The following is a 72,089-nucleotide window of genomic DNA, read 5'->3' as shown; positions in this document are numbered from 1 at the left end:
ATGTTGGTCCCAAAAAGACAAACTCATCAGTCACTAGTCCCAAAAAGTTTGATCCGCCAAGTGTTGGTCCCAAAAAGACAAACTCATCGGTCACTAGTCCCAAAAAGTTTGATCCGCCAAATGTTGGTCCCAAAAAGACCAACTCATCGGTCACTAGTCCCAAAAAGTTTGATCCGCCAAATGTTGGTCCCAAAAAGACAAACTCATCAGTCACTAGTCCCAAAAAGTTTGATCCGCTAAAAGTTGGTCCCAAAAAGACTAATTCCTCAATCTCTAGTCCCAAAAAGATTGATCCGCCAAACGTTGGTCCCAAAAAGACAAATTCCTCAATCTCTACTCCCAAAAAGTTTGATCCACCAAATGTTGGCCCTAAAAATACAAATTTGTCAGTCACTAGTCCCAAAAAGTTTTATCCACCATATGTTAGTCCCAAAAAGATTAATTCATCGAACGCTACTCCCAAAAAACCAAACACTGGTCCCCAAAAGACTACTCCACCAAAAACTAGTACTAAAAAGTCTACTCTACCAAATATCCCAGCAAAAAAAATTACACTAGCAAACAGTAGTCCCAAGAAAGCATCAAATTGTACTTCTAAAAACATTATTAAAGCAAACCCATCTGCCAAAAATATTACTTCATCAAGTTTGACTTCAAAAACGACCACTTCTGCGGAGACCTCTACAGGGAAAGTAAACAAAAAGAAGGCTCCAGTGAACACCAATCCCAAAAGAAACACAGAACAAAAGACAAAATCCTCTAAACAAACTCAAACAAAACCAAACCTTCAAAAAATATTTAAACCAGCACCCAAAAGTTCCAGTAAGTCACAGACTAAGATCAAACAAGACAGAATCAATTCCAAACAGACATCACAAATTCATACCATAACCCCTAACCCTTCTTCGAATCAAAATTCATCACTAGAAGAAGTTATTTCCAATATTCCTTCCAGTGGCCATAGTACTGTGGCAATCTGGCCCTTCCCTGAGTCAAGAATCAGTCCTACACCCATCAGTAGGGAGGTAGTTACTACAGATATATCTCCATTGTTGCACCATGATAACACACACACAGAAGCCCCGATACCCATCCCTTATACTGATTTTGTCACACCTACAGGAAACATTAATACTGAGGGTATTACAATGACAAACAGTGGTGATGCTACAGACACCAGTGGGACCCATCCAAGTGGTGATGACAAAGAGGCCTACAGCAGTTTTGTAGTAAATGGGGACACTATTGTGCTGGAGGATGGCTTCTCCATGGTCATCCCAACCATAGATGGAGACGATATGACCGAGATAGTCTCCTCACCCTGGCTGGATTTGTCTGAGTATATCCCTGTGAACATCCCAATTTCTACAACAACCCCAGACCCAGCTGCCACATCACTTCCCACTGTGATCACTCATAGCAAAGGAGAACCAACGACTGTAGTCTCAACAACAGCCTCTACCTTAAAGACACAACAAAGAACTATGAACAATGAAAACAATGCTGTTGATTTTTTTGAAAACAAACTAAGCAGTGTAGATGGTGATGTCTCTCAGAATAACTTGATACCAAAGCGTCGAATCAACCTCAGAGAAAGAACCAGGAACAAACGTATTCAGGAGGTTCTGGAGGAAAAACGAAATTTTCTCCTACGGATGAAAAGAGGTCAGAGTGTTCATTAGAACAAGCTTTTCCATTTCTCTCATAGAGATGAACCTTTTAAAGCACATCCTCAGTGCCACCGTTTGATGTAAGGCTTTCCTTGAAAAAAATGTTCATCAAATCCGGACTACTGGTGGGAACAAAGGTCAATATTCTGAACAGAGGAGAAACTCTTGAGTGACCAAATACTGAGGATTCTTTTGTAAACAGTGATAAGAAACGACGAGGCATGTTCACCATATCTTTTTCCATCCTAATCTTTCTTGTCAAAGAAGTCTGTCATAAAAAATTATGTGCAAAAGTGTTACCTATAAATGTGGTCTTTATGTCTCCTGGCATTATAAGGTCTCGGAAAGTTTGGAGAAACAGGTCAAGTGTCATGTTTACTGGGACAGAGTCAAATGATCACCTACCAACAATTAGTTTCTTCTGCCCATGTTTTACTACTGCCAAGGACTGCAGCTACCCCCTCACACGGACACCTCACTTCCCTAATGACGTCTGTTTGCGTTTGACGTGTTTAACACTGAATACTGTTCATCAAGTCAATATGAGTTCTCATGAATCCTAAAAGCTGGTAAATGACCAGAAATTGACTGATTAAAAGTTTACTTTTGGTTTTATAGTATTTCAAAAGTTGACACTGGTTGGATTGTGTTGTCCTTTCCAAAGTAGAGATTCTCTGAAAGACTTCTAATCTCTCAGGTGTTTTTAGTGTTAAAATTTGATAAGAGGCTTCTAGAAAAAATGTGGTTCTTTAATTACAAATTAAAGCCTCCTTAATAAGTCAGGTAGAAATCAGACAAAGCAGTTGTTGTATTATTTTCCTATTAAACAACCAGCCAATTACAGTGCTTTTTTATGTCTCTGTTGCTGAAAGCAATGTCTGTCATACAGCTATTTATGCAGGGGAAGTAGAAAAAATTTAAAACAAGCCCTAAAACAACGTCCTTCCAACTACAGCTTTGAGGATCAGGTAAATTTTTTTATTCTCTAATAGTATATATTGTTTGTACATCTTTAGACTTGCTGCAACCGCAAAGCCACCTTTATTTCTGTGCAGTATATGTACATATAAAATAGAACTTAATGTTTAGTATTTATTAAAGTTTAAGCAATATTTTGCAATGAATAACTGTTGTGTGCTGCGTGATCTGTCTTTCATTGTCATCCATCAATCTAACAGTTGTAAAGTATGTCCCCTAGGGGGAGACAGAACACAGTGTTTACAGTCCTGCTAAAAAATGTTTTTTATATATATTTTTTATGATAAAATGCAAAAAGGCTAGGATTTTTTTATTTCATTGTTACTTTATTGTTATCTCCTGGATACCCTTAGAAAAAGTAAATGTAGCGCTATAGGGCAGGTTAGTTATTGTAGCAATTAAGTTATAAACAAAACTTTTCACATGAGTAATTTTTTACTTCTATACGAATCTGTTTCAAGTGAATAATTTTGATGATTTATTGGCACGAAACAAAATGATTAATTTCTTAAGTTTTAGAAAACAACCAAATGACATAATTGGTTTGTAGACAGAAGCACTTTCTCACACAGGCTGCTAAAGTGCTGCTGTTAAAGGGAAAGATACAGGACGTCTTTCTACCATATCTCATCACATTGTACAATAGCAACAACTAAAATCTGGTTCATAATATACAGTAAGTAGGCTTTTCGTGTTTTATACTTCTCAGCCCTTTTTATGTTGCTGTTGTTTTTAACTGTCTTAATGTGTATAATGCTGCAGCCGGGGATCATTAAAGTAAATCTATCTATCAATCATCTATCTATCTATCTATCTATCTATCTATCTATCTATCTATCTATCTATCTATCTATCTATCTATCTATCTATCTATCTATCTATCTATCTATCTATCTATCTATCTATCTATCTATCTATCTATCATCTATCTATCTATCTATCTATCATCTATCTATCTATCACCTATCTATCATCTATCTATCTATCTATCTATCTATCTATCTATCTATCTATCTATCTATCTATCTATCTATCTATCTATCTATCTATCAATCTATGTATCTATCTATCTATCTATCTATCTATCTATCTATCTATCTATCTATCTATCTATCATCTTTCTATCTATCTATCTATCTATCCATCTATCTATCTATCTATCTATCTATCTATCTATCTATCTATCTATCTATCTATCTATCTATCTATCTATCCATATGTCTGTCTAAAAAAATTGGTATACATTGATTTCTGCAAAAATAAGATATAACTAGACACAATGTGCCATTAACTAGGAGAAAAACAAGCAGAACTAAGACAAATTTTAGCCTGTGTGTCATTTCTACACATCTAAAGAAATTGACAAGTTATGTGCGTATTCACCACTTTTATAAAGTCCTGAGTCATTAATGCCATTCAGCTTCAAGGTTCATGGGTGTGCATTTTTCAAAGTCGCATTTTCCTCTGAAACCCTTCTGTGTCTGTACCATTGAAGACCAATGAGCAGTTTAGTCAGGATCCAAGATCTGAAGATAAAATATCAAATAACACAATGAATTATTTTAAACATAATCAGTCTCAAACTTGTCATGTGGTTCATGTAAAGGCTTTGTTATGAACCATTTTGTCATCATCAGTTTCACATCATTCCAGCAGAAATGTGTTTATTTGTTTAGTAGATGCTTTTATCCAAAGCAGCATGCATGTGTTTGGTCTGGGAGGAAAGCCCATGCACGCAGGGGGAGAGCACCCTAACCCTATGCAGAAACATCCTTGTCTTGAGTCACTAGTGCTACCACCAGTAGAAATATTCCTGTCAGATCAATAATTTAACAGTGACCTAAAGGTAGCATTTACATCATATTATGAATGTTTGATGAATAGTTTTGATGTGAAACAGCTTTTCTCTCTCTAATTAATTTACCGTTAGCTCATCGATCCAATCAAGACTCATCAGTTTCATCACAATGAGGTCATTCAAACAGCACGTTCAGACATTCGCAATCTTTTCACTTAACCCCACTTCAAAAGAGCTTTAATAGTCTGATCTAATCAGTTACCATTTTTATTAATATCAGGTTGTAAATCTGGCTGGAAACCTAGGAGTAAAAACAAAGACTGATTGAACTTGTGCACAAAGACTGTGGCTGTTCATTCTTCATGCTGTAATACAATTTTCTTCAAAACATTTAAAAAGAAATTGTTCCTAGAAATTCATTTCGTTCTGAAGAAACTGTCCTCTGCTATGATCGCTTCTCAGAATCTGCCAGGCAGCTGGGAATCAATAACCAGGCCGTTAAAAATCAAAGCCAACCTTCTCTCAGTCATGGGCACATACAGTGAGAATCTTCCCGTTTTAATCTAATTGTCATCGAGTCTGAGGGTGAATAAGAACGAGGCTTAAACCACCGAGGCATTTCTCAAATTGTTACATAATTTGGGTTTGTTTTGTAAAAGTATAAAGACGTTTTGTGCCACCAGACCTAAAATTGTCGTGTTATGTTGTGAGCTCATGCTTTCAGTCATTCCTGAACCTGCTTGTCCTGTTCAGGGTCAGATAAACGAAGAGCACTTTGAACAGGACACCCTGTCTTCTAAACGCAATCACAGAGACAGGAGACAGACAACCACATGCCCATACAGAGGGTCAATGTAGAATCAAATGTTTACCCAAAATGCATGTTTGTTTGCCAAGTGGAAGAGTATAACCCGCACTAAAACTTCATCAAAAATTTCCAGCTGTTTCAACCACCTGTATTGATCAGCCAAAAGGATTTTTGCAGGCTTGAAACCCAAAAAAAGTCCCTCCAGAAGACAAAAGGACACTTTGGACATCCTCAGTCTTAACCATGATCATTAGCAAATAACTTTCATTGTATAACCTTCTCATAAGAGTTGACTTGTACCAGACTGCCACATTTAGTAGAATATCATAGATTTTCAGAGGAACTTTTATCATGTTGGCAACAGATTACTCAGCAGGTCTGATTTTAAACTAAAGAAAACGTTTCACCTGGTGTGTAGATCTGTCATGGTTAGAGTGATTATAAGGAACATGCAGTCTGCGGTGACTGTAACTGCAGCAAAAGCTACTTTTAAAAACATCTTAAAAGGTTTATGTTGTTATTGTTTTAAGTCTGCTTTTACCTTTTCATGTGTTATATAACAAAAGGTCCTGAGACAGTTTATATTTAATGTTAGACAGTACTGTTAGAATAACCTTATCAGTGTTTATTTTGTGTGATTTATAAATGTGTTGTGCTTTTAAATGAATTGTAAAGAGTGCCCCAGGAAATCCCAACCTATTTTTTTCAATTACCAACAGCTTGCTATTACCCCAAAATTCCACTATCTCTGCTCCGCTCCGCTCCGCTCTGGCACGAACTCCGCAGCAAAAATGGTCCCATTGTAGTCGATCAGAGCTGTTCCACTATTGCGGCCATGCGGCGCAGCGCGCCGCCTGCCGTTCCGCCATCCGGCAAAAATAGGATCGATTCTATTTTTGCCGGACACCGGAGCACCTCTGCAGTCAATGGACAGAAACCACAACCGCCCAACAGGAAAGGGAACAAGCACAGCTTCCGTTATTTCACAATAAATCAATAAACAAAAAGCGTTTTTTGTTTCATATGCACAGGTTTAACAACTTTTAAAAACTATCAATGGCGGTTGAACTTTAAATGCACAAAAATAAGCCATAAATACAGTTTCTACTATCAAAGTAGTCACACTTTGTTGATCCAAACACTGCTGATCTCTCAACACAAATGATGGGCCGATTAAACAGTTCATTTCAATGCTTCTCCCACACAACGGGTGTTTGGATCTAACTTCCGGGTTTATTGCTCGGACTGTATCGCAAGATCTCGAAAATCCTGCGCATGCCTGTTTGTGCACCTCAGGACTCCACACCAGAGCGGAGCCGTTGTAGAGCGGGTATAGTATAATTTGAGTTCGAAAGCGAGCGGCAGCGGAGGGCAGGGGCGGAGCGGAGATAGTGGAATTTTGGGGTTACAGTGAAATGTATGTATAATGTAAATAATGAGTCAGTCATGGCATTTTACTTCCTAATGAGTCATTCAGAACTTTATCAGTAAGCTAACAGCTAAACAAGCCACCAAAATCTAGTAAGTGTTCCCTACCATAAAACACCCAAGTGTGCTAACATCAGATATTGCAGTGTATTTAACTACTTATCAACTTACTGTGTCATTCTCACTTGTCATCTAGAATTGTCTTCCACTGATTCATATGTAGCGGAAATCCACATTTCATATCCTCAGGTTAACTTTGTATGGGTTTGCACGGAAACGAACAATAACATTGTCACACAAAGGGTTCTTTCACCTTCAGCAGAAGGAAATAAAGAGGGGGATTTGAAACTGGCCCGCAGTTGGGCATTCTGGTTAATTCCTACATTTTTCTCCCAGGAACGTAAATTTTACCAACTGACTTGTTAAACCGGACAGTATCAGGACTTGATCTGTCTTACCTCAACCTGCCAATAACTGACTCTTTTCCCCCAGGCCGGGTGCTCGCAAAACTTCTCAAGGGTCATTCTGGAAGATTCCAGGATGTCGCTTTGATCAAAACCCTGGTATTTTTCTGTTAATCTATAATCAAAGAAGGTGTTTAGGTTGTTCACCCTTAAAATAGAAATCAAGGTGCTCTAAGTTAAAATCTTATCAGCCATAGACCTAAACTGTTTGTTTTGTGTTTCCTTTTTTGTTAAACCTCTGTCATTTGGTGTTTCTCCAGTTAAAATTCATGTTAATGGTAAAGCTGTTCAGATGTAAGACATGAATTTTATTCTTTCCCATTTAAAGTAAGACTTTGATGCTAAAGTAATACTTTTGAGGCTTTAAATGAATAACTGTGTTAAATTGTGATCATGGATTTTTCCATCTCAGCGAAGGTAGAGTTTATTTGGAAGAGCCACAGTGCCCTCCAGTGGTTTTTGAGTAAGATACAGGTGGGCGTGCCCAAAAGGTTATATAAGCACCCTTGTGGCGGCAGTTTAAGAAAAAAGGACGCCTTAAGCTCATTTCCCTGCAGGCTGTTTTCCATCTGGCCCAGCAGAACCCGGTGCTTTAAAGTAATTAGCTCTCAAAAGTTACGGTAAAACTTAGAAGCAACTCCGTTTGTTTTCTGTTGGTTTGACGTCCCACGCACAACCGGAAGTTGACGCGTTCAAGACAAGTTTGCGCATTAAGAGTTGAAAGCAATTTGGAACAGTTCTCCTGATTCAGCACCGTTTGTGAATCTGGACTTGCGCTCTGAATTCCACGTTTTGGTGCAGATGAGTTGAGAACCTTAAAGTCAAGCCACGGTGGAGGGATGCATAATTCTCCCATCCACAGATGTCCGTTGACCAACTCGGAGGCCAAAATTCCTACAGTCCCTGAAGGCTTCACCCCACGGGGACTCAGGCATACCACAGCCTTTGGCCATCTCCGGCAACAGAAAGCAGGTCTGTGAATCATTTTCATCTGGATGACTTTTCCTGCTAAGCCCGATTAGTGAATTCAGACTTAAACTTTTATGGCTTATTATTTTCTATCCAAATTCTTGTTATCTCTCAAAATTTATCTTCTGTCTCTGCTGCACACGAATCCTTATTCACACACACACACACACACACACACACACACACACACACACACACACACACACACACACACACACACACACACACACACATACACACTCCTGTATTCCTATACCCATAGGAGCGCACACACATGCTCACTTGTTCTCCTTGGTGAAGTCATTCATAATATTTTCTATAATCCTGGTGTCACCGAATTTCCACTTTCAATACGGATCAGTTATTTCCTATCACTGCCATAAAATCAGACCAGGTTTTCCCCAAAAAGTTTTCCAATTATCAATGTAGCCCACGTTGTTTTCAGGACACCACCTAGACAACCAGCGGTTGAAGGACAGCATGCGGCTAAACATGTCGTCACTGGTCCGATCAGGCAGTGGGCCAGAGAAAATTATGGAGTACGACATTGTTTTTGTGACCTCCGATTGGCGTACCCGGGTGTCGTTACCGCCAGCGTGAATAACAATCTTACTGTATTTATGCTTATCCTTAGCCAGCAGTTTCAGATAAGATTTAATGTCGCCCGCTCTGGCCCCAGGTAAACATTTAACTATGGTTGCTGGAGCAACTTTAGAGCCCTTTTATTGGCAGAATCTGATATGAATGTAGTTCTTTCAAAAAAATGGGTCCCAACATGGTTTGTGTGGCGTTGCCATAGTGTGACGTCATAGACACAGATCCCCTGTCCTCTTTTTGGGAAATGGAAATATGGTCACCCTATATTAAACAAACTGTCCACCCGAGCTTTTGCGCTGCACAGAGACGCTTTGCTGCCTATGACTGAACGTCAGTTGAGAGCAGTTGAGTCAGTCTCATGCAGACTGACCATGAAGAGAAGGCCTCAAGTTAAGACCCTCTCCTCATTGGTCAGTCCACACAAGGTGGGTCAAAGGTTACCCTGAGCGGGTTACGTGATGTCAGGCATTCAAGTATTGAGTATATTTACTGCATATTACAGTAATATATTCTGTATGTGACCGCATTATGGTGATCCTTGGGTCGTGATGATTGGGCCCTTTAATATTGTTGCCCAGGGTACAACGAAGTGTTAATCTGGCCCTGATTATGATGATTGCATTAAACAGTAATGAAGTCAAAGAGTTTATTCAAATTATTATTTTAAAATTATTATTGTGAAATCTTGAAGTGTCCTTCATCTTGGGACGGAACAGCAGCAGATAAAGATCGTGTTTCAGCAGACATCACGGCTCCTGGGTTAATCTGTGGGACAAAAGTTACGCTCGACCCAGCTTGACCTAGCTGGGAAGATGTGACCTTTGGTTCACAAATTAGAGGCCATTCATGACGCTACATCAGACTGCTGGATTCCTCAAAAAGTGAACCTACACGAATCCTACAAGGCTTTACAACTTCAAAGTTAATAAATCATCTGGTTGAATGAACAAGATGTTTAAATGAAATGTTTGAATAATCTCAGTTGTAAGTCAATGAAGTTTAAATGAATATTGCTCTTACAATGATCCATTGCAGATCTTATGATCAGTATGTGTTTGATTTCACAAGTTAATAATTTTCTACACTCATATACATCTTCATAATATACAAATTTAGGTTACGGTTCACCTCACATAAAGTTTAAAGATTCTTATTCACAGTGTTAAGAATCTTGTATCTGAAGGAAGGCGTGGCTTTCTGAGGAATGTTTTGGTAAAGGCTTCCAGACATGGTACATTCTGATTTGCCAGAATGGCCAGAAATCATAACAAAATAGTTTAATAAAACAACAATTACTTCCCGAGTAATTCAGTTTCTAGCGGAGTTTTGGACCGGCCAATTTGGAACAAGCATCCTTGAGACATCTCTTTTGACATACAGTCAAAACCTGTTTGCACGCTGCAAGCTGACACAGCCAGATGGCTCCCTAAGAGCCACATCCACTTTGGATGCAGACAAGCATTCCAGCTACTGTTGTGACCTGGAGACATCTCAAGACTGGGCGGATCATATCGGAGTTTGATCTACAGGCTCCAGGTGCCGTGAGGTCCACCCAACTTCTGACAATGCGGATCTGCTGGTGGTTCTCGCGAGGATTTGTAGACACAACAGATTGCGTCTGATGCTGTTTTATTAATAATCAACTCTCTAGTTTATAGCATACAACAAATTCTTTTACACCCAGATTTCACAATTTCTTTCAGATACAAAGATTCTGATGAACGTCTAACTTACATCACACCACCTACACATCACATTCCATCACCACATATACACTCCATCACATCTCATTATTCATATCTTGTCATGTATGATCATTAGTTTAGAAAAGAATAAAATTCCTTTTTAGCTATATACAGTACCTGTGTCACGACGTGCGCGGAGTGGAGCGGAGGAAAGGCGTGGATCCAGACCGGGGAGGAGACAGGCAGGCAGGTAGGATATCTTAACATGGGTTTATTAAGCACGCTGACACTGGAACAATGACACCACAAGGAACACAGAACAGCAGGGGTTTAAATACATGAGGAACAGGAGCTATGGTGATTGGGAAACAAGAGGCAGGTGGGAGCAATTAACGGAGACACAGACTACAACCTAGGAGAAGACAGGACAGGGTGTGACAGTACCCCCCCCTCAAAGGGCGGATCCCAGACGCCCACAGGAACCAGGAGCAGAGCGGGGGGAGGGGGACCCGGAGGGAGGGCCCAGAGGACGATGGAGAGGCGGCAGGGAACGGCAGAGTCCGGGTGCCGGCGCCTGAGGCAGATGAGGCGACGGGCCCTTGGAGGCCGGCGCCTGCGGCAGAAGAGGAGGCGACGGGCCCTTGGAGGCCGGCGCCTGCGGCAGAAGAGGAGGCGACGGGCCCTTGGAGGCCGGCGCCTGCGGCAGAAGAGGAGGCGACGGGCCTCTGGAGGCCGGCGCCTGCGGCAGAGGAGGCGACGGGTCCTTGGAGGCCGGCGCCTGCTGCAGAAGAGGAGGCGACGGGTCCTTGGAGGCCGGCGCCTGCTGCAGAAGAGGAGGCGACGGGCCTCTGGAGGCCGGCGCCTGCGGCAGAGGAGGCGACGGGTCCTTGGAGGCCGGCGCCTGCTACAGAAGAGGAGGCGACGGGCCTCTGGAGACCGGCGCCTACGGCAGAGGAGGAGCTCTGCAGGCTGGGCCGGCGACAAAGTCACTGCAGGCTGGGCCGGCAACAAAGTCACTGCAGGCTGGGCCGGCGTTGCCCTCAAAACCACCATCGGAACTGGAGACCGTGGAGACGCCGGGCTGGACGGAGCATTGGCCTCTTGAGTGCAAAGAGCATCCCCAGACGAGACGGCGACGTCATCGGACGAGCCGACTTCAGAGGACGAGGCGACTGCGACGTCATCGGACGAGCCGACTTCAGAGGACGAGGCGGCGGCGACGTCATCGGACGAGCCGACTTCAGAGGATGAGGCGGCGGCGACGTCATCAGAAGAGGAGGCGACGTCATCGGACGGGACGTCATCAGAAGAGGAGGCGACGTCATCGGACGGGACGTCATCAGAAGAGGAGGCGACGTCATCGGACGGGACGTCATCAGAAGAGGAGGCGACGTCATCGGACGGGACGTCATCAGAAGAGGAGGCGACGTCATCGGACGGGACGTCATAAGGGGCGACGTCATCGGACGGGACGTCATCAGGGGCGACGTCATCGGACACGTCGTCATCAGGGGCGACGTCATCGGACACGTCATCATCAGGGGCGACGTCATCGGACACGTCGTCATCAGGGGCGACGTCATCGGACACGTCGTCATCAGGGGCGACGTCATCGGACACGTCGTCATCAGGGGCGACGACTTCGGACACGTCGTCATCAGGGGCGACGACTTCGGACACGCCGTCATCAGGGGCGACGACTTCGGACACGTCGTCATCAGGGGCGACGACTTCGGACACGTCGTCATCAGGGGCGACGACTTCGGACACGACTTCGGAACAGGAAGGGGCGTCGACCACCATCGACTTCGGGTCCAGGGGCGTCGACTTCTGGTCCTTCGATTTTCGGACCGTCGACCTCTGGACCGCTGGCCTCTGGACCGGAACCGGAACCGTCTGCTTCTGGCCCGGAGGAGTCGGCTTCTGGTCCCTCGACTTCTGGACCGCCGAGTTTTGGACCGGATCCGGCTCCATCTGCTTCCGGGTCGGTACCCTCCGTCTCTCGGCCCGCTCCGTCGGCTTATGGGCCGGTGCCGTCTGCTTCTGGGCCGGTGGCAGAGCCGCTGCTAGGAGGGCTTGGAGCGTTGAGGAGAGGTGGGAGGTCAGCTCGTCCAGCTGTAGCTCCCTGAGGCTGAGCGTCCAACGGAGCTGGGCCAGCTCAGCCCGCTGACCGGCGAGCTCCGCTGGGGGAACCCCGCGCTCGCTCCTCTGGCCCTGGGACGAGGAGGATAGGGCGTCCAGGTGAGACTCCTTGCGGCTGAGGAGCTCGCGGAACCGGCCGAGCTCCGCCCGTTGCTCCATCAGCCGGGCCGCGATTGCTGCTCCTTCCTCTGCAACCGACGGGGGCTCCAGTTCGGCAGGAGACGGGACTGGTGGTCTGGCCGGGGGCGTGTCCGAACTGCCGCGCCGGGCACGGCCAGCGGCGGGCTCGAAGCTCCGTCCAGAAGCGCTGGGCTGTGGTGGCTTCCGGCGTCTCTCCCCACGCCGTGGACCAACTCCGGGGGAACAGATCGCCAGCCTCGTGCCCTCATAGCTGGAGCGATCTGGCAGCGGCTCCCGGTCCAAACATGCCTCCGGTTCCGGGAGGACAGGGAGGAACGCTGCGGCCGAAGGTCGGCGACGCCAGCGGGGGCGAGGCAGAGCTGGGGCAGAAGGAAATGGAGAAGCTGGCCGGTGGTCGGACGTGAGCCACTGGAGCAGGTTCTCCCAGGGCAGAATCTCCCAGCTGGATCCATCAACGGGTTCGGGTGGTGTCATTCTGTCACGACGTGCGCGGAGTGGAGCGGAGGAAAGGCGTGGATCCAGACCGGGGAGGAGACAGGCAGGCAGGTAGGATATCTTAACATGGGTTTATTAACACTGGAACAATGACACCACAAGGAACACAGAACAGCAGGGGTTTAAATACATGAGGAACAGGAGCTATGGTGATTGGGAAACAAGAGGCAGGTGGGAGCAATTAACGGAGACACAGACTACAACCTAGGAGAAGACAGGACAGGGTGTGACAACCTGGCTCTGTCTGAATTAATATGACGTGTGTTTAAGGTCCCTAAACAAGTAAAAGTAACTATAATCTTCTGATTAAACATTCAAAGATCAATCAGATTGATGTTTCATATTTATATAGAATCATCACATCTTATTTGTCATAACTGATTTGCAGTCATCACGCTATAAAGTGTGACTGCTACAAAGTGTGACCACTACAAAGTGGTAAGCCAAACCAGTCTCATTCAAATCATTTCACACTTCGTGTTTTTTCTGACTCATTAAATAGATTAAACAGTTGTTCTGCTGAACTGAAACGGGGCTTCCCGTTCGCTTACCTTCGGGGGCGCTGACCCTCTCTCTCGCCCAACTCTGTGACTGCACTAAGCTGCATATATGTGTAGCGGAAATGCACATTTCATGTTCTCTGATTAACTTTCGTTGGGTTCACACGAAGAAGAACATGACCATTTTCACACAAAGCTTTATTTTTTCTCCTTATTTGTTTCATTCAAAGTGTTAAATACATACATATATATATATATATATATATATATATATATATATATATATATATATATATATACAAACAGCAAAAAAAAATACAAACATAAACATGAACACCAAACAATTTGAATGAAAATGGGCAGAAGGAAGAAATATTTTATATTATCTGCCCCTATTTACAAACCAAACTTTTTAATAATGCTTCCATACAATTCTCAATAAACAACAAAACAAAACAAAACACAGATTCATTTTATATTCTTTTAACTTACAGACCTAATCAGACACTAACTGAATTTAGGTTATTGTAGTTCTGTAATACACTTGATTTGATACATTTTTTAATATATTTAGTGACTTTGATTCTTTTATGTCTTTGGTAAGGTTGTTCCATATTCTCACGCCATTTACAGAGATAGTCATTTTCTTTCTCTCACACTTAGCAGCAAAAAGTGGAAACTTGAAACTGGCCTGCAGCTTTTCAGCATTCTGGTTAACTCCTACGATTCTCTCCTAGGGTCGTAAATTGCACCAAATTGACTGGGTTTCCTTCTTAACCAATCGCAGAAGCAGGACGATATCAGAAACTGGTCTGTTTTACATCAACCTGTCAAGACTGACCCTTACTCAAAATGGGGGTAGTCGTAAAACTTCTCTGAGGTTCTTCTGGAAGCTTCAGACGTGAGTCTTTAGAAAACCTTATATTTCTGTTTATCTACAATCAAAGAAGGTGTTTTAGGTTGGTTACCATTAACAAAAATTGAGGTGTTCAAAGTAAATGTTTAAAATCGTATCAGTTATAAACCTAAATGCTTGTTTGTGTTCCTCTTTCATGTTAAACATCTGCCATTTTTGTTTCTCCAGTTAAAATTCATGCTAACAGTAAAACTGTGCAGTTTTAAGACATGAATTTAGTTAGTTCTTTCCTGTTTAAAGTAATATTTTTGATGCCTCATCTGGATAAGTTTGGTAAATTGTGATATGAATCTTTCACTGTGGGAAAGATTGAGTTATTTGAAAGAGCCATAGTGTCATCCAGAGGTTAATAAGTAAAATACATGTGGGCGTGACCAAGAAAGGTTATAAAGGCCAGAGTTCAAACCTCGTGATGGCAGAGAAAAGAAAAAGACGCCTTAAGCAACTCCCTGCTAGGCTTTTCCATCTCACCTAGCAGAGCCGTGGCTATCAAAGTTCCCAAGTCGTTAGCGCTCCCAAAAGTACAGTAGAACTCAGCGGCAACTCCGTTTGTTTTGTTTTGACTTTCTACGTAAAACCGGAAGTGGGCTTGGCCCAGTCAAGTTTTCACATTAAGAGTCAAAACTAATTTGGAGCACTTTTTGATCTGGCATCATTTTTGAATCGGGACCCTTGCTCTGAATTCTACTTTTCGTTGCAGCTGAAGGAACCGAAAGTGAAGCCACGGTAGAGGAATGCATCATCCTCCACTCCACAGACGCCGTTGACCAACCCAGGAGCCATTCAACCCCAAGGCTGCCTCAGCCTTTTGGCTACCCTCTGTGACGAGAAAAACAGGTCTGTGCATCATTTCATTTGGCTGACTTTCATGCTAAGCTTGATTAGTGAACTCAGACTTAAACTTTTATGGCGTGTTTTATTTCGATCCAAATTCACGTTAGCTCTCAAGATTTATCCTCCTTTTTCTGCTGTCACCAAATCTCATTTACACACACACACACACACACACACACACACACACACACACACACACACACACACACACACACACTTCATAAACTCACATTAGAAATTATTCTCAATTCTACTATAATCTTGTGTGTCACCAAATTTCCACTTTTATTACAGATCAGTTATTTCATATCACTTCCATAAAGCTTTGGGTTTAACCATTTTCTTAATTCCTTGCATGAAACTGTATGTTTGATCAATTTGTCAAATGTGTTAACTGATGTTTGTAATAAACTCACAAAACGTAAATAACACCTGATCATTTCTAGCGATTTCGAGAATAGTCAGCGCATTCTGGCAAAAATTCATCCTTTAGGTTAATTTGTGGTGTTAAATTTGAGACTGATTATGTTGAACAAATCTGAATATCAGTTTAAGTGTTCCAAGTTTCTCACTAACAAAGATTTGGTGGTGCCCTGATTAATTAATATAAGATTATAAATGACTAAACAAGCCAAATCTACACCACATTTGATAGATATAGATATAAATCTATATTTATCGCTACAAATGGATATTTGTTGTTAAAAGTAAGCGTGTGTTCCTTCTATCTCTTTATTTTACTCATATGTAATGCTTGTGTAATTGGAAGACAGATAAATCCTATTTTCTGACGTTATCACAAAGCTACAATCCTAATCCCGGCCTGATCAGCTGCGATTCAAAATATGATCCGACACCAAAATCCGGACGTAATTTTGAAGTTCAAACCGGAGATAATACCTTTTTGGTAAATATTCCAGACATCACGTCTGAAGCTGTGTTTGTTTTAGCGACACAGATGCATTTCTTGTACCCTTGCATAATAGCGTGTCTTAACATAAAAGTGCTACAGTCCCAGCTCCGTGTGGAAGAGTGATCACAAAGTACATTCCCTGAACTACCGCTATACCGGCTAATTATTACAAGAGCCTTTGAATGGCATGCCGTATTGTGCCAAAGGGTTTTAAAATTTTAGCTATTTAAACTGAACATCTGGACTTGTCAATCCAGGCCTGCTAAAGTGGAAAGCAAAACTAACATTGCTAACGTTAAGCATGGTTAGATACCGCCACTGAATCAGATTCAGCGGTGCTATCAGCCAACTGTTGCAGCAACTGTCTCCGTCTCTACTCACTATCCCTAAGGGGTAAAGCTCTGGCATTTTTAGCATATTTAGTACTCTGCTACCAAGAAACAATCTCTCTCTACCCGGCTATTTCGCCATTCTGACTCTGCATCTCTCGCGTGTGTAGCAGTGACGTATCCTACCCTTCCCTCACTGTCTTGCTCTCTTGGCGCTCGAACACCTCCTCTTGGCATCTCCATCACACTACATCTTCCTCCTGCATTTCTGTGATTCTTGTGGTAATTTATCATGTGGGCTGCGGAAGCGTCTGTGCGGGAAAGGTTGAACCCACAGTCAGTGGGATAGCAGGTGATTGATTCTGTCCTGACTTGTGTTGGTTCTGCTAGTCTGACAGCTTATGGCTATGATACTTCCTTGGAGGACCACCCACCCGCTGAGTTGTTGTACATGGTATGGGATTTCGCGGCCAGTTTGCCCAGCGAGGGTGAGAAAGTTAGGGCAGCGGCTCACACCGATTCTTTGGGGCGGTTTGCTGTGTTTCTGGCTTACCTCTGGGATAAGGAAGTCGTGGATCATGCCAGTACACACGAAGCTTTGCGTGCACGGTCAGAGCAGGGGGGGGGGGGGTGAATCCAACGGCTCAACTGCTGAATTAGAGCCTTTGAAGACTCCACTAGATAAAGCTGCTAAAGAGAATGCAAAGTTGTTGGAGAAGAAAACAGGAGAAGCGCAAGTTGCAACTTTAAATGCTGATTTAGATCATCAGAAGGTTGACCACAGGCAGTGAAACTGGTACAAGCCCGGGATGAGGAAACTGAGAAAATAAAAAAGCAGATTTCTGATCACACTAGGGGACAAAGGGGGTGATGCCTTCACCTCCTGTGACCTCAGATGTGCCTGCAGCGGTGCCCACTGCTCAGTCAGGACAACCGCACCCTACTCTCACTTCTGCTGATATCTACTAGATGTCATGCAGCATCAAGAGATTTGATCCTCGCCCAGGGAGCTCACACCCAGTTAATGCTTATCTCCACTACCTTCGTCATCATTTTGACAGATTTCCTGGAGCAACTCCAGGGCAAAATCTTCCTGATAAAGTTGACGATGTGGGGTCATTCACTGACCACCAGCAGGGTGGGATTGTAAATGATTACACCTGGCTGAAGGCTGCAATAGAAAGAGAAAATGCTGGCACTGCCAAGGCTGCCGGTTTAAAATTGGCTATGTCCATCAAACAGGGTCGCTCTGAAGATCCCCAAGCTTTTTATCCCCGGCTTTTTGACTCGTACTTCGGTACAGAATGTAATCCGGGGATGGAAGAGGATAAAGCTTTTGAAGAGCTTTTTCTTGGAAATTTTTATGCTCAGAACAGCCCCTATATATGTGCGGTAGACATTGAGCTCGCCTCCATGAGTGATATCAGGTAATTTGCGGGTAATATCTTCAGACAGTTCAAAACATCAGGGAAGAGTCCAGATCCCTCTTCGGTCCTGGCGGTGGGGGCAGCTCCCTCCACGCTGCGACACGAAGGGAATTCTGCTTCAGGGGTTCAAAATGGTAACAACCGCTCAGCTCAACACTTCCGGCCCTGTGCTAAATCACAGGTCCAGAAGTCCAATAAAATCTTCATGCCACAAGGCTTTCCTAAGGCTCTTCTTCCGGCTCTTGGAGAGTACAGATGCTTTTTTTCCTCCTCTCCTCCCTATCTTATCCCAAGGCTCTTTGTCTGTCTTTGGGTGTACGGCGCTTCTGCATTTTTTCTGGAAACTGGAAATGATTATAAATGGACAAGGTCAGTTGGTCTCTCAACGTGATTGACAAGATTTTTTCAACGATTAGAACGGGAGAAGGGGCTCCCGGTTGCCCCTCTGGGACAGAGGCAGTTGGGCATATCATGGACTCCTTGAAACAATGGAACCTGATCTGCCTCTCTCAACTGTCTGTAGAGGATTCTGAAGACGTCTGGATATTCATTGTGTTGGTGTCGGGATTCCTCTTGTTTGGCCTGAGCGATTACCTGGCTTACCGGAAAATTAATGAGCTTTCAAGAAATATTGGCTCAATGCCGGAACTCAGGGATGGACCACACCGCGCTGTGAATGCACAAACTCATAATTTCAGAATAATAATTTGAGATGAGTCGTTAGCTTGGAACTTTGGCTGAGATTCAGGCTCTGGCACAGAAGGTTGATTCGATCAAGGAGCGAGTTGACGGGACAGCACGGTTGGGAATAGATTAATTTACGCCATTATTGGATTTAGAGGGGTTGGAGACCAACAAAACTTTAAGACAGAGAGGAAATTATCTCTGTCTTGCCCCAAAACAAGTTCTTATCTGAATCTGGTGCCCTTGAGCCTGTGAGGCTGAAGTGATTACTCCGCCTCAGAAGAAATGTGAAATGCTGCCGTCGCCATGGCAACTCTGTCTCCCTATCCTAGCCTGGGTGGGACTGTGACTGGTGAAGGCAGAGGAACCGTTTCCAGGAGTCACTGTGCTTTCTAACCCAATTACCTCCCTCCCCTGTCCAAACGGAGGTGACGAGCGCTGTTCATCACGGCTGCATGCACTGATGTGAGGAGTGTCCCCAACCCCACCTCCCCACCTAGTGGGCACTTATGTTTTGTATATTTTGGCCTCATTTGTGACCCAAAGGTCACACTTCCTCAGCTGGGTCAAGCTGTCCTGGCTGCACTTCTATCTACAGATTATCCGTTACAGGAGATGTGAAGTCCGCTGTAAACCATCTTTAATCTGAACTGCCTTACACAGCAAGACAAGGATTTTATCACGTTCCAGAAGAATCATTTATAATAAATTCTTTTTACTGTTAAATCACCAAAGGTTCTTTATAAATGTATTTAATTACTGAAATGAATTATTATGCTGTGGTTAATAATTATTTATGATTATCAGTAATGTTTAATCATGACAAGTGTATTATTTGCATCCTCACACATAGTCTCCATGTTAAATGGTAACCTTGCACTCACATAACCTTTTGTCACATGACAACCCAGAACTTTCTGTCTCTGAGAGCGCGTGTTCCGAGGTATGTTAAGTCCCACCCTCTAACATGTCAAAATTTAATTCGTTAGAATAAGATTACCGGTCATCTCTTAAAACCTAACTCCTCAGTTCAAGTTCAGTTCTTGAGCTCATCAAATTCTCTCCGTTGCACGAGAGTCCAGAGGATCGAGTCGGCCATTCGAAACCTCTACTAAAGCTTTTCTGTCACGCTGATAGAATTGTTTCAACAGAAATGCCATCTGCAGCAAATCTGATGCAAAACTCCTTCAGAGTTATTGATTTTTGAGACGCAACCAGTTTCATCAGTCGTTGTGACCCGGAGACATCTCAGGACCAATTTGGTCGCACTACGGTTCTTCTACCCACCTCGTGCTTGGGGGTCATCATCTCCTCTTGACATCTCGGATCCAAAAGGGGGTCTCCTAACTGGGTGAGGTAGACACTTCCGACAGATTGCGTCTGAATGCCTTCTATTAAGAAATACTTTAGCTTAACTGCAAACCAAATTCTTTCACCCAGAACACGTTTTTCCCTCTCTAAGATAAAACCTTCTGAGACGCATCAATGAGTTTGCGGCTGCTGCGCAGAGGGAGGGGGGAGAGGGCTGAAGCAGAAATTACCGTTGTTAAAAGAAATGTGTTTAACTTTGAAAGTGTGGGCACAATTTTAATTGTTAAAAACTCCAACGAACCATTAGTTCATTTTGCTCAAATAGAAATTGAGGCCTGCCTCTAATTCTGGTCTTCCTTCCAATAAAGGCCTGGAGCTTGATGAGCTTGGGTCAAATACAGGCCCGGGCCTGTATTGGAGGATTTACGGTACTAAATTTCTTCTTCATACATTCTCCTGCAATGCCCTGGTCCTGTAGAATGAGCCCTGGCATTTTTACTGTGATTGCCTGTTTTTCTGTAAAATCACAGAAAAAGAGATGCTCGGGTCGAGCAGGCTGCTTCATGCGCGTTCACGCTCAGGCATAGCCCGTAGCATTTGCTATCAGTAGCTTTAGCAGCAGAGAGCGAGGTAGTTCCAACTCAGCGACTTTGTCGCTGTTCCTAACGCCTAGTGATGAGTCTAGCTACATTTCTGAGGACCCTTAGCTACTTTCTTCTAGAAATTTCCTGCAACTTAGCAACAAAATAGCCATTTTCGCTCCGAACCGTTCTTTGAATGTTGTTTCAGCTGTAATCAAGGATATAAATATTACAGATACAAATAATGTTACTGGCCCTCTAGCTCACCTGGTGCAGAAGATCCGGGTTTGATTCTGGATGTGAACATAATTTATTTAGAGTTTATTTTTTACATTAATGGTATATTTTTTACAGTAAGATGCCCAAATTTTTATTTGAGACTTGCCGAACGGCTTTGAATTCACAGATAAAAAAGATGTGGGTTCAACTTTTATTTTGGAATAATTTTTCAAGCAAAGGAAGGGCATGATCTGTGAAGCTGACAGACTGACCCATCTTAAACCTTTGTCCGCTGTGCTGAAGAGAAAGGTACAGAACAAATTATTTAATTAATTAGCTGCTCGTTCTCCTGTCCTCTGTCCTCCGGGCCACACACACACACACACACACACGGGACTGCCTCAGCTGTTATTTTCGTTAAGGAGTGGGCACGTACAGCTTGCGCGCCTCGTGCATGAGCCTACTATTGAAGCTGCCGTTACGCTTTTGGCCTGAGGGGGCAATCGCGAGCATAAAAATTCAAAACTCCGTAAATTCCCTTTAATACCAAGTTTTTAATATCAAAGCTTTTATAAATTGTCATTTATGAATTGACTTTTAAATTGTCATCTTTAAATTGTTAGTAATAAATCCTTAACTTTTTAAACCTGACTCTTCTTTGAAATAAAACACAGAGTGGTGTATATTGATCACTGAACGAGCAAAGATCTCTTTAGATCTTCTGAATTAATAAATAAACTTTTGCTATTAATTTAAATCTCTTAAATTAAATATTAATCTTTTGATTAAATATAGACCAAGCCAGTTGGTGTATGAACTTCCATCGATTATATAAATATCCGTGGATATCTATGTATAATATAAGTTTCATTGCCAATTCGTTTGATCTTTCTCAGAATTTGACAAAGCTGAATAGCAACAGCTTAAATTCTAGTTACTGTAAATCCTCTAATACAGGCCCAGGCCTGTATTTGACTCAAACTCATCAAGCTCCAGGCCTTTATTGGAAGGAGGGCCAGTATTAGAGGCAGGCCTCTATTTCTATTTGAGCAAAATGAACTAATGGTTCGCTGGAGTTTTTGACAATTAAAATTGCGCCCACATTTTCAAAGTTAACCGCATTTCTTTTAACAACAGTAGTTCCTGCTTCAGCCATCTCCCCCCTCCCCCTGCTTCAGCCCTCTCCCCCCTCCCCCTGCGCAGCGGCCGCAAACTCACTGATGCGCCTGCAGCCTCTCAGAGTTCCTGCTGCTCTAAACATTAAAATAATTATTTCATTTTCTGTTCCTCACTTCTGATGACCTTCAATGGTGTATGTTTGTTGCAACCACCAGGTACAAAAACTAACTTGTTTTTATTTGACTATTTTTCTGTCCTGTCTGTTTATTATCTTCCTGCATCTCTTCTCAATCCTAAAGAAAAACTGCTACCTGGGTTCATATATATTCACCTCATGAGTTACCTTTGAACTGCAGTTCTAAAAGATCTACCAACCGCAAAAACAGCGGAGTGCTCGCTGTTTGGCGGCCGTATCAGTGATCAGTGCGTCGGAGGACAAGGTGATGCGCGCAGCGCCCCGCTCCACAGCATGCAGCTAAACGCATCAGGCGCAAATAAAAGACAGAAAACATTAAAGGAAATGAACTGACATGAACGATCGCGTGTTAAATTAGTTTTTGAGGTGGCGACACCTGATTGTTACTGTGGCCGTGCTCAGGAGGTAGATCTACCGACCGCGAAAACAGCGGAGCGCTCCCTGCTTGCCGGCCGCATCAGTGATCTGTGCGTCGGAGGACAAGGTGAAGCGCCCCGCTCTACAGCAGCGATACACATCAGGCGCAAATAAAAGACAGAAAACATTAAAGGAAATGAACCAACGTGAACGATCGCGTGTCAGTACCTACGGTCTGGCACAGCGCGTTGCCCCCCCCCACCCCCACCCCGAGTGCAGGAGCTTGTCACCTGCTGACAGCAGGCTGCTGTCTTTTCCGAGGGCTGCATCTTGCTGGTCATTATCACGTGACAGCGACTAGTCGACGACAGGCATAAAAAGTCACTATAGTGAAGTTGACTAGTTCATACACCCCCTACTGCTGCTCCCCAGAGTGTTCTGCAGCATAATCAGCACGTTCTCTTTGAACTTGATAGTGTAATGACCTGGCTGGGGTTGTAAGCCAGGTGCATTCTGGGTATTGTGTTATATGTGTTTCCTATCGTTCTGCTAGTTCCTATGTGTTGATTTGCGTGTTGTGTGAGTGTTATGTAAGCCACAGGGAAGGTGATGTGTGTTCTGTGGAGCGGGTTGAATTAGCATGGTTAACTGACACCGTGACTCTGTGTGGTAGGAGCGTGATAGAGGATCGTGTCTGTAGCGTTACAAAGCGTTGAAGAAAAAGCCTTATAAAGATCTGTGTGAACCTCTATTGCCTCCTGCTGGTTGATTTGGGGACTATAACCCTGCCGCTGAGACGCTCATACTTGCTTGTTACCACATTCCACCCGGCCACAATAAGAGACCGGCCATTATTCACCTCCGCTGACTCCGACACCGGCCAAAATTGGAGACCCGGCCTTTAATTGAATACCGGCCTGTATTGGAGGATTTGCGGTATGTAGATTAACAACGCTACAGTTGTGTAATGTCTGAAGTCTGTTACATTTCTGTCTGAGGTGTGTTTTGCATAGCAAAGCTGCCCTCCCTGTGGAGGGTAACTCTGAAGTAGCTTTTTTTCCTCCACCTGACTCAATCCTCATATAAACCTTCTGATCTCTATTAAGGTAGCGTGACTGAGGTTGCGAATGACCACAGTCACCAATTCTTGTCATGTGTCTATGCCTATGTACAGTATGTATGTCTGATCTCAGAATTGTGTGTACTGAAACTCTAATTTCCCTCCGGATTTAATTACGTATCTTTGAATTCAATTGAATTAATAACTGGTCTCACAGTTTCACCAAAGCTAGGAGCCCCCCACCGGCTGGTGAGGGGAGCCCTAAGTCACCACGACTTGGTCGTGACAGACATCGTGTTTCTTTTAAAGAAAAGGGTGGTTCATCATTCTCCTCTAAGAGAGAGTCATCTCACTCAGGCAAGCGCGGACCTCCCTCTGACCGGTATTCACCACATTGTGATCGAAGGGACTACAGCCCTGTCCCAAGGCCGAGATCTGGTTCTAGGAGCGTGTCTCCTGGAGCAGTTCACGCCGCATTGAGATCTGCACTTCGTGTCCTAAGACCCGGTGACATTTAAGACGGTTCTGTCTCTTTGGCAGAGGAGTGTACACACCCTCCTGCACCTATTGAGCCTGCGTGTGACTCAGTCGTAGCGGGAGGTGAAACATGCCACAATGTTGCGTCCAGTGACACCTGTGACCTCAGGGAGGTCTGGTGTGGTCACTTCCGTTAGCACCCCGTTAGAAGTCCACCCAACTTCTGACAGTCCTGATCTGCTGGGGGTCCCCGCCAGGGTTTGTAGACTGTTCTGTTTTATTAATGATCAACTCTCTAGATTATAGCAAACAACTAATTCTTTTACACCCAGATTTCACAATTCCTTTCAGATACAAATGTTCTGATAAACATCTAGCTTATATCATTCTGATAAACATCTAGCTTATATCATTCTGATAAACATCTAGCTTATATCATTCTGATAAACATCTAGCTTATATCATTCTGATAAACATCTAGCTTATATCATTCTGATAAACATCTAGCTTATATCATTCTGATAAACATCTAGCTTATATCATTCTGATAAACATCTAGCTTATATCACACCACCTACACATCACATTCTATCCCCGCATATACACTCCATCACATCTCATTATTCATATCTTGTCATGTATAATCATTAGTTTAGAAAAGAATAAAATTCCTTTTTAACTATATACTTGACTCTGAATTAATACGAAGTGTGTTTATGGTCCCTGAACAAGTTAAAGTAACTATAATCTTCTGATTAAACATTCAAAGATCAATCAGATTGATATTTCATATTTATATGGAATCATCACATCTTATTGGTCATAATTAATTTGCAGTCATCACGCTATAAATTATGACCGCCACAACTGTGTCTTATGCCCTGAATGGTGGTAAATACTTCAATTTAAATGAAAATAATGATGTGTGTTTCGACACCAGACACGTACTTTGAGATTTATCAGCTTGTAAAAATTCATTATTACTATGACTACAAATCAGACATCATCACAAAATCTCTTCTTACCACGTGGCAAGATTTTCGATGGTTCTTTCTTCCTGAAGGAAGGGTTCGAAGCTTGCTAACCTTATAGCCTTTTTTCCTCTGTTTTTAACCATGTCTGGTTTGATGATGTCAATTTGGTGATGCACATTTGTAGTCCTTGACGTATTTTCACACAAACCCTAAAACAACTTTTGTTCACATTCAAAAATAAGCACTTTCTTGGTATCAAAATGTGTCTTTAAAATTCATGGACATCACATGTGAAATCCATGGCCCATGATAAATGAGATTAGATGCATTTTAAAACATTTGAGACAGGATTTGCATTGCCTTGCCACCTCCCTCTGAACTAGGGCCCTTCTCGAAACTTCCATTCAATAAGAATCAAGGCTCTAAACACATCTGATCTTTAAAACACTTTTTTTTAGGCACACGTGAGACTGGATATGAGATTATCGCTAACTCTGTAAACTGAACAACAAACCTGTTTGTTAAATCTACACACGAGGAATTCCAATTTTCTGCCACTGGTCAGAGATCGTTTTTGATCATATCAAATTACACTCTTGTTTACAAACCCATGGCTGAACTATCACAGTGGTCAGAGACCTTGTGATTTGCACTGATAGAAAAAAATTCCACTAGAAGCTTATCCTGTGTGTAACATGACTCCAAATCAGCTAATAGTTTAGGGCAAACAACAAGCTTCAGAATCAAACAGCAACAACTCAAGGTAAACAACAGCAGATTTACTCCATACAAAACCTACAGCTCAGTCGTCCCAATCAGGTTGTGGAAGTCTCTTCATGTCCACCCCAAATCCTTCAAGTAGCTGCTTCTGTTTGTTTTGTGTTCTCAAACTATTTTTGGTGCAACCTTAGAATAAAATAAAATACACTAAAAATAAGCACATCATTTCCTTGTTTGTGGACTTTGCTCAGTTCAGCATTGAGTGTTGTGAAAAGCATTTTTCCTTTTGTGATTACTTGTGCTTTATGTTCAGTTTTTTATTTTTTTTATCACAGTTAAATGGTTTAAAATCAGCAACTAATTTTCAGTTATAGATTTAAATGAACAGTTTAAATAAAAAAAAGTCTGTTTTGCTTTACTAATGAAAAAGCTAGCTAATCCTATCTGGCCCTGTGTAAAAAGTTATTTCCCATGGCAAGAAATCATGAATTACCTGTGATTAATTGTGTGTACGTTCATGCAATCTAAACTATTTACACATCATTTTCACCAGCTTTCTCTCATTAAATGGAAATTTTCCTCCAACAGACTTATTAAGATCACCCCTGTGGCGCTGGGAAAACTGCCCCTGAGTGGCAGCTAAACAATCATGTTCGGTTTCTAGGGAGAACTGTAGAATTTTTGGCCAATCAGTATCCATGAAATCATTACCTCTGGGGCACTGGCCGACAGCGCCTTGTTACAGGACATAGCTGTCTAGCATGCTAGGCGGCAAATTGATTTAATTGACATCTCCTTTTCTCATCCAACAACAAGACATTGACGAGCTAAAAGTTGTCACGATGTGAGTAGGAGGAGGTTAGGACCAAAGATGCAGAGCACCAGACGACACGTGGCAGGAGCGATTTGTAAAAGTAAAATCCCTTTTATTTGGATGAGGAACAAAAAATCCAAAAGGCAGGAAGCCAAACCTGATGTCTAAACTGAAAGACAAAAACCAAAAGCTCACTCATGAGCAGAGATCTAGAGACCTAGTGGGGGGACAAAGCACGCTGACAAACATCAATGGGCCGGCAAAATACTGAGACGCAGACAGGGTTTTATACACAGGGACTGGGTGATTGGGAGACGAGGAGCAGGTGTGTGGGGAGAGAGAACTGAGGGGAGACTGGTGAGATCAATTAACTAAATGAGAAGGGAAAACCAAGCAGAAGGGATAAACCCTAACCTATGAATCTCCAAATAAATAAACCTACAAGATTAAGGGCACGAAAGCCAAAGAATAAATAACTAATGACCTGAGGAGTGAGAGAGACTAATTAACAAGTGGGGAAGGAAACACACACCAAAGGAGACTAATAAAATGAAAAGCTGAACCTATAGAAAAACTACAGAGGGTTGACTAGGGGAGACCTGAGGGAGACCGGGAGTGTCACGTTGCGGGTGGAGATGACAGCGGACCGTGTGTGGTGGAGCAGACCCGGAGGCAAAGATGCAGGCTCGGATAAAGTAAAAATGATTTTAATAACAGAGCGGGAACCGCAGGAACAAACACAACGCTGACAACTAAAACAATGATCTGACGAAGACTGGTACAAGACGGGAGGTATAAATACACAGGGAAAATTAGGAACACATGGGCAGGTTAACGAGGGGCAGGTGAGAACTATAAGGACTAATCAGGGCAGGAGAGAGACACAGTCAGGAAGGCAGGGGCGGATCGTGACAGGAAGGGAGCTGGGGACAAAAAGGGGCACAGGAAGCTTGGGTACACATGAGGGGGATCCTAGAGGGACACCTGGAGGGGTTGGGGAACACAAGGAGCACATGAAGGGGGCTGCAGACAAGGAGACACATGAGAAGCACAAGGAGACACATAAGGGGAACCCAGAGAGGGATGGAGAACACAAGGAGATGCATGAGGGAGACGAGGGAGACGCAGAACACAGACCATGACAAAAGTAGATCTTTGGTGACTAAGACATGACAATACATGCAGGAGTGTTTGTTGATAACCAAAACCAGATGAAAGCAATGCTCAAGATGTACATTTCTAACTGTCTCACAAAACTAAAAGTAACAGCGCTGCTGTCTGTGTAGCAGCTGCAGCCGTGTTCTGCTCAGCAGACCAGCCTTAGCATCTAAGTCAGGCGTGGGGAACCCTGGTCCTTGAGGGCCGGTATCCAACATGTCTTTGCTCCAACACTTCTGATTCAGTTGATTCACCTGTGCAGTAGCTCATCAGGCTCTGCAGCAGCCTGTTAATCACCTGCTGATTGAAATCAGGTGTGCTGAAGCAGGGTTGAAACTAAATTATCCTGGATATCGGCCCTCGATGGACCAGGGTTCCCCACCCCTGATCTAAGTGAAGGTGGTCCCCCACCCACATCAGAAATCCAGCACAAACGTAGCACTAACCACTCTATTTGAATGGATTTCTGATGTGGTTTGGAAGCCAACTTCACTCAGCACAGCTCAGCGCTTCCCTGCCCTGGGAACGAGCAGCGCTCTGCCACTGGCGCTACTTCAAGTGACGATGTTGCTTCTTCTAAATATAATCATAATGTTAACGTGTTTCTTATTCGTGTGTTTCCTAGAAAAGTCATGATTTTGGGCAAATAAATGAAAGAAATTATGGTTTTTAACAGATTCTATCTTAAAGTATCTTTCCGGAGTTTTCCCCTTTCAGAAATTATGTATGCTTTGTCAGAAATCCATAAAAGTGATTATCTTATCATATACTGTGATATAATGTAAGCAATACGTCTTTTTTTTTCTTTTCTTTTTTTGCTACGCACGCCCCCCAATAGCATTAGATTATCACTTACATGCTTCTAATCTAAGGAATACCTCGGCTGATGCGGAGTTGATGAACTTTTCACGGACAAGTAAGTCTCTAAAATATAAATATATGAGAACACAACATGTCATGAGAATAATACTTGTAAAACAACGTGTTTGTCGGCTACAGAAGCACATTTGTGAACAGAAACGTGGAGTTGCCAACTTAAAAAAAATGGAAGGAGTGTGATATGCTTGTCAGCTACTAGATTGTGCCATCGGATAAGAGAAATACCATGGAAAGAAGCTTTAACACGTTTTACACAAATGTTTTAATGCAATATTCAGTATGTGTTCAATACTTGTGCAATACCAGATGTGCATTAGTATGTCTGCGTCCCTTCTGCTGCATAGTTCTGAAAACACAAGTTTTCTTTTTATTTGTTGTTTTTTAGTGGTTGAAGGTTACAATAATAGCTTCCTGCTTTTGTGTGTTTACCTGTAATCTTATTATTTTTATCTTACTTTACTCTAAGTATATGTGCTGCTGTAGCAAGTGAACTTCCCCACTGTACACACTAAGCTATTGTATTTATTTGAGTGTTATCTACAAGTGTGATCATTGGCTTTATCTGTAAATCTGCTTATTTAGAAAAGAGAAATGAATGATTGTTTTTGAATTGTAGTCTTTACCTAACTGCTCTTTTGAGTACCTGTTTTGGACTAAGAAGGGGATGTTTTCTCACATAGCCCACCAACAACAGTTTTCTCATCATTACATTTTACTTTTGCTCATTTGCTGATCTGAAACAAAAACAAAACAAATTTGTGAAGGGGTCGATTCATTTTCACTCTTTACTTGTAAACATTGTTGTTTTCACATTTAGCGTATCTATTACATGGCAGTGATAAAACAAACATGTCTTAAAGGACTGATAAACGTGTTTCTGTGGTGGAACTGGTGACTCATGATCCATATGTGGAGCATCACATGATCTCCACCATACATACGTGTACACATACACACACACACACACACACACTCAGGCAAACACGTGCAAAGCTCCCACGTGCACCTCAGCCAGTCTACATTTTAGTCATTCTTTGATAAAATGAAGATTATTTCATTTTTTTTTTGTACACAGCATCGTTCACTTAAAGAGTTTTGTGTTTGTATTTACTCAGGCGTGTTTCGCAAACATGAGAAAAGAATCGATCTGTTTTGTTTTTCTCCTTTCTTCTCTTTTCTATCATCCTGCTCATTTCTTTGTCTGAGCCTCTTCTCTTCCTCCTCCCTCCCTCTTTTTCATCCTTTTGTTTTTCCTCTCCCCATCATTACAGTCACTCAGAAGCAGGGCTCAGGCTGAAGAAATGGATGGTGTGTCTTTTTATAGAAGCAGGGAAGGAGGGCAAACCAAAAGTGAGCTAGAGGGAGTGAGCGAGAGAGAGAGAGCAGGAACAGGAGGAGGGATGTGAGGAGGAGATAAACCTCCGTTTCCACCACTCCTCTGCTCAGAGACAGTTGATGTTAGAAAGCAGTACCGCTGGACAGAAACACAGGATCTTGAGCAACAAGACAGACGGATTCAGGTTTTTGGTTGCAGGAAGACAAGAGAAAAGAAAAGATCAAGAGGAAATAAAACCCACCATCTTTTACCAGGTGAGTGCAAAGATTCAATTCCTAGGAATTGTCCCATAATTACTGAGAACAATATTATCTGTGTAAAAGCCTTGAGCTGGAGTCATTTTTAGACACTGTGTGCCAAAGGAGTGACCTAAATTTAGTCGTGGTCACACACCTTGGAAGAAACCAGGAGAGGGTGGAATCTTTGGTTTGGGGTTTGAGATAAAAATGTGTTTTCTGAGCTTTACTCGAGGTGAAAATATAGGCTGGGATGAAAATAGCCATCTGTTTATGCAGCATGTTGTTCACACTGCCTCTCACAGAGGGAAGAGAGGGGGAGACGTTTGTTAGTTAAACTTGATTCATGTCGTGTGTGCTTGGAGGGGGTCTTTTGTGTCCGATTATGTCACAGGAACAACACCTTAAGGTATTGAGGTCAAACGAGGGCTTGAGGGTTGGAAACTATTATGTTTTGTGAAACGTTTCTTAAGGCTTTAGCTCAGATCTGAGGAGGGCTGTTGATCAAAGGTTTGAATATGTGGGAGGGCCAAGTCAATTTCTGGTAAACAACGTAGATAATAAACATTTCAGTTTGTTGAAAATGAACGCAGATCCATCCCAAGACCTGAATTTCACACAGCCTGCACGCCCCCAACTCTAAAAAGTACCTCTCCTCTCTGGTTTGTCTTCCAGCCATGCGGCCGCGGTCCAGACTTCTGACCAAGGGGAGAAATATGCTGCCCACAATCCGAGAGGGCACCGAGGAGACGGCAAATTTTGTAAACACATTCCAGTTTGGTGACAGCAGCCAGGGAGTTTCATCAGAGGACTACCTTATCTCCATCTGCCACCTGGCCCGGCCCACCTTCCCCAACAGAGATGTTGCCTCCGAGAAAATCCACACGCGGCAGCAGGACGCGGTGCAGCACAGGCTGAAGTCATCACGGTTCATCGGGACTACTTTAACCTCTTCTAAGGTCAAACCTAAAGAAGAGCATTATGTTGACCTGCAGCAGGAAGACAAAAAAGAACTAAACGGGTTCTGCAACCACGACCCTTTAGAGTTCCTTTACGGGAACCAGAACAACCTTTGTGCCTTGTCGGGAACTGTGAGGAAAGCCTTTGTAGATGGGAAATTTGTGAAGCAACACAGGAGTGTCAGATCCAACAGCAGCCCCCATGTTTCAGGTCCAGACTTCTCCTGCCAGAATGAGAGCAGCTGCCCTGAAATCCTTCCTTCAGTCCCAAATCTTTGCCGAAAGCACAACTCATCCAGATTGGAGGCCAGGAGGATTTGTCCAGAAGCCGAGGGAGAGAGACTGAATCCAGGACTCAAACAGTCCTTCATCTCTCAGTGGATCTCAGACTGCAGGTCAGCATGGAGGGAGGCGCGCTTACGAGCCTGTATGCTGCCGGCCATCTCTGAGGTGTAGGGAGAACATGACATTCATAACGAGATGCCCTAATATCTGTGGGTCACAGCATGAGGCATTAAACACGTGTTTGAAAATGGAATAAAACAAATACAGTTTTCACCAGAACTCTTGATGTTTGATGTTTACCCCTCTAAATGTGTCACCGCTGTTTATACCATCCATTGTTTTTTGTGGCCTGTATGTTTATCGATGAATAAACCAGTCTTTTGATACCACCAGTGTTTTCTCTCAGCTAGTTTGTGCCTCGCCTCGCCTCGCCTGTGGAGACCCCTGAAAAATGAGCTCCACTCTCGCCTCAGCTGGTGCCAGGCAGTGGGGTTTCTATGGTAACAGTCGTGGGATCCTGTGCTGGTAAACATAAGTGTGGAGGAGCACAGACTGAGCAGAGATGACACCACCGCTGAACCCACACAAGAGAGGCAGAGTGTATGGCACAAAACAATAACGGGTCGAAGTGATGCTGTAAAGATTATTTATGACAAAGTAATCCAACTGTAGAACAACCCCACTAAATATTGCCTCAGGTTGTTTTCTATAGAAAACACAAAACAGTAAACAATCTGCACCACTAGAGGGCAGCATGTGTGTTTATTACTCCAGAATAGGATTGGCATATTCAGCACACCACCATAGACACATAAAGGCTGCTCTATAAACCTAGAAAACACTACTTTTGATTTTATGTAGACATCAAACAATTGAATTTTTAAAAATCCACCCAAGTTTATTCACAACTAAGGGTTCAGATTATCCTGAAGAAGTTTTATGTTCAGATATTTTCAGCAAAGACACGTCTAAGTAAACCTCCTGGTCTCATTTCAAAAACCTAAATGTTTTAAAAAAGCACAAATCCAACTTTCCTTTATTGTCACAACAGCAGATGAAAGGCTGTCAGAGCTGTGGCCCCCTTGTGGTGGAGGATAAACATTGCAACTTAACTCAACAGTAACTTCACAAAAGAATGTCTAACTCATTGCCTGCTTCTATGAGGCAAAAGGCAAAGTTTTTTTCTGTATCTGTTTAAGTGTTTCTAATATCCAAGGAATTAATGAATATTTTAATAAAACTATTTATTTCAACCAACTAACCTAAATTACAGGAAAAAAAGTAAATACAAAAAGTATTTCTAAAATGACTGATTTATTAAAGGAAGACAAAAATTCACACTGACCTAATCCAACACAGCAGCGTTGGCTTTGCACAGAAGAAAAACAACACAGTGGTGCAACAATTACCATTTGTTCCTGTTTATGTTTAAAGTGACAGTGTGTATTTTTTTCTGGCGATAGGGGGCAGTAGATACCTAAATTGTTGCAAGCAAGCAGCATTTTTGTGTTGGATTTAGACCTTACCAATGGATGCCCATAGAGTTAAAAAGCCCTGGGGAGTGCAAACTTCAGCAAAATGCCAAGCATTTGCATTTTGTCCTCATGGGCTCCCATAGAAGGGAGCATGGCATCTAATATGGCATTGCCAAGAGACTTAGGCCCACCCCTGTGTATTTTAGACCAGATTTTTATGGTTACATGTTACAAAGCTGTCAAGACTTTTCAACAACTGAGCATCATTTCATTCATTTCAACAACATTTTGATGGATATTTCCAGAAATTAATGTTAAAAACTACACATTGTCTCTTTAAGATGCTTTAAGATATAGGGAAGATAAAAGAAAATGCAGTATTATGTCAACAAGGTGCCATTTATCACTTCATGGTTTATAAGTCTGAGGGTTAAATATCATAAACAAACAAAAGCATCCTCCTGAGAAGTGGTGATGTGGTGAAATGAAAATGAAAACAGCCAAAGTCCTTGGAAGATCTTCGGAAATCCTCCAGAAATATTAATCGGGACTCAATGGAACAAAAAATATTTTGAGGCCATTTTGCAACTTCCATTTTCCTGTTTGGACTGACAAGCTGAAAAGGAGTTTTAGGTCATGACAGTGAAGCAGAGGAAGTGAAAAGACAAGTTTTGAGCTCTGGGCTTTTTCTTTTCAGTGTAAAGCAGAAGGAAAGAAACATGGAGAAACAACGTTTTTGTCTGCTTGAACTGTAACAAAATAAAGATAATTATTCTGTGAATAAATAAATAAATACAGGTAAGACATGCAGTTGCAGAGTTGCCTCACACACACACACACACACACACACACACGTGCACACACACACACACACACACACCTCCCTTTTGTCACTTCCTTTCTCTTTCAACTCTGTCTCCGTGTCTGGTCAGAATTATAAAGCATCCAAAAAACAATAATAAAGTTTTAAGTATCAGGCGTGACATTAAAAGCAGCTTTAATGCTCCACCTGAGAGGAAATGGCTTGTCACCAGCATTTAGACATAAATTCTGTTTGCTTCACAGCCAGACAGGACATGGAAAAAAAAATGATTTTTTTATAAATTTCTAGATGACACAAATATCTATAAGTGAACTAAAATCCACAAGTAAAAGTTACCTTTTGTTATCTATTTATTTATTTATTCTGCAGTTCTCAGGTCACTGTCTTCTGATGTCTGATCCATAGAAAAGGCAACTAAAATAAAAGAAATGTTTCATAAAGTTTTAAATTTTGACTTAGTGAAAATTCTGTAGTTTTTCTGAAAAGCTGATGGGTCAGTGGGCCCCAGGGCAGCCATGGCTACATGTCGCTCATCATCACCAGTGTGTGTGTGTGTGTGTGTGTGTGTGTGTGTGTGTGTGTGTGTGTGTGTGTGTGTGTGTGTGTGTGTGTGTGTGTGTGTGTGCGTGTGTGTGCGTGTGTGTGTGTGTGCGCGCGTGCGTGTGCGTGCGTGTGCGTGTGCGTGTGCCTGTGCGTGCGTGCGTGCGTGTGTGTGTGTGTGTGTGTGTGTGTGTGTGTGTGTGTGTGTGTGTGTGTGTGTGTGTGTGTGTGTGTGGCGAATTAAACTTGTCATTTGTTTTAGGGACAACAGAGCGTTTTTATTAAGCTTAGAGGTGAAGAGTGAAGCTGTCTACACATGACCGTGATAGTTCATCCTGTGTACTGCTGTGAAAAGTAGTTTTACATTCAGGGACTTACACAGTTGACACGTTTTAATGAACAGTTAAAATAGTTTGTGTGAAGAATATAATTTTTATCTTCTCATGTGGATAAATGAAAAAAATATGTTTATTGCCTTTTTGTCACCTGTGGTCTCTGATTTCTATGTTTAGGACTGCAGGTGTCCAGGGGTGTTTCTCAATGGCAAGGCACCTGGCCTTGTGAGGAGATGTCTTGCGAGGCCAGGCGCCTTGCTTACGAGGACACTGTCCTTCCTCGGTCAAAGAAAACGGTTAAATCATCGACATATATACATCTATAAGTTAAATGGAACAGACTTGCATCACGTGACACGGGAAATGTTATATTTTATTCGTATTAGTTTCACTATAAATATATAACAAGCCTTTTACTTTGTAAATTGTGTATATATTTGTTAAATTAAATATATAAGTGAGTTAATACCTGCTAGCCACCGAAGCTGCAACTACTAAGCAACTAACCGACCATAGATAACTTCTTTGGATCTAAAAAAAAAAAAACATTTTAAATTAGTTGACTAACTTTTAAACTTGAAAATTGTTCCAGAAGTAGCTGCCGGCTTCTGATCCGCCGTCCTTTTGAAAAAAAATTTTTTAACTCAGTGAATTCTGGGTAAATTTTGACCAAGGCTAGGCTACAAGACACCTCCTGTGTATCCTCGGCTAACAAACGGAGAACACATGCCTCAGTAGAACATGAACATTGGAACACGTCCCCACGATGTATCTCCTAGGCAACCGGGGCAGGGCCAAGACATCAAGACAAGGTTTCTTGTCATTGAGAAACACCCCAGGGTCAGGAGAGGCTTTACCTGGTGGTCCTCCTGGGAGAGAGGCCTTCTACTGTTGTCATGTTAATGTTATTTAGTTGTTTGATATTTGCAAATCTAATCATTATTAGGCTTAAATTGAATAAACAAATGTACATTGAAAACACTTCAATGCTATTTTTTCAAAAAGCCAGTTTTTTTTCAAAGCATTTTACCCCCATTTGATGCAAAATAAGTAGTTCTAAGGTCCAATTAACATTAGAAAATGTCCTACTGCATTCAACATTTATAATGCATTAGGTTTATATTAATTCCCAGACAGCAAAAATCATCCGGAACGGATATGGCCCGGAGTCCACAAAAATTCCGGGCCAGATCCGGGTAACGGATCCGGACCGGTGTCCTTTGGCACAATGGGCCTAAACCGGAACGGATCCGTTTTGCCAAATCTGGGCCGAATCCAGGCCAACTCTGGGCCAAATGTGGATTCAAAGCTGTGATTCTGCCACAGTCTGGGCCAGATCCGGCCTGATTTTGGACCAGTTCCGGCCCAGATCTGGCCCGAATCCGGGCAAAATCTGGCCCAGATCTTGCCTGATTCCAGACCAAATCTGGCCCAGATCTGGCCTGATTCTTAGCCAAATCTGGCCCGAGTTAGGGCCAGGTCTGGCCCAAATCATTTTTTTATTTCAGTATATTTTATTTATTTACTTAAATTTAATAATGTACACATAATTATTTAGCCAAAGGCAAAAATAATTGCAATGAACTGGAATGCCTAATGTTTTGATATGTTGTTTTGATAGCTATAGATGAATGTTGCAAATTACCTGACCTAATAAAATACAAATTTAAAGGACAAATGCAACATTTGATTTGACATGTTTATTTTTTTTTTCTAAACACACACAAATAGTCCCAAAAAAGTTAAAAAAGCTGAAAAAAGAACCATTCTGGTTGTTTCAACTGGAGTCTTCAGTGTCCAGGAGGCACCTGTCAAAAACAACAAAACAAATCTTATTAAAAGTTTTTATATGTATTTTGCATTACTTTGCTATTACACTTTATTCAATGAGCCTAGGTTTAGGTTTGGCGTGTTGTTAGATGAGGATAAAGTGTGAACTGTTACGCAAGATGACTGTGGGGTTAAGTGATGATCTTGTAATTGGAAGTTTGTGGGATTGAGTCCTGCTCAGTCTGTCACAGTTGATGTGTCCTTGGTCAAGGCACTTAACTTCTCTTGACTGCTGGTGGTGGTTGGACGGACTGGTGGCACTGGCTTCTGTCAGTGCGCCCCAGAACAGCGGTGGTTACAATGTAGCTCATCACCACCAGAGTGTGAAAGTGTGTGTGAATGGTGAATGACAGGTATGTTGTGAAGTGCCCTATAGAACCCTAGAAGGCAAGGCACTATACAAATACAAGCCATTTACCATTTTCATAGTATTATGTTATGTAAAGGTAAGCTTTGAGCCAAGTAAGTACTTCAACTATGTTTTCATTAATGTTGGTTTGGTGAAAGAACTCCTAAATTATATACAGCTACAATCGTAGCTTTATATCATATATTTATATAAATAGTCTTTAAGTCCCCTTGTGTTAAATGAAAAGAAAGAAATGTTGGATTTCAGTTGGAACACAGAACACATGAACCACTTTAAAGAGTTTTTAGGAGGTGGAGTACGAAGGTCTTGAGGTGAAAGTCCCATTAACCTAAATGATCCACTTTCATGTTCAATTTTCCGCTCGTTCCTGGAGTCCCCTCCCTGATACGTTTACCTTCTATGAAGCCAAAAGGGCCCCTGAAGCCCACCGCCTTGCCTGCCTTCTGAGCCTGATCAATTTTTTTCACAACGCTTGTCTGGATCTCCAGTCCTCCTGGGTCAGGTCCTCCGCAAAGCGGAAGCCTTCTTCCTTGCAGACAGGAGAAGATTTTGTTCGCCTCCATATATCATCTCTCATGGCGCGTCTCACGAATAGAATGATGATTTGTCGCTGGTTGCTCTCCGCCACTCTTCCCACTCTGTGAATGACGTCAACTGCTTCTTCCATTTTCATCTTTAGGTCAGGAGCAATTCTTCCCAGGAGGTCCCCAACTTCTGCTCTAATGTTTTCATTTATTTTCTCCTTTTTCCCCTTGATATGAAGACACCATCTTCTTTTGTATCTTTCTTGGCATAAAACACGATCTTTCATCTCGTCATTATCTTTTTTGAGCAAACTAACTTCTTTTTCCAGAAACTGTATCTTCTTTTTAGCTTCTTGCAGCTCCTCTGAATTGAACTGCACCGACTTTGCAATGGAAGCTAGCATAGCGCTGTGGTTTTGGATTTGTTTGCTAACTTTGTCCATGTGGTCATCGACCCGTTTTCCGAGAGAGTCAATAGCCTTTAGTATAGTGTCAGTTGACGTGTTATCGTCGTTATCATCAGGCATACCTTTGGCTTTTTTCTCCATGTGTGGTTTTTCAGGGGTGTTTCCAGGGGTTGTCACCAATCTGTCCCTCTCGTTGCTGCAGGAATTAGCCGTATCCATCGGGGCTGAGTAGTCATGCTCGATGCTCCTCTGAGTCGCAAGCTGGAGGTTCCTCACTGTCTGGGGTTTTAGGTCCTTGTTTCTCTTCATGTTTTGGGCTGAGATTTTATCAAAGGGACTTTCAAGATTGGAATTTTATCAGTTCAAATCATAGCATCGGGACTTTAAGAGGAGCTCAGACGGATGCGTCTGGTCAGTCTGCCACCTTGCTCTTTCCTCAGATGAGCCGAGTAGTCCCGTCCTCCAGTTCGGGGGCCAGAGGCAAAACGGATGTGACTGTTACGCGGATATGCCGGCCTGAAACCGGATCCGGCGCAGAGTCGTCTGCTATTCTGGGTTACCTACACGATAATACTCTGTAGAAATGTGTTGTGTACCTTTAACCAGTTCATTCATAGCTTACAATTAACACGAACCTATCTAAAGTTAACAAGTAAGTCCTGAAAGCTTCTAGAATAAACTAAATTACTTTACCTGAAAACAGTTGTGAACAAACCCTGCTGATGGAGGTAAAGCTGCTGTAGCTCCTAAATATTCCTGCTCAATTTTCGCTAGCTTTAGCATTTTTCCTTTGCATGTAGCTGCCATCATGGCTGTGATGGGACCTACGGGCCACCGTAGAGGTAAAGGTTAGACTGTCCGAATTCAGAGCCACTGGGTTCCGGTGTTACACCAAATTTTGTGACCCATCACAATTTGTGACCCCAGGGGGCAGTGTTGCATTTTGTTTCGTCTGTACATCCTGAATTGGCATAAAAGAAGATGCTACGTTAAAACCGTAAACTATGTAAGCTTTGAGGAAGTTGTGTGGTGTGGACCATGGTCACACGATATGATAGTGGCCATCACAGAATGTGACCACCTGCATCTCAGTAATAATGCAAATGTCAGAGGTCAAATGCACTTTTTTATAAACTACATCATCAGAGAAATTACCAGAAATGGTTTGTGTGATGTAAAAATCCTTATAACTGAAGTTACAGTAAGGTCACACAATATGATAGTGGCTATCACATAATGTGACCACCTGCATCTCAGTAATAATACAGATGTCTTTAATTTTCACCAAAGATAATAACAACAAAAGGTGTTTCGTGATGTTTGTGTCATTTTATTTCCCTTTTATCTCCACCAGTACATATGAGTGGCATTGGAGTGACAGGGGGAAAAAAACGTAGCTACCAGATAATCTGCAGTGGTTTCTAATAAACTGAGGATGTACATAGATCACAACAATTTATTTCAATAAATGGAAGTTCTGAACATTTTACCTGCGGACCTCACATGTCGTAAAATCAATGTTTAATGTTAGCAAGCATTTCTTGTCAAAGCCCTGGTTATCGCTGCATTTATTGTCCCGTTTGTTTGTAATAAACATTAACAAACACTCTTTTTAATATCCATGGTCCGTGCCGCACAACTTCCTCAAAGCTTATGTAGTTTACGGTTTTAACATAGCATCTTCTTCTTTGTTAAAACCGGGGCGATGGTGGCACAGGAGTTAAGTGCTCGCCCCGTAATCGGAAGGTTGCAGGTTCCAGCCCCGCTCAGTCTGTCGCTGTCGTTGTGTCCTTGGGCAAGACACTTAACCCACGTTGCCTGCTGGTGGTGGTCGGAGGGACCGGTGGCGCCAGTGCTCAGCAGCCTCGCCTCTGTCAGTGCGCTCCAGGGCAGCTGTAGCTACATTGTAGCTCATCCCCACCAGTGTGTGAATGTGTGTGTGAATGGGTGAATGACTGGTTGTGTTGTAAAGCGCCTTGGGGGGTTTCAGGACTCTAGAAGGCGCTATATCAAATACAGGCCATTTACCATTTACCATTTTATGCCGATTCAGGATGTACAGACGCAACAAAACGCAACACTGTCCCCTGGGGTCACAAATTGTGATGGGTCGCAGAATTTGGTGTAACACCTGTTTTAGCGGTCCAGCAAGGACCCGGCCTTGCTAGCCTGGCCTGCCAGACTCGTCCTCTGTTTAATTTTGCACAGAGAATGAGTCTGGTAACTCACAGGCAGAGAGGCACTTGAGGGGCGGGACTAGGCTGCTCAAAAATGACCAATCAGAAAAAAGAAGGAAATCCCGACTGTACCGCACGACGCGGTAGATTTCTAGTTGTAGTAAAAAACATAGTGCCTGGCAACGGCGCAAACATTTTTTATTTTTTTAGAAGAAATGCTTTTAGCACTTCTACTTGTGGTTTTAAAGACATTTGAGTCATTTAGAACAGATAAAAGAGTCGCAGCAAACTCCACCGCTGTCTTCGCTGTTTATGAGAAACTGAGCTCCGCCGTGTGTGACGTCCGTGTCGCTGTAGTTTTTTTTTAGCTGTAGTAAAAATGGAGTCTGGCGACAGCGCAAACATCTTTGTTTAGAAGAAATGCTTTTAGCGCTTCTACTTGCTGTGGTTTTAAAGATATGTTCAAATCATTTAGAACAAAGGAAAGAGCCCCAGCGAACTCCACTTCAGTCATCATGTTTATGACAAACTCAGCGTTGTGGTGTGTGATGTACGATACTCAGCACTGATTGGCTCGGTTAGAATTCTCACGGGGTGGGGTTATTTGAATAGTAGGGTTCACAGACTCTTTCTCTGTGCAGAATTAAACCGAGGAGGAGTCTGGCAGGCCAGGCTACGGCCTTGCTAGACCGGCGAGGACCCGTCCTCACAAGCATCCTGCCCACGGATTCGGTCACACCCTTAATCAAGTTTACACAAACATGTCAAAAAATGCAAAGAAACGGAAAGATTGCATTTGTAAAGACCCATTTATACAGTTAATTAGCAAATTTAAAAAAATATTATTTGTGGGTATAGTTACTTTTTAAGTTATAGTAATTAGTATTATTTAATTGTTTGATTTTTTTTTGTTGGTCTATTAGTCTATATTTTTATCTCAAACATTGATTTTATTTTATTTTATTTTTATTTTATTTTATTATCCCTTCAAAGAGTCTTTGCACTATTTGTTCTAGTGGTATTTTCTTCATTTGTTTTAGTTGTATTTTTTGAGAGACTTGTTCTGACTGTTCCTCTGACTGTGGCACTTTCTTCTAAAACACAGTATAGACCACATTAACATGAAACCAACTAATGTCAGTGCCCTAGCTTATTGTTCCTGTGCGACAGGAAGATAAAGTTTAGTGTCGGTGGAGCGAGACAAACCCGTGCAGCAGCTTTTCACACCTACATCAGCAGACAGGAAAATGTCTCCTCGCAGAGAGCATAGAGGCTCCAGATGATCAGAAACAGGAAAAGGTTTTAGCTTTCTCACTGTGATGAGCACAATAAATGATTAAAACCTAAAATTGAAGGCTTGCTTTGGTGTTATACAACAGTTGAGAGATACTGATACTTTTTTATTTTGTACAGGCCCAAAATAATTTGTATTTTTTACAAATAAATAATGGCCAAGCAGTGGAGCAGTGGTTAGAGCTGTTGCCTTGCAGCAAGAAGGTCCTGGATTTGCTTCCCAGCCAGGGAGCTTTCTGCATGGAGTTTGCATGTTCTCCATGTGCATGCGTGGGTTCTCTCCGGGTACTCTGGCTTCCTCCCCAGTCCAAAAACATGACCGTTAGGTTAATTGGTCTGTCGAAATTGTCCTTAGGTGTGTGTGTGTGTGTGTGTGTGTGTGTGTGTGTGTGTGTGTGTGTGTGTGTGTGTGTGTGTGTGTGTGTGTGTGTGTGTGTGTGTGTGTGTGTGTGTGTGTGCGCGCGCGTGCGTACGTGCGTGCGTGTGTGTGTGTGATTGTTTGTCCTGTGTGTTTCTGTGTTGCCCTGCAATGGACTGGCTCTCTGTCCAGGGTGTACCCCGCCTGATTGCCCATTGACCACTGGAAATAGGCACCAGCACCCCCATCCCCCACCCCCACCCCCCAACCCCTGCGACCCCACGTGGATAAAGCGGGTTCAGACAATGGATGGATGGACAAATAAATAATTAAAAAATAGATAAATTACAAAAGAAATGTGAGGAAATATTTCACCCAGTTTCAAGCCACATGGAAATATTCTTGAAATAGATAGATAGATAGATGGATAGATAGATAGATGGATAGATGGATGGATAGATAGATAGATAGATAGATAGATAGATAGATAGATAGATAGATAGATAGATAGATAGATAGATAGATAGATAGATAGATAGATAGATAGATAGATAGATAGATAGATAGATAGATAGATAGATAGATAGATAGATAGATAGATAGATAGATAGATAGATAGATAGATAGATAGATAGATAGATAGATAGATAGATAGATAGATAGATAGATAGATAGATAGATAGATAGATAGATAGATAGATAGATAGATAGATAGATATAGAGTCCTACATTTTCCCCTATAGTAAAAATGAGAAGTGTAACAGCTCTGAATAGCACAGAGGGGTTGACAGCAGAAGAGATGCTGCTGACGTTACTTGTTCTTCCTAGAACCTACACGGAGAGAGAACATGTGGTTCTCTTAGTGGGAAACATGTTGTACATGTATTTTCCAGGACCGCACATGCCCACTCAACCAAAAGGGCGAAAAGAGATTCAAAAATTAGTTTCCATAGCTCACTTAAAGCACAATGGAGGAGTAACCTTCTCTCTGACTTTTGTTATGATTTTCAAGGAGCAGGCCGTTGGAGCTCTTTACAGCCCCATGAAAGGCAAAAGCTATGAAATATTAAACAGCAAACGAATATAAAATATTTAAACATCTTGAATGTCAGAATGAGATTCTGTTGAATCATGAGTGCACTGAAAAAAATGCACAACTTTTAAAAGTGCTCAGGTTTTGGAGTTTTCCGCTCCTACACAGTTGTTCATGTGACTAGTGTTAAGTCACGCCTGCTGACCACAGGATCACACTTTTCAAGACTCTGCTGGATGCAGCAACGCGTGAAAGTCCCTTTTACTTCTCATTAACGCCGTGGAAGGCCCCCGTTTCTTAAATTAGAGCAAATGGACAGACTGAATGGTATTTGGGTGTATTAATGGGTTTAGTAAAAGGTCTCACTTTGATCTTTCTAGGACGAAAAGTTTAAATTAACATAATAAGTTGTGACAAAAAACAGCCTATATTCACACTGTCTGAAATGTCACTTAACGCCATCACTATTGATTTTAACTGATCGTGGTTAGAGATTTATATCTCTGAGACTTTATAGTCATTCCAGAAGAAAATCTGCAAACATCTGCAAGTTAGCAAACCTGTCTGAAACTGAAATTTAAAGAGCAGCTTTGTAAATGTGTAAGCTTCAACAGCTCTGAATTAAATAGATAGTTCACACATTCTTCTCAGTGGGTTTGAGTAGACTCGTACAGTTACTCACTAATCGGTTTAACAGCTATCCTGAGCCGACTCACTTCCTATCAGATTTTGTTATCTTTATAATGTCTGATTGTTTTTATTTAAACTCATACAACATCAGTTGGGGCAGAAATATGCTTGTACTCCTAATGCATGTGCCTCATAAGGCCTCTGAGGTGTTGGAGCTGTAGCTGCTGATGTTGCTATTCAAGCAGGCACATTTTTGCAGAATTAAAATTGGTTAATCTGGAATTGGCAGTGATGTAGAAGTTTTTAAAAGGTCTTCACGTGTATCACTCAACATCTTGAGATTAGAGTTGTTTTATGGCAACATCATTATCCTACTTTACTCTTTGGACAGATTAGCAACAGTGTTGTCAGCCTTTTTTTTTCTTTTATAAGTGGAAAGGCTTTCCTTATTGAAGGTTCACTGATGGTTTAAGCTTGGATATTAATGCCAAGTGTTTTCAAGTTGGCAGATCTTATCACACTGAAGAGCTAACACAGAGATTGGAGAGTGTTTTTATTTATTGCAGTAAGGGGTGAACTTGGCTTGACTGAATTGATTTAACACATCAATCATTTAAAGGTGTGAAACACTGAAAGCATTTTTTAATTATTGTTTCTGATTATAATTGGTCACTCTGAGTTTTTCATGCAGACTGAACGTGAAAATTATCTCCTACACCTATCTCCTGCATTAGCTTCAGATAGAAAATAGACAGTGAAACTCTAGAATCTGGAAAACCTGACAGATCTTCGTCAAAATGTCACTCACCCACATGGACGTAATGTTTTTTTTGGGGGGGGGGGGACAGGGGGGACATGTCCCCCCCACTTTTTGCAAAGTCAAGTTTTGACCCCTGCGCTATCTACCATCCAAAAACAATATTATGCTATATTAAATTGACACTGGTTGAGCTGTAGGACCAAGCAGAAAACAACCATTAATGTTGAAGCCTGCTTCCCATTAGAACATACTGTAAAGATCCCCCACCCCCACTTCTAAAGTGAAAATTACGTCCATGCTCACCCATCTTGACTCACAACAGGGAAGGCTGTTAGTGGTGGGACTTATGGCTCTTTGAAGGGAGCCGTTCATTAGTCGGTCATTTACCTCAAAGAGCCGTTCAAAGGACTTACTCTTTTGAACAAAGTGGACAAGGACTCTCATTGTTCACTATAAAAACCTGTTCAAAAGATTCCATTTGTTCATGAATGTTACATCACTACTGTTGTTCGTCAAGGAAACAGCAGAGAATGTCTCAGCAAGCAGAAACTAACTGTTAGCATTAGCAACTCCATCACATGGCAAAAATAAACAATCATTGACCAACAAGAGTCTGCTTCTAGCCCTGCAGAAAAAGAAAAACAAACAAAAAGAAAAGGAACACAACAATACAACAGGAGCAAGCTTTCACTGCATCAGCCTGTTGAGGAAATATAAAATCAACATTGTTTTACTGAACAATCACGCGATAACTCGCAATGCATTAAGTGCCAACCACAGCCTTAAGACACATGTTGAAAATGCCCAAGTCCATACTTATGAGAGCACCATGTGAGCACCTGTGTGTGTACACGTGCTTGTATATGTAAGGTTTATCTATAGGAGCCAGGGACGCCTCCATAAAATTTTGATAGGGGTGGCCAGATGGGGCCAAAGAACTTTTTGGGGTGGCACGCCAAATTGGTCCTTGTGGTAACTGTGGGAGAGTTTAGCTTGTGGGGATATGTTGCATTGCTCCTTTATTAATTTTTATGTAAAAAAACAGTTGTTGAGGGTATGCCCTCATGAGAAATTGCTGCAGTAATTTTCTCCAAAAGACTGCTAAATTGCTTTGAAAAGCAGATATTAAACATCAGCGCCAAAAGACACTTCATTTCCCATGATGCTTTGCACACGGAAGCAATGTGAAGACGTCACCGCCTAATACCAGAAACACGTTCTGCGCATGTGCGGGAGCTCATGGACAGCTTTCCCGCGAACTCAGGCTATAAATCATCAACGGAACAAAGAAACTCCGTTCTTTTGCCCAGGATACCTGGCGGTAAGGACACGCTTGTCGAACGCTCTGACTAACTTGAGCACGCGGGAAGTCTAAGTGCTCCATTGGAGCTCACGGAAACGCTGGAAAGCTAAACTACAAGCCATCAGGTCTGTTCAACCGTTCGCTGCGCTAACTGCTGAAGGGAGAACACACAGAACCGGGCTGGAAATCAGCAACTCCCTCAAACTCACGGAGAACGCCGGAAACAGCGGAGAAAGCCATCAAACCGACGGACGACGCCAAACTGCGGAGAAACACGGAGAACCGTCAAATCAAACAGTGAGGGACGCTTCACTGTTCTGGTGATCAGAAACTCATCTCCTTCTCTCTCTCTCCTTCTTTCCTTCTTCCGTTTCCTCTATAGTCCAGAATAAGCAATAAAACCGTGCTATTGCTTAAAAGTAGCTTCGTGTTTTCCTCTTTCGTTCCCAAATACGTCCGTCGGGTCATTTTGAAAGAATAAACTGCTTATTGATCATTGTTTGGTATCTTAAAATGTTTTCTGCTATGGCCAAGCAGTTAAACTAAAAAGATATTATTCGTGATTAATCTTTGGTGAAGCTTCATGATCATTTTGAAGTGTTTTGAGTGAATTTAAGGTTGAGTTACTTATGATTCTAAGTGCCTTGGAAGTTAAAGTGCAAGTTGCCACCCACACTTTAGCCAGACAAAGGGGTCAGCCATCTTGTATACAGACTCCATTTTAGAAACACACACACACATACACACACACAAAACACCTTGAACATTATTTTGAATATACATCCTTTTATTATATCACATGGTTATTATTCATTTATTTCATTGTTTATTCATTTGACAAATTGTTTAATTAAATGTCATAAAATTCAGATTTTGCCTCAAAAGACTTTGTTTGTGTTGGTTGAAATTTCTGCTCCAAGGATTATACGAACTTCAAGAAAGACTGATAAGGTTTTGGATTCATTTCCCTTTCTAATTAAAGGGATGGTGCCCCGGGATATCTAAGAATATCTTAATTAATTAATAAATCAGTAAATATTCCCATATTTACAGAATTTATTGAAGAATCCAAAAGTAAGTTAAAGCTTACTAATTGTTCGCTACCGAATAACCCCAACACAGTACATATCCAAAACATTTAATTTAAATTTTATAATCACAAACATTTCAGAGAAATACATTTGTTATTTAAAAAGTTATTTCAAAATTAAATTAAAAAATTGTTTTATTCACCTATTGCTGTGTTCACAAAAATTATGGATAAAAAGGTGAGCAGCAGTAACAAATGTAGTTTTTTTGTTATTTCTTTACTCATTAAATGTAGTATTTTTCTTTTGTTTGACAATTATACCTTAATAAAAAAGATCAATTTATGATTTGAGTGAACATTAATATGATTTAGTAACACTGGCATTTTCTGGGGGGTCAGCAAATTTCTAGGGTTGGCCAGGGCCATGTCAGACTGGCCGGCTGGAATACAAGGAGTTGAGCTGTAGAGGGCGTGGTTTCACAGATGCGGAAGTAGTAGCGTCGGTGAAACGCCGACTCGCGGTTTGATCTAGGAATCCCCGAGCGTCCAAGCGTCAGTGAAGTGACACGGAGATGCTGGGTTTTCCAGAGGTAATTAAGAGCACTTACTGTGAGCAGATAGTTCGTAGGATGGATAGCTTGATTGGATACTCTGATCATTGATCTGAAGAAACGATGACTGAGTGGTGAGCTGGAGAGGCGACTTCCATGCATAGTCGCGGTTAGTGACATAGGTGTGACATGGAGGGAATCCCCGCGAGGAGCATGCTGGAAGTTGTGGTCCAGGGTGGAAACTGACTAGCTGGAAGAGGCTGGTTTGGGGACTTGGCCTCTGACAGGCCACCCTTGGCCACCCCTTGGGTGCGCCATTGATAGGAGCATCCAATAGTGAGTGTAAGGGGCCACAGATCTGCCCCAAAGATGTGTAGAAGATGAAGGGGGCTTGAAGCCCCAGATATCCAAGAGTTGCCCCAGAGCGCAGGGACCCCAGGGAGACTGCAACCAGAAAAGCCCCAGCCCTCCCTCTAAAGACGCAGAGGATTGCCCCAGGGGGCCGCAACCAACAGCCGGCAGAGTCCGGGGAGAAATCAGCGGCAAGCCCACAGGGCCGGCCGAGCCCAGAACCCAGCAACCCGGGACCCAGGGGCTACCCAACAGAGCCCAGGGACTCAGGTCCCACCAGGCAGCCACCGGGATCAATCAGACAGACGCCAAAAATCTTAAACCCCCTGACCCGGGAGCTGCGTACACTCAGGCAGACCAAGGCACCACACTCCACACACCAAATGTGGCAGGGGGAGGGCAGGCAAAGATGTGTAGTAGCACAAGAAGTCCCAGGAGAGGGCAGGAGTCCAAGACCCCACCTGACATATACAGTCATACTCAGACACAGTCACACACCTTCCCTCATATGCTCACACTTACACATACACATGCAACCTAAGACTGACAGAAATGAACACTAGACACCCACTCATGCTCCCCATACACACCCTATTCACTCTGGTCCCGGTACTGCTGCACAAACGTACAACCATCACTGGTTCCCAGAGTTAGCCCCGTTCTGCTGGGGTGATGATGAGCAGACTCCCCTGCTCAACATCGAGCAAAGCAACCCACCACCCCAGACCCCAACCAGATGGCCAGCTCCCCCTCCTAACCTCCAGTCCCAGGTAGTCAAGCGACAACAGAGGAGATGATTTCTGCCACCATCAGTTAAACAGCAGATTTGTGAATATCCCTTGAAGAATGCTATGTGATTGCATGACATTCTAATTTACCGAAATATTGGTCCCCACAAGACGAATACCCTTTGGTTGGCATGTTCTCAGATTTTCTTCATTAGAAGAAAACAGGGCTTTCCGTTTAAAGCTATTTATAATGTCTGGTTTAGTTTCACCACAGATAGCTAATGTTTAGGCTTCGAAAAGAAAAGAGAAGGAAATAAAAAGTGACATTACTCAGAAAACCGAAAGAGGAAATTAAACTGCAACTCAAAATTTCAACCCTGTTGCACTTTACTGAAACTAAATGCTTTCCCTAAAAACCTACAAGAGATTGTATCAGACCCAGAGTGTCAATAGCAAACCACTGTTCAGGAAACAAACTTTATCAGAAAAAATACTACTTACACCACAAATACTGTAACATCACACAATTACAGGGGGAACAAAAATAAAATATACCTTCACTTTTTCCAAGCCCTTTTGCATTTGATTCTGTGCAGCAGAAGGTGTTAACCACTGGTGCCCTTTGTCTTCATGAAAAACATGCAAAGCTGCAAAGATCATCAGCCCACATTTGCCAAGAATAAAAATGTTCACACATTGTCAGAGCAAGGACCTCATGATGAACTAAAAGGATAAACGCTTGTCTAATAATGTGACAAAGTTATATAAGTAGAAATAATAACATGAATCATTGTCTACTTTTGCTGAAAACAACATTTTGTTATGATAAAGATATTTTAGAACTAAATGAGTTCAACAGTGTTGCAGCCATTTCATTTATTTTCTTTAAGATGCCTTAAAAACAGACAAGAGATGTCATTAGGTTTTGCTTTTAATGGCTTTTCACGAGATAAGGACCTTTCTGCTTTCTTACCATTTCTTTTATATATATTTATTTATTTACTTACTTATATTTAGGATGGTAAAAACCTCTTGAGGTGAAACATCTCGTTTTCGAGAGGGTCCTCCATCCATACAACATAAAAATTGAAATATAGCAAGACAACAGGTAGCTGAAAAATAACCAAACAAAAAGAAAACTATGTAAAAGATAAGGTGAGAAAAATTACAATTAGCTGAAAAAAATTGCTTTTTAAAAAGATAAACAGATAAGGAAGTAACGACACCAACAAAGCTCCGAGGAAGACTACAGTGTTAGTCGAAATGTCAGCAAAAACAAGGTGAAAAAAACTATTTTGCCGTCTAGATTACATCTGTATAATCTAAAATAGGGAATAAAAGTTTCTTAGCAATATGTATTCTCACTTTAAAATCAAAGCAATTAATTGATTGATAAAGACCCAAAGATGATTCAGTTGATAACTGTTTGCCTTATTAGTAATCGATTGGATATGAGTATTAAAGGTTAGATCAGACTCAAGTCAGACATTTAGGTATTTGACTTTATCAACACATTTCACTTGGGAAGAATCTAAGAACGTAAAGTTTAAATCCAGTGGAAGTTAAAGCTAAAGTATGTCTCTGAAAAAGGACTGAGTAGGATTTAGTTTTATTAAGAATAAGTCTATTGTGGACCAGCCAGTGTTGTAAGGTGTTAAAATTAGATTGAAGTCAATCAAGAATTTCAGATAAGGAGGGCTTAGAACAATATAACATAGTATCATCAGCATACATGTGAACAGAACATGTGGAACAGCAGGAGGGAAGGTCATTAATAAAAATTGAAAATTGCAAAGGCCCAAGAGAAGAGCCTTGAGGCACACCCCTGGAGACTCTACGTAATTCCAGTTGAGATCCTTTAAACAAAACTTACTGTGAGAAGTGATGGTGGAATTACTTAAACTAGAATAAAGCTGTTCTAGACAAAACAAATTGCATTAAGCTTATCCAAATGCAAGTAATGATCAACTAAATCAAGCTTTTATATATATATATATATATATATATTTTTTTTTTTTTTTTTCAAAATAGAAAGAAAAGGAAACACAACTGAGGTAGAGCAAAATGAGTCTGTGGGTTTTACTTTCTCTCTTGTGGTTTATTTTTATGTTTCACTTTCCAGTCTGAAAATTTTCCCTTTGTCACAGGAAAGATGATGTATGCGGTTCACAAATCAGTATATATAGATGACCCTCTGCCTCAACCACTCGCAGCACTTCTAATAATCACCTTCAGCAACACTTACTTCAGCTCCAGCTCCATAAGAAGAAGCCAATTATGTCTGCCATCATAAAGGTGCTTCTGCTGCTGGCCGTCTTGGCCTACATCTCTAAAGCTCAAAGTAAGTTGATTATTCTGGTCCATCATTCTGATCTAATGGAAGTGTGTGGCCTTTTTGGTAACCGAGAGTGGATTTGTGAGGTCAGAAGATAATGTGCTTTTGTTTACCTTTCTAGTTAACGAACCAGGACAGAACTGTTTGTGTCAGCGTGTCAGGAATGGCACCATCTCAAGGACTAAAATAAAGGACGTCCAAATCTACCACGCAACTGTCTTTTGCAGCAAAGTAGAGATTGTGTAAGTTGTACTTCTGTAGAGACTTATTGCAGCTCCAAAACCAGCAACACACTGAAAATCATGACTGACACATTCATTTAGAGCTTCCTTTTAAAATTTGAATGCTGAATATCAGTCTTCTTTGGGGTTTTATGTGTGTCTTTGATGAATATTTAATAAACTAACCAACATTTTCCAACCCAACAGTGTCACCAATAAGAACGGCTATCGCTACTGCCTGAACCCTGAGGGGGAGAATGTGAAAAACATTCTGTCTGCAATCCTGTGAGTTCAAAAAGCCTCAGCATCAATACGCTGATCAACAACTTACTTCTTTTAACATTAGTGTGGATTTACTCATAAATTAAATCCTTTTCCTTTGCTGACATCTCCAGAAAGAAACCCTCCACTTCCAAACCGACTGGAGTCTTTTCCACCACGAGCAGCAAACCCTCCACCCACGTCTGAATCTCCTCTCCATTCTCTGACTGAGTCCTCTGACCCCTCAACATGTCCATCCATTCTTTGGACACACTTGGTCCAGTTCAGAACCACGAGAAGAGAAGCTGGCTGGAACCAGGACAGACCACCAGTCCATAACAAACTCAAACGCAACTTAAACACTTTTTTTATCTATTTATCTTGTATTTAAACTCGTGTGCAGCTACACCTCATAAAACCTACCATGTCTTTATGTTTGATTGATAAATGTGTATGTTGTTGATTATTGTTCAGTTCTGCATCTTTTTGTAATAAAATGTAAGTGAAGACAGAATTGACCACTTGTGTTTTGCTCTGAACCTGAAACAGCTTGCGTTCTTGACAACACTGCTTCCCTGTGGATTAAAGCTGCAAATGCATGATGTTTACTCAGCATTACGTCACCTCTCAAACAGAGCGGTCTCTTGTGTTTTCGGAGTATTTAATATCAGGAGTTGAACTTTAAAGGCCGCACAAGTGACATCAGAGCCGTGTACTTAGCACAGATGGGGTGGGGTCGGATCAGCTGTCTGATTGGCTGATGACCTTCACACCTAGAAACGCACATAAACACCATTTCGTAGCTCTCTGGTCTGTCACGTTTGTTACAAAATCATTCCCAATGGCATTAAACTTATTTCCAAACATTTAAATTGTCCTGCAGAGACAAGCATCCTGGATACACAAGAGAGGTTTCATTTTGAACATCATAAATATTTAAATAGTCCAGGCTAAAAATACAGGCAAGGATGAGTTTGGGACAGGATCAGAACGTATCTAAAAAAAAAAGATTTTTCCTTTTCGATACATTTAGAAAAAGCAGAAGGTTTTTTAACTGAAAGCAGGGGGAAAGTGCTTCACCTTTTGTTAAATCACTGGTATTATTTCCCAGTTCTGGATAGAAAGAATTGGGATATTTGAGTTAGAGACTTTGAGGTCACCTGTGTGCCACTGAGCCAGTGACTCAAAGAGGCAGTGGCTGTGAAAAAGAATTAAGGATACATGTACAGTTTTGTGGAAAAAAATGACAACGTTTTGGATTTTGGCACGTAACTGATGCAAGCTGGCAAACAAATCAGGCAAAAAAATATTTTTACAAATACTGAGAAAAAACAAAAAGTCGTTTTCACATTTTCTTTTCACTTATTTCAAAAATAAGCTACCTAACCTTGAAAAACTGCAACTGACCACTACATCTAAAAGAACACCTAATTGGTTTCCCGCTTCTCCCACCTACTGGATGCAAGTGGAAGTAAAACTTTTGGAAACAACTCCTACGCAGCCTGCTGTAACTAGCGCTTACAGCTAACACTAACAAAGCCAGCTGACACTAAATTTGCCACAAAGTAAAAATATTACCACTAAATTTTACTACTTACAAGTCCAGTAGCAACAAAGCCAGGTCACCATCAATCTACTTTTGCTCCCTCAAACTAGTGTAGCCAATGTTCGCTCTGATGTTAGCTCTTTACTTCACCTCCAAAGACATCACTCTTGTAGAATTAAATATTGTTGCTTTTAAGCTTAATATATTACCTTTACTTATGACCAATAAGCCGGGATATTCTATATAAATATAGAGTATCACTCTGATTGGTCTTTGAATGTTTAATCAGAAGATTCTAGGATTCTTTACTTTTTCAGGGATCAAACACACTTTGTATCAATTCATACAGAGGGTCAAGTTTTTTTAAAAAGTAAAAATTTATTTTCTAAACAATTAAAAACATGACGAGTTAACTAAGACTACTGTGATGGATGAATCTAAGTGGATGGGATGTGAGGTGTGATTATGTGTGAATGTGATGTTATCAGAGCCTTCGTATCTAGAGAAGAACTGAGTTCTGGGTGTGAAAAGAATTTGGTTTGCATTAAACTATGAAGCTGATTCTTATCAAAACCACATCAGATGCAATTCATGCTGTGTCCACCTCACCCTTTCTTTGGAGACCCTCTTCGCAGATCCGGAGGTCAGGGAGGTCGGATGACCTCTGGGCACCAAGGTTCAGTAGATTAACCGCAGCACCGACTACGTTCCAGAGATGTTTCCGAGTCGCAACAGATAGATGAAATCGTTTGCATTTAGAAGGACTCTTAGGGAGTCGGAACTGTATCAGCTTTGTTCTGCAGTGTCAGCCTCAGCATGTAGCAGGTTTTTGACAGCTTGTCAAAAGATGCTCTGGGTTAAAGAGGTGCTCCGGATGGCCGGTCCGTAGCTTTCTCTAGAACTAACAGAATGCTGAATCTCACAGAATGCTGGAATGCTGACTCACTCCGCAAGTGATTCTGTTTTAATATTCTCATGTTATGATTTACTTGGCCAATCGGGACGTGCCATGCTAAGAGGTGTTAACAAACAGAACTCAGAACATCACGCCTTCTTTCAGATACAGGGTGCTCTGATTTGTGGGTAAGAAAATATCTATGTGCGGTGACGTTAACTTTAATTTATATCTTATGAACATTGTGTATGAGTGTAGATAATGATTCACTCGTTAAATCAAACATTACTGATCATAACACCAAAATGTTTTGTTTTAATAACAAAATTCCTTTCAACCACAGTAATTTAAGCACAGATTAATCAAAACATTTCATTAGTATTCATATAACATTTGTTCATTCAACCATATTATTATTTAATGATTATTTAACTTATGAGTTGTAAAACTGTTCCTTTTTCATGAGAGTGAGCAATCCTGCGGTGTTATCAAAAGAAGGCTTTGTTTGGGAACACAGGCTGTTGTTTGTTCCTCCTGAAATGTCAAAAAGTTTGCAGAATCTTGTGGGCTTGTTGGAAGATAGAATGTGAAATCCACCTTAGAGAGTGGAATTAGGTCTGTAGATGACCGGTGGCATGTAGGTCAATCTGTAGGTGAAAACTGACCATTTCTGGACGTTACACTCTCTTACTTTTACTTCCAGGCTCCACCATGATGCCGGATGTTCATCCATCCATCCATTTTCTTTACCCGCTTATCCACACAGGGCTATCTCCACCGGTCTCAGGCAAGCAGGTGGGGTACACTCTGGACAGGTTGCCAGTTCATCCCAGGGCAACACGGAAACACATAGGACAAACAACTAAGCACACACTCACACCTAAGGACAATTTTGAAAGACCAATCAACCTGACAGTCATATTTTTGGACTGTGGGAAGAAGTAGGATGTTACTCAGTCTTCTCGCTGAAGAACCATTGAAACCAGTTTGAAAGTGATATCTAAAGTGTTAAAAATGGTTAGCTTGTTGGCAAGAACTACAATTATCTCCCATCATTGTAGAGGACATTTGTCTCAATCTTCTTTCCAGAATTGTTATAAATCAGCCACATTGGAGGGTTTTTATAGTGTGAGTGAACTGTTTAAGGAGTTTCTGCTATAGTGAGCAGAATTCATGGTTACATCAGTTATAGGCAAGAGATCCAGATCCTGAAGTGACAAAGCAGCCCCAGACCATCACACTACCACCACCATGTTTGACTATTACTATCATGTAGTTTTTCTCAAATGCTCTGATAGATTTACACCAGATGTAATGGGACACACACCTTTCAGAGTTCCAATTTTGACTCTCCAATTTATTGAATATTGTCCAAATTGTATTTATTTATCTGGGAGTACATTCAAATGGTAAATGGCCTCTATTTGATATAGCACCTTCTAGGGTCCTGGAACCCCCAAGGCGCTTTACAACACAATCAGTCATTCACCCATTCACATACACATTCACACTCTGGTGGGAATGAGCTACACTGTAGCTACAGCTGTGCTGTGGCACACTGGCAGAGGCGAGGCTCCTGAACACAGGCCCCATCAGTCCCTCTGACCACCACCAGCAAGCAGGTGGGGGGGGGGGGGGGGGGGGTAAGTGTCTTTCCCAAGGACACAATGAGCGACAAACTGAGTGGGGCTCAAACCTGTAACTTTCCGATTACGGGGTGAGCACTGAACTCCTGTGCCACCCTGTCACCCCCTCATATAGTATGAGTGTATTGTGTTGGTTTTGGCCTGCAGAAGTTTTAGCTTTGACACGGATCTTAACCATAACCAGGGGAGACCTAAACTTCCTTAGAATGTGTTTCAAGTTATTTTGTAGGTGAATTTCTTTAGAAGGTCATGATGAGCTGCTTTTGGCCTACATCATGGTATCAGTCGAGTTCTGTTGAAATGATTTCTGGCTGAACCTGAACTCAGCTTTTAACATCAAGCGGTAACAATTAATTAATGATTTACCAATGAGAGGGCTGGTTTGGATAGCTATTGGAAACTGCCTTTTGAATTTACTCAGGTTATCTTTGTCTGATTTCTAATCATCTAAGTGTGGCCAAAACCGAGCGTGAACAGAAAAGTTCTGTACATGGATAAATATTAGGCAATTTACCACCACTGTGGGTGATAACATGTGTTCAGATACACGTCTCCCTTGAACCGTGTGCTCGGTAAAATGTGTGCACACTTTACAAACGTTAGACTTGAAGCTGAAACACAAGCAAACCCTGGGGTGAACCAGGCTTGTGTTTATAGACACAGAGGCTCTTCTGTGTTGTACACAGTTCCTGGTAGTCATCTGGTTTCCTCCATAAAAGGGTCTACTGCTCTGGGTGGGTGTTTTATCCTTGGAGTGAACCTTGGGTGGGGTGAGGGTTGAAGTGCACTGGTGTGATTGGAGAAAATCCTTCCACAGGTCCTGAAAGGGAACTAAGAAATTACAGTACACGAATAACAGATGGGTATGTGCATATTATGCTACGCAAAAAAATAAATAATTTTTTTTTAAATCTAACTCATTCAGGAAGTAGAATACGTCTGCATAACATTATCCCACAAAGCAAAAAGTCTTACCTTAAAATGAATAAAAACATCTAAACTCCCACTGTTTTCTGACAGACTGTTTTAAGTATATCAGTCATCCTCCTGGAATTATAATAAATAAAATATCACTAAAGCAGCGTCGTTATCTTTCATGTCTCTCACAGCCAGACGTCCCACAGGGCTTTGTCACACAGCCGCTGGGATCGCTGCTGCTATTTGCTCTTTGCACGTCCAAAAGTCATGGATGGAGTGATCGGTGAGCAAACATGCTGTTTTCTGTCCTGCAGTCTCGCGCGCCGTGTAAGAAGCGTGGAAATCAACGCGTCTTATTAACAGGAACTGTTTAAGGTGAGTAAATCATTCAGATTAACAACCCCGCAAAGTAAAACTGAAAAAGGAAGCGGGCTTGTCTGTAAAACATACGGCAAAATACTGGGATTTAATAACGGACTGCTACGACAGCGGCTGCAGCATGAAAATGACTGTTATTATATTTTAGGGATACGTCTTAAAACGTTCCTGACCAGGGTTTCCTGGATTTCGCAAGTCACTGCTTCCCTCAGCCGGCGTGAACAGTCAGCTGAAGAGCAGCAGACAACAGTCTGACCGGAAACATCCGATTTCTGACATAAAAAGTTCAAAGATTATGGCTGGTCTTTTAATCTATTCATTAAAAGTGTTCTGATGAGGATTCGTGTTTGAGTGTGTAAAAATGAGCCCACTTGAATGCAGTTTGGTTGTTTTGTTCTGCAGATGAGGGGAGACAGATTTAATGACCTGCTGCAGTAACTAGACTCCCCATTTCTATTTGGGGCAGAAACAGGACACCTGTCCTGTAATAGCACGTCTTTGTTCTTTGATTTAACCATTATTAATCCTCGCATGTGTTAACCTAATTTCCTCTCTATACCTGACTGACACCAGCTGGTTGACGGTTTACCCTTTCTGTTGTTTTTATTTAACGCTCTCATGTGATGCAGGTTTAAAATTGTGGAGTTGAGTGTATTGTGAACCTCCAGTGTTTATTCTGACAACACCTAACTGATCTGGCATCGACATGGCTTCGGGGCAAGCAGATGTACCAGGTAATCCTATGATTAAATAACAGAGTGATAATCTGTATCAGATTACATCTGATTTGTTTTCTTTTTTTATCTAGAACTTGAGTCTGGCATGCCCTCGGGCCTTTGTGGGGTCCTGTCATGTCCCATTGGAATGATGCGGCACAACATCAGCTACGATGAGCACATAGACATCCCCATGCATTCACCCCCTCCAGACATGACAGTCAATGTCTTTTGGAAAGATCATCCCATCGTCCCTCAGCACAGGTTTAGGAACACAGTCGAGGTGCTTCCTGGTGCTTTTAACTTTCTCCTGGTCACCTGGGCCGATTCTTGTCAGTGGGGGGTGTATGTTGGGTTGTAAACTTGAAAAGTTTAGATGCGGTTACCTGTTTCTTATTGAACTAAATGAATCCTAAAGCTATAAACTTGTGTGGCTAGGTGAGTGAGAACGGTGACAAGCTCCAGACACAAGAGGCACAAACACAACCCAAGTCCCCGACGCCTGCTGTGAAAGCCAAGGCCACCACATTAATGACTTCCCTTATGACGAGTAAGTAAAATGTGCAGGAAATCCAAACAGCTTTAGAGGCAACGTTTTGTTCTTTCTGGTTTTTGCTTCTGTGTAAAAGTCATTTAATTACCCAGATACCTCCTTAAAATCTTTTGTTTCAGAAGAAATCAAGTTTACATCCTACAGGACTGACGAGGCTCATGTTTCTAAAGTTTTATTTTGATTAGTGCAACATTATCAACAAACCTTTAAACCACTGTTAACTTTGCATTACAGTTGTTACTAACATGATTATCACCAGCAGCAGGAACATGGACCTCCTCTGTTGTATAGGGGTTGAAGTCCAGCAGTAGTCTGTTTACACAGCTGCTAAAATAAACTTGTGATGCTAAATGTACAGGTTTTGTAAAGGTTTATGAAACTTTTACATAAATTACTGTAAAACTTTAGTGATTGGAGTAAAGATGTGCTGATGCTGGTTTTGAGGGCAGATACCACTGTCTGATTCTTGTGCAACTCTAACTTTGACCAGTTCCATTTAATCTCAAATAACTATAAATTACACATTACCCTTTACTATGTATGTTTCTGAATAACTTTAGAACTATGACTCTGGGAATAAAAATGTTAAGGCAGAGGATCTACTATCATCAATAAATGAGTTAGCACTTATTAAAGGGCGGGTTCATAGACTAGGAGAGATGTCACACATTTTCATTGCTGCTTGGCAATGGTGTGTTCACTGACCCAATAAAAGGAAGAAGAAAAAACATTGTTTTGATTTTCAATTTTGCTAATGACCAATTTCATTGATCATACTGGATACTGTCCAGTTACACTCTTAAAGTGGCAATGTGTAGTTTTTACCTTTAATCTCTGAAAATATACATCAAAATGTTGATGAAAATGAATAAAATGATGTCCAGTCATTGAAAATATTGGCGGCTTCGTAACATATAACCATAAAAATCGAGTCTGAGTAGGGTGCAGGACTAGCGTCTTTGGGGAATGCCAAATTAGATGCTATGTTTCCTTTTGGCTGACTCGGGGTACTGCACTTGTTGATGACATCCCACTAGATGACTGGCTGGATGTACGACTTATGGAAGTTATGTTTCCACGTTCAAAAACATTTAGACAGTAAGAAACACAAATTTAATAATTAAACTGCTAAACTCTTTCCAAAATCTATGTGAAAGAACTGAATCAAAATAGAGACACAAAATATTTTTGGCCAAGTGATGTTGCCGTACAACTATGATATCATCGGCAGGCACAATACCCCGAGCAGATCCAGAAACTACAACGTCAGAAAACTACAACCAGCATTGCATCCTTTCGATGGAATTAATAGAAGGACTATCATAGTCTGAGGAGTCACACTGAGGTTGCATCCTTTCTGCTTCACAGGTAACAACATTTACTGTAATGTTTTTTAAACTAGCGACAGTCATGGCGATATGGTGTAAAACTACCCTGAAATGTATGTATGTATTTACTGCCCCCTAGCGGTGGGAAACTACACACTGCCACTTTAAACTGATTATTTTGGTGTATCTCTAAATTGGAGTTTTTAAGTAACAACACTACATTTTACACAATTTCTCCTCACAGATTTTTCAAGAAGGTCAGAGGCAATAGACATTTACACAAAAAGTCTTCTAAATAGCAAAAACTTTTCAAGAACAACTGTGACACTATAATGGAACTTTGCACATTAAGACATGAACTAAATGTCTTCGTTTTCTCATCTAAGAGCAAACACAGGAAAACCTCCAAAAGTTTGAGCACCAAGCAGGACTGACAGAGATGGTGTATTCACCCCACAAGGGCCTTTCAGCCGAGGAGACCCTTCTTCATCGACTAGCTGATGGCAAACAGCCAGTAAGTACGAAGAAACGCGACCTGTGGTGGGATGTGAGGAAAGGTTAGGCTTTGGGTCTGACCTTCATCACATCCACATGTCTTTTGGATTTAATCACAGGGAACTTTCTCGGAACTAGTTACCTTTTTGCAACAGGAAGAAGAAATTTAATATGAAAATATCATGCCACAAAGCCACCGCCACCATACTTAAAACAAAAAACTGTTGTGTGTGAGTGTGTGTGTGTATCTTTATATTCTGTTTCTGTTTCTGACTGAATTTTGGCAGAAAATATCTGATTATTCTGGTCTGATTGAACTCTTCCCGAATGGTTATTCTTTCCATAGCCAGTCCCAGGGTTCTGGTTGTGGTGGAAGCCTAGCTATTGTCTTTAGAGTCCCTCTTCCATGTAGCTCTAGAACCTCTGGTTGCTAGAAGTGCAGCTGATTAAAGTCGGGCGTAAGGACCCGTTTAACTGTGCTGTGGTTTATCGTCCACCATGTCCAAACATGTCCCCCCCCCCACTTTTTCCAAAGTCAAGTTTTGACGCCTGCACTTTTTACCATCTAAAAACAATATTACGCTATGTTAAATTGACACTGGTTGAGCTCTAGCACCAAGCAGAAAACAACCATTTATCTTGAAGCCTGTTTCCCATTGGAACATACTGTAAAGATCCCCATGCCCCCCCCCCCCCCCCCCCCCCCCCATGTTTTAGTGACTCTACTATGTAGAGTAAAATGAATGGAAGTTTGTGGAAGTCTACACAAACCTCTGTGTGTGTGTGTGCGTGCGTGCGTGTGGATAAATTCTGTGTTTGATTTTCTGATCAGATTGGACAAGTTTACCAACTCAAAGCTGGTTTACAGCTAAATAACTTGGTTTCACGTTGTTTTTATCTTTAAAATGTTAATTATATGTACATTTTGACATTTTTTCTTGTTTAACGCTGCAAAAAAACTTGCTCTTAAAGTAAACCAATAAAATATCTTATAACAGTAATGGCGAGAAAAACAGCCAACATTTTGGTCAACAAATTACGTAACGCGTTCTGCTCTCTAGTCCTATCAGTGCTGTTGCCAGGCAACAGCCTTACACGAACCGAGTGTCTTCTGAGAAGGACCAATCATAGAGATCCTATCAAAATAAGACCCACTTCAGCGACTTCACTGACGGAATAGGAATTTCAAGGAACATTTGTTACTAAAAATACTAATTATGGATAAAAAGAAGACCGCCATCGAACTGAGACGCCAAAGAAAGCTTATCATTAAAAGGTCTGTGTAGGACTTGTTGATTTGTTTGGTGTTTTGCTTGTATTGTTGTTTTCAAAAGAAGGTCTCTGACGTTGTAGCCTGGTAAGCTAACTAGCAATGATCGGAGCTAACTCGGGAAAGAAAACCCATCGCCCCGTAACCTTGTAATTATCAGCCAGCTTTAGTAAAACTTGTGACAAAATTTAATAAAGAAAACATGGACATTACATAGTTTTCGAAACAGTTATTTAGTAACCGTGTGTATCCGTTCGTTCCTCGTGAACGTGTGGCCGCAATTAGCATAACATCGGCCAGATGTTCGCTAACGTTAGCCAGGCCGTAGCCACGGGACAAAAACAGCTTCTAGTCCTACGACTGATACGTTTAAATATGCGAACATTTAAAGTGAACTTGCAATCAAATTTTTTTTCCAGTACCAATAACACGTCATTTTCACGTGTTAAAACGTTTGTTAATAATTTTATAATAAAGAGAAACTCCTTGTATTTGACACATGCGGTATGCCAGGATTTAATGTTTTTCTTTCATTTTGAGTATTTATATTTTTACTCACCTTTCAGCTTTGTAACTGCTGAATTACAGTATTGTTATCTAACAGTTTACTCACCCACATGATGGGGGTGTGCTGGGAGAAATGCGCAAACGCCACTGACCTTGAGCAAAAATCAAGCTGTATAATTTTTGTATGATCAAAACGTTTATTGGAAACTTAACCTAAAAATGCCATATTCTAGTCATAGTGACGTGTACGTTGTTGGCCAAAGTATTTTTTTCACAATCTCAGTTAAGTGCCAGAGCAGCTGGTGTTTTGTTTATTGGATGTAAAGGGATTGAACCTTTTTGTTTATTTGTTTGGGTTTCCCACACAACACAGCAGCAGATGATTAACATATGATCTGTGATGCACTTTTAATTTTGATCTGAGGTCAGCCTAACACCGATTACACTTTGTATTATGTAACCATGATTGTTTGTTCTTTAAATGAAATCAATGCTGCACCTTTCCCCAACATGTTGGCACATCTAAAAAACAATTTATCATTTTCTAGGTCACAGACATGTGCCGAATCAGTAACATGGTTAGTGAAATGTTTTCTGTTCTTTGTCAGCAGAAGTTGAGAATGTCAAGCGGGGACTTGAAGGAGGACAGGCTCTTAACATCTGCACAATCTACCCCCAGTGGCACCCCTTCTGTCACCCCTTCTGTTACCCCCAGCGTTAGTCCCCACTCATCACCAGCTCTTAATCGCAGGTGTGTATAAAATGTTTATTTTTACGTGCAAATAGAAATCAACATGTTATAGCAATTGTAGCTGTTTGAAATCTATGTTTATATTTAGCTCTGTGTTGATTGGTTTTTACAGGAACTGGTTGAATCCAACACCTTACCTTTCATCTCTAGAGCCTAACAGACCAAACCTAAACACAGGCATGGGAGGAAATGAGGGAGGAGGAGGATTAGATCGGTGGAACTTTTTTGGGAGTCGGTCTGTGGTACCCAAGTCTCCCACAGATCCTGGCTCTGAAACCAGCACAGGTGAGGAGTTTAATGGGCCATTCCCATCTGTACCGGGTCGGCCCGGGCCGGGTAGCATAGGTTGTTTACATATCTGGGTGGCCTGGTATTTTTCCGGGCCAACCAATGCTCATTCTCAGCCCTCTTCTCGAGGGGGTCTGCTTCAGGCCGACCAGGGCCAACACACCCACTGCTGACAGCAAATTCACACCTTCCATTAGGGCAAGCCTCTGATTGGTGGGTAGAATCAGCTCACATGGGCTTAAGACAAGGATGTGTGGAATCAACCGGGCTAGGCTGGGGTCGACTGGGGCTATCCGGCCCGGGCCGACCCGGTACAGATGGGAATGGCCCATAAAGGTGCAGTTTTACAGCTTTTTTTTACACGTGGGATGATTGATTTGTTCTAGGTCTGCACGATATTAGGAAAACCTGCGATATTCGATAACAGTGCTTAATATTGCGATATCGATATTACTCACGATAAATGAACAAATACTAAAGTATGCAGTGTTGATGTCGTCTGGCGTGTGACGTCTGCTCTGGGCTCAAATCAAACAAAACTAATGCATGAATTCCATTACAACATAACATTTTTATTGCAAAAATATGCAGCTGCACCTGCTACTGCATTAGCAGCAAAACAACAAACTGCATGCATGCAGTTTCTCAGTGACTTTAAAACATCACCTCCACCATAAAACTTTTTCTGATGCTCCAAATACAGAAAAACATCCCTTACCAGGGTTTTTGAATAAATAAAAATATCTCAAAATAAGTTTAAATGTTAAATGACAGTTAACATCACTTAAATGCAACAGCAAATTCTCTCATCGCTACTGAACATTTTCTCCACTTATGTGGTTATGATATAAGGCTGTTGCTGCAATTGGGAAGTGAACTGTGCTGGGCCAAACTAGGAGAAGATTAAGATTTTTTGAGAGAAAGAGAAAAACAATTGTCTACCTTTCAGAAGAGGAACTGGCAACAAAACTACATGGAAGATATGTGAAAATGTTTGTTTTTAACCCCAAATTGAACAAGTTTACCTAGATCTTAAAAAGCAGCTCAGATGATGAAACTGCAACTATGATTCTGATAACAAGCTAACAAATTGAACTAGCTCCTCTAAGATAACCGGCTAGCAGACCTTCTGACTGACAGTTTATGTGCAGCAGCAAATCAACCATCCTGATTAACAAGGTTATAAAAGCTCATAAATGAAAAATCACTTTAATGTGTGGGAGAACTTTTCCAGGTCCTCTTTAGCAGGGTGGGACTGGGAGGAGAGTGCTGTAGCCTTTTAGCTGGAAGCTAACCGGAGCCTGGGGCTAACACCACCCGGTGGAACACTAGCGACATGAAGGTGGTTGGTTCACCGGTACGTGTCGGAGTCAGCCCGGTTATTATCAGCTGCTTAACGACACCGAGCGGACTCATGTTCACGTTTGAAAGCAGCACTGAATCCAGAAACTTCAGCACAAAGTGCGTTCGTTGCTCTGAGCCAGCGTGATGAACAAGGGAACGGCGCCTCTAACTCAGTTCGGGAGTTGCGTTCCACCAATCCTATGGGTCTACGTAGGGGGCGAGCGTATTACGTGAACGGACCCATCTGATTGGCCGCATATCAGAAGGGCTACATTTGATTGGTCAAATAATACTTCCGCGTAAAAAACAGAGCTGGTTTACAAAAAGCTGATGTATGACACTGATGGAAATGTTTGAACCAAACATTTATCGAAGTTTTTGACGTGCTTTGCAATGGGCCTATCGCACGTCCTGTTATCCCGATGACGATAATTTTTCGATATATTGTGCAGCCCTAATTTGTTCCATAAAATAATTTCTAGTTACCACAGTCCTGGTTAAAACTGATTGTTGTTTGCATTGGACAAGTGTTTAAAAATGATGACACATTTAGATTATTAACTCATTCACTGCCAGCCGTTTCCTGATCGCTAAAGCGTTTCGCTGCCAGCGTTTCTCACCGCTTTTACTGGGTTTTTTTAAGAGTCACAGAGCGTTGCGCACTAGGATGATGTTGATGTCAAAACAACCAAAATAAAGAGGAGACTCACCTCTTACATCTGGAAGAATCCGCGCGTTTCGAGCTTTATCTGTTCTTTCATAATCCGTTGTTGAATTGTGATCGGCAGAAGCTTTTCTGGTTCGCGCCTCACTTTTTTTTACAGGAACGGCCCAAAACCATCTCCTAACACAAGGATTTTCTGCTTCCTGATCACGTGACGTATGCGGATGAAGATCGGCTTCAGAGCTGAGATGTTTGTTCTCTCGGCACGTTCCGATGCCCACACAGTAAAAAAAAAATGCTAATGACGACTTTCGTCATTGGCAGTGAATGAGTTAAGGTGGAGCTGTGCTGAGTCTGAAATCTTCAATTTAACTGTAGACAGTTTTTTGCTCATCCTCGAAAAACAAAATAACAGTCGTCAGGCTGGAATTATAGGAGATGTATCATTCTTTTAAATTCTTCTTTTTTGCATCTAAACAAATTGCATAAATCGAAAAAAGTGAACAAAAATGTTTGAATAAGTGGTGTTAGACATTTAGTAATGCCCCGCCTTTTGGCTGTAGTAGTTAAACAGGCGTTGTGCACACAGGTGCGGTGCTTTGTGTCCCAGTGCTGATGGTAACTAGGTCTCAAAGTTTGTGTCATCCTGCCATCTTGTGTTGTCCTCAGGATACGGCAGGAGGGGTTGTGAGGTAATGATGACGAGGGTGGCTTTCCTAGAGTCTGAGGTGTAGGGTTAAAGTGTCATCACTCACTTTGGTCTGGTCCAGACACCGTCTCTTTATTGGTGGGACTCCTCCTTCAGTAGGTGACATGACGCTCCAACATCTGAGCATTCTGTGTTCCTTTGAAGAGAATAAAAGTAACATTGGCAAGCTGGAAAAGTTTGCTGGCTAAATTATTTTTGTACTAACGTTTCAAGGCCTCGCAGTGCCAAAATTTCAATTACCTAAACATCAGACCCGATCATAGAGTTTGGATGGATCGTTTTGTCCCAGCTGAGCACATGTGGCAGTGAAACGTGGCTCCAGCTTTCTGGACATGAACTCTAAAAAATAAAGGTGGATTTATATTTTTGCTTAAATTATTATTATTATTTTATCAGATTCCTGATGTTCGCTCTCATACAGACGAGTGGGAGTGAGTGTAGCTGCTTCTGACTGATGCACCAAGTTAAGTTTATATCTGCAGCGAGCCAAAAAAACTAACCTCACTTCGCTCGGCGATTGTTCTATAAAACTCGTATTAAATCCGCTGTGTTGATGCACTTTAACGATTTTCTGTCGCATTGTATTTTTGCATGATATGGGACTCTATTTTATCTGGATGCTAAGTTCACGTCACACTGATGGAGTAAAACACAGTGTCTCTGCTGTGGAAAGTTTTCATCTGGTATGATAAGACGATCAGTTTTTTTGTAACTCTTCTGTTTAAGTGGAATGAAATGCTTAAAAATCAAAATTAATGATGAGCATCAGAGCCACGTGACTTCAGAGCTAGCTCCAGGGAAAGGCCTCAGCCTCACGTTAATAGATATTCGGCCATTTCGACTCTCTGAACTTTAGTTGTTTGTGTTTGGATGTTAATCATGGAATAATTTGGACAAAGAGGGCAAGCTGTGCATGGTTACTAGCACACCATCCAAGCAGTTTCTGCTTCTTATTTTATCAGTAAGTAAAATTATATTTCTGTACTTTATTTTGCTGGTTGAAAGGGGGGAAATGCTGTCATTTAACTGCTTGTCAAATATGTTAGTGGGGCTGCATAAGTAACTTGAGCGGGTGCCCGGCCTCTCCTGCCCGGCAACAGTTGTTAGAGCAGGCGGCTGGCTGTTCCCATTTCCCGGGGCAGCCGGGACGTGACATGCTCAAAATGGCGGTGGTGGGAACGTCCCATTTGGCTCTATGTTTAGCTGGAAGTGCATGACCATATTTGGCTGTTACCTTGATGAAAAGACAACAAAATGTAATAGAAAATTCAGAAAACTGAACAGGCTAAAAAATATGACCAAAACTTTACACTAAAACTTCTAGCAACCACCTGAAGTGACTTTTTATTTTATTTTATTTTTTTTTTCCACACCTAGAGGCTTAAAATGCGCGTCATACTGTAGGGCTAAAAAGTGGATTTTTCTTGATATTTCTCCTTTAATAGTCAAATATTTTTGTCACGTGATGTCACTGGCTCATTAGTGCAAAGAGAAGCAGTAAGCTAGTTTTTCTCTTTTGCACAGAATAACATTTCATATCACACCTCTCCTGCAGGCTTCTCGCTGCAGTCCTACTTTGGTCTTCAGAAGTCCTCCACCATGGACGGCACCAACCCCCAGATCAACCTTAAGGTGGAGGACCCTGCCCAATTCATGGCCCCCAAAATTGAAATCTCAGGCGTGGATCCCAAGCGGGTTTCGCCACGACCACACAAACTTAAACCTCGGGACATGAATGTTTTAACACCTTCAGGCTTTTGAAGAAAGACCACCTGTCCTTTTTTTCCCCTTCATTCATCTGGTTGCTCCTGTGCTTCCTGTCTACTTGAGCACCGAGTCCCTAAAGCTGGGAGGAATGAGGACCACCTACAGCCCATCAGCTTCAGGGATGTCGTCGTACTCTTGCCCCTCCCAGCAGACCGGTTCTACCCTCTAAATAGTCTTGCTGACAACTCAAAGGTCCAGTGAAAACTAAACTGAGAAGATTTTGTCACACCTGGAGGTGATTTTTAACATGTTAGCGCCATTACCTGGGCTCATTTGCTTTGCTGTCCTCATCCCTTCATCTGCAGTAAATGGAAATATCTTGTCAGCCTTTTGTAAACGTGACTTGCTTTACTTAGCATTGCTCTTCATGCCAACACTGACAACATATTTCAGTTAATGCTCAGATGCCCGCCTCGTTTTTACTTTTATAATTCAAAGTTTAAAAAGCTGATGTGTATATTGTGTAGTGCTTGTTGCTGTCAGCATGCTGAGAATAGTTTAGTGTGTGACTGATGACGTGCCTAAACTTCCAACTTTGTTTTTTATTATGTGGAAGCATCTTATTGTCCTTTAAAATGACTTTTATTTAGAAATGATTTTTATAAATATTTGAAATAATTTTTGTCCATATCGTCCTGCTTCGAGTCAGCTTTTTGTTCCGCCGGTAGTATGATGTGATTTGTGGTTTATGGGACAACATTATGACCGCTAAACAAGCTAAAACATTAGCATTTAAGTGATTCATTTACATTTCAGGTTTCTCATGCCTAAGAACTTTGCTGGTTTGCTGGAAAAAAGTTTAATTCTGCCAAGTAATTGCACAAGGGAGAGGTTCTCCCACTTGCATATCTTAATAAATATAATCATAACAAATAAACCTGGTGTTGGTCTTTATTATTTTGCAGAAATTTGATTGTCCGTTAATCAATCTGGATGTAAATCGGTGCAGTCTGGGAGTTCTATTTAAAGTTACAGTAATACAATGTTAAGTGTATGTTTGCCTTTCAAACTGTTGTTTTGACATTAATGTAGGTCAAAATATGATTTTGTTGCAAATAATTAGGTGAATTTTTTTTTTGTTTCAGTTTTATTTATAGTAAACAGCACTTCTGTTCTGGTTAATTTTCCATTATAGGGGAAAGGAACAAGTCCTAAATGTCACTGGTGTTGGATGGGTTGGAGCTCCACCTCCAGCTTTTAGCCAGAAGATGGAGCACTGAGATCAGAATCAGAAGGGTTTTATTGCCATATGTGGGAGAATCACCACAACATTAGGACATCGCTGCGGTAATTGGTACAAAAACAGAAAGATAAAAATAAGAGCAGCACATAAAGGAAGTAAGCATGTAATAATAAAAGAATTATATAAAGTGGCAACATTTAAACAGCTACTACAAATCAGTACAATCAGAGTGGATCATTTCAGGTACAAACAACACCGGGTCATGTGACTGGAGCGGGCAGCCCTAGGATTGTCATCCAACAGCAGAGGTGAGGGAACTTCTTGTGGCGAGAGATTCTGGTCTGAATGGATCTGAGCCTCCTGCCAGATGGGTCAGCTGTTATCCAACCTGCACGCCTCCTGGAGGTGTACAGGTCCTGTACAGAGAGGAGTTAACAGCCAGTGAGCTTCTCAGCAGAGCGCACGACACGCTGCAGCTTCTTCTTGTCCCTACTGGTAGCTCTAGCATACCACACAGTGATTGAAGATGTGAGAGTGGACTTGATGACTGCTGTGTAGAACTGCCTCAACAACTGCAGGCAGGTTGAATTTCTTCAGCTGCCTCAGGAAGTTCATCCTCTGCTGGGCCTTTTTTTATGATGGAGGTGATGGTGGGCTCCCACGTGAGGTCCTGGGTGATGGTGGTGCCCAGGAAGTGACATGAGTCCACTATTGTGATGGGAGTGTCAGACAGGGCTAGGGGAAGGAGGGCGGCTGTGTGCTTCCTTAAGTTCACAACAACCTTCACTGTCTTCTGGGTGTTTATCATCAGGACACTAGCTGATCGACCTCCATTCTGTAGGCAGACTCATGCCCGTCAGAGATGAGTCCGATGATGGTGATGTCGTCTGCAAACTCGATAAGCTTGACAGACTCGCTGTTGGAGGTGCAGCCATTGGTGTAGAAGAGCAGAGAGGGGATAACACAACCCTGAGGGGAACCAGTGCTGATGGTCTGCAGGTCCGAGAGATTCTTCTCCAGCCTGACTTGTTGCTTTCTGTCTGTCATGAAGTCTGTGTTGCAGCGAAACTGAAGAAGCCTCTGACTGAAGACACTCTTCCGTTGTTGGACAGTCTTGTGAAGAGAATGCTCAGGGTTGTCCATCATTTTCTTGATTCTCTGGAGAATCCTTCTTTGCATTATCTCCTCCAGTGGTTCCACAGTCGTCCCCAGAACAGAACCAGCCTTTTTTATTAGGCTGTTGAGCCTTTTCAGGTCCCTGCTTCTGATGCTGCTACCCCAACAGACGATGGCTGAAGAGATTACACTCTCAACAACAGACTTGTAGAAGATCTGCAGCATCTTGCTACAGACATTGAAGGACATAAGCATCCTCAAGAAGTGCAGTCTGCTGGTCCCTTCTTGTAAACGGCTTCACTGTTCTTTCTCCAGTCCAGTCTGTTGTCCAAGTGAACTCCAAGGTATTTGTATTCCTCAACCACCTCCACTTCTTCTCCCATGATGGAAACAGTGTTTGACTCCACCCTGTTTCTTCTGAAGTCTAAAATCATCTCCTTTGTTTTGTTCACGTTCAAGGTCAGATGATTGTTTCCACACCATGCCACAAAAGCGCTCCACCAGCTCTCTGTACTCAGCTTCCTGTCCATCTCTGATACACCCGACAACTGCAGAGTCATCTGAGTATTTCTGTAGATGACAGGTCTCTGATTTGTACTGGAAGTCTGAGGTGTACAGGATGAAAAGGAATGGTGAGAGTACAGTCCCCTGTGGTGCTCCAATGTTACTGATCGCCTGGTTTGATGTGCAGTTCTTCAGCCTCACAAACTGTGCTCTGTTTGTCAGGTAGTCTTTAATCCAGGTGATAGTTGAGGTCCCCACCTGTGTCTTCTGGAGTTTCTGGCAAAGTACATCAGGCTGGATTGTGTTAAATGCACTGGAGAAATCAAAGAACATGACCCTCACAGTGTTGCCTGCTTTGTCCAGATGACAGTGGATTGGTTGAAGCAGCTGGATGATGGCATCTTCAACTCCAACTCCATGGCGATAAGCAAACTGCAGCGGGTCCTGATATGTTCTAGTTTGCTTATTCATGTGGACCAACAGGAGTCTCTCCAGGACCTTCATGATGTGGGATGTCAGGGCAACCGGTCTGTAGTCGTCATTGACTGATGGGCGAGTTTTCTTTGGAACTGGAACAAGGCAGGATGTCTTCCACAGGACTGGAACCTTCTCCTGGGCCAGGCTGAGGCTGAAGAGGTGCTGCAGAATCCCACAGAGCTGTTCTGCACAGGCCTTCAGTACCCTGGGGCTGACACCATCTGGACCTGCAGCCTTGTTCCTGTTCAGTCTCTCCAGCTGCCTCTTCACCTGACTTCCAGAGACAGATAGGTGGGAGGGGGAGGTTAATGGGGCAGCAGCATCTCCTGACTTGGTTGAAGACGGATTTATAGAACCAGAAGTGCCCATGACTGTGTTAGAGGACAAAAGAGCTGGCGTGTGACAGGAAAATGTTGGATCAGAAAGGAACTTGCTCCTTTCTAGCAGCAACATTTAGTACATTTCAGACACTACTGTATCAACACACCCTAACAGAAACATTATTCAAAATTTAAAAGAGTCATTTGACATTGGACATCACTATATTAAAGCAGACTCCTTTCATCTGTTACCATGGAAACAAAAGGAGTTAAGGATCACTCTAACCAAGTCTCATAGGAGTTAATGTAAAAAGTTGAATATTTAGCCAATAACAGACTGCTGTTTCTGATCTTTCTGACCTATATGTACTTAAAACTAGAAACGTAACTTGCATTTTATTGACCATAAGAAGGTGGGAAACTGCCCCATCCCCTTCCAGCTGTCTGATTGGCTGAGAGAGTTAAACATCTTCTGGCTAAATGGAATTACACATTCACACATATGATACATCAAATTGGTCGGCTTGGCCTAGGAATCCAAACATACATACATACATACATACATACATTCATACATACATATATACACACGTGTGTGCGTGCGTGCGTGCGTACGTACATACATATATACATACACAGAGGCAGATTTAGCAATTTGGGGGCCCAAGGCGAACACAGACATGGGGCCCCTTACACTAAATTTTCGACATTCTTACCTTTAACTGGATTTGCGAATCTCTCCCCTCTTCTGACATGAGTTATTTTCCCTTTTTATTAGTCCTCCTCTTTTTTCCTGTATTACCCTCCCTTTGAGCGATTTCAATATTTGCTCTGCTTTCTTTTTCCTGTCAGTGTTCCTGTGCTTTAGCCTTAGTTTTTTTTTCTATTTTCCATGTTGGTCCATGTTTTCCTCCCTTTAAACATTTTCCATTGTCTTTCCTTTCTGCTTCCTTTTGATGTTTACATCGAAAAACGACGTCACTTTCAGAAGTGAAGATAAAATCTTTTATGAAGCATGCTGCTTCTTTCTCTTATTGGAGCCACTAGGATAACTCCATTTCATGCTTAATGTTTTGACTATCGCTTTGAGTTTGTTACGAACGCTCCCACCTCTCTTCTTCTTTTTATTTGTGGTCTTATGGCACTTGGCAAACAACAATTTGGTGCATTACTGCCACCAACTGGATTGGAGTGGAATCACTACCAACCACTTCCTGTTTGTGCATTGCTGTCTTAATAACCCTCTTATGACCATAATTATAACAGGGCCGCCTGGTATGTTTTTAATCTTATGGATGTAAAATTGTAATAAAAAGTACAAAGTGTCTGTAACTCCTCCTTTTTTCAGAACAACTTCAGCTTTAGTGTATGGTTTGTATTTAGAATTTATTTCTATTAAAGCCTTTATAAAATCAGCTTAAAAGTGAAAAAAGCAAAAAAAACGGATTTGAACTTTTTACATTTATTACTGAACAGGAACTTCAAAATTACTGGGCAAACAATTTGGAATGAACAATTTAAACTTTGAACTGTAATGCATCTATTCTTAAAAAAGTTTGAACCTTGGTGTCTTTTAGCAGTTTTTAAGACCATTTATTTGTGTAAACTTTCAGACGTTTTTATTTGATGTGGTAGACCTTGAAGCAGTTTCTCTCCAGCTGCAGGCACAGCACACCTCACACTGCCATGGGGGTGCTTCTCTGGCACACCGTGCACTACTATACCCAAAACTTATGTTTTAGCAAAAATAATTATTTATTGTAAAAAGATTAATAATGCTGGAATGAAGTTGAATCTTACAATTAGCAAATAGTTGAGGGTTGTTCAAATAAAAAAAATAAAAAATAAAGACTGAACAAACATTCATATCCTGGTTCACCGGAGATCTGTCCTTCTTCGTGGTCACTGTCTTCAGATATA

At 41.8% G+C, this 72,089-nt stretch overlaps 4 protein-coding genes across 6 annotated transcripts in view; all 4 read left to right on the top strand.

The window, feature by feature from the left end:
* Positions 1-2,300, top strand: part of LOC107375858 (A disintegrin and metalloproteinase with thrombospondin motifs 2) — a 225,561-nt gene extending 223,261 nt beyond the window's left edge. For both annotated transcript variants that reach the window (XM_015944653.3, XM_015944642.3), the window contains one exon: positions 1-2,300. This exon is cut by the window's left edge and continues 1,215 nt beyond it. In XM_015944653.3, the coding sequence (XP_015800139.3) occupies positions 1-1,682 (1,682 nt within the window). In that variant the 3' untranslated portion in view covers positions 1,683-2,300.
* Positions 2,301-30,078: 27,778 nt separating this feature from the next.
* si:dkeyp-72g9.4 (uncharacterized) lies at positions 30,079-31,851 on the top strand. The gene is made up of 2 exons (XM_015944676.3): positions 30,079-30,233; positions 30,891-31,851. Exon 2 carries the CDS (start codon positions 30,893-30,895, stop codon positions 31,628-31,630), a length of 738 nt encoding a protein of 245 aa, XP_015800162.1. The 5' UTR covers positions 30,079-30,233; positions 30,891-30,892; the 3' UTR covers positions 31,631-31,851.
* Positions 31,852-50,116: 18,265 nt separating this feature from the next.
* On the top strand, positions 50,117-51,306 carry LOC107375875 (C-X-C motif chemokine 10). Its single transcript, XM_015944686.3, has 4 exons — positions 50,117-50,318; positions 50,434-50,554; positions 50,741-50,818; positions 50,929-51,306. The coding sequence occupies exons 1-4, from the start codon at positions 50,255-50,257 to the stop codon at positions 50,999-51,001; spliced, it is 336 nt and encodes a 111-aa protein (XP_015800172.1). The 5' UTR covers positions 50,117-50,254; the 3' UTR covers positions 51,002-51,306.
* Positions 51,307-55,673: 4,367 nt separating this feature from the next.
* On the top strand, positions 55,674-67,446 carry kiaa1191 (KIAA1191 ortholog). Of its 2 annotated transcripts, none has more exons than XM_015944699.3 (8): positions 55,674-56,174; positions 56,807-56,911; positions 56,986-57,176; positions 57,332-57,443; positions 59,161-59,288; positions 61,655-61,797; positions 61,910-62,082; positions 66,358-67,446. In XM_015944699.3, the coding sequence occupies exons 2-8, from the start codon at positions 56,884-56,886 to the stop codon at positions 66,561-66,563; spliced, it is 981 nt and encodes a 326-aa protein (XP_015800185.1). In that variant the 5' UTR covers positions 55,674-56,174; positions 56,807-56,883; the 3' UTR covers positions 66,564-67,446. The 2 variants fall into 2 exon arrangements, with proteins under 2 accessions (XP_015800185.1, XP_015800195.1); XM_015944709.3 differs by having other exon boundaries at positions 56,027-56,174; positions 61,658-61,797.
* Positions 67,447-72,089: the final 4,643 nt, after the last annotated feature.

This window comes from Nothobranchius furzeri, chromosome 1 (assembly GCF_043380555.1).
Source record: "Nothobranchius furzeri strain GRZ-AD chromosome 1, NfurGRZ-RIMD1, whole genome shotgun sequence".
In the NCBI taxonomy this organism is placed as follows: domain Eukaryota; kingdom Metazoa; phylum Chordata; class Actinopteri; order Cyprinodontiformes; family Nothobranchiidae; genus Nothobranchius; species Nothobranchius furzeri.
Note: the sequence above shows the minus strand (reverse complement) of the source record. Positions and strands in the feature narration are given on the sequence as shown.

Bases quoted from the DNA above. Each gene is read 5' to 3' on its own strand.
- si:dkeyp-72g9.4 (XM_015944676.3), top strand. From the start codon at position 30,893: ATGCGGCCGCGGTCCAGACTTCTGACCAAGGGGAGAAATATGCTGCCC.
- LOC107375875 (XM_015944686.3), top strand. From the start codon at position 50,255: ATGTCTGCCATCATAAAGGTGCTTCTGCTGCTGGCCGTCTTGGCCTAC. The intron at 50,319-50,433 runs GTAAGTTGATTA...TTACCTTTCTAG, and splicing joins CTACATCTCTAAAGCTCAAA to TTAACGAACCAGGACAGAAC. The intron at 50,555-50,740 runs GTAAGTTGTACT...CCAACCCAACAG, and splicing joins TGCAGCAAAGTAGAGATTGT to TGTCACCAATAAGAACGGCT.
- kiaa1191 (XM_015944699.3), top strand. From the start codon at position 56,884: ATGGCTTCGGGGCAAGCAGATGTACCAG. The intron at 59,289-61,654 runs GTAAGTACGAAG...GTTCTTTGTCAG, and splicing joins TAGCTGATGGCAAACAGCCA to CAGAAGTTGAGAATGTCAAG. The intron at 62,083-66,357 runs GTGAGGAGTTTA...CCTCTCCTGCAG, and splicing joins TGGCTCTGAAACCAGCACAG to GCTTCTCGCTGCAGTCCTAC.